The 72,089-nt window shown below is 39.4% G+C and overlaps 2 protein-coding genes, 2 long non-coding RNA genes and 1 pseudogene across 4 annotated transcripts in view; 3 read left to right on the top strand and 2 right to left on the bottom strand.

Moving 5' to 3' along the window:
* Nucleotides 1–39,400: 39,400 nt before the first annotated feature.
* On the top strand, nucleotides 39,401–47,762 carry LOC149393830 (S-protein homolog 29-like). Its single transcript, XM_089618176.1, has 2 exons — nucleotides 39,401–39,728; nucleotides 47,542–47,762. The coding sequence occupies exons 1-2, from the start codon at nucleotides 39,401–39,403 to the stop codon at nucleotides 47,760–47,762; spliced, it is 549 nt and encodes a 182-aa protein (XP_089474302.1).
* Nucleotides 47,763–52,636: 4,874 nt separating this feature from the next.
* On the bottom strand, nucleotides 52,637–54,238 carry LOC149393829 (uncharacterized). The gene is made up of 3 exons (XR_016299781.1): nucleotides 53,870–54,238; nucleotides 53,405–53,669; nucleotides 52,637–52,858 (listed from the first exon to the last, which is right to left on the bottom strand). It is a non-coding gene; the product is annotated as an uncharacterized LOC149393829 (long non-coding RNA).
* Nucleotides 54,239–57,034: 2,796 nt separating this feature from the next.
* Nucleotides 57,035–57,475, top strand: LOC149393828 (S-protein homolog 29-like). Its single transcript, XM_089618175.1, has one exon. It carries the CDS (start codon nucleotides 57,035–57,037, stop codon nucleotides 57,473–57,475), a length of 441 nt encoding a protein of 146 aa, XP_089474301.1.
* A 4,307-nt stretch (nucleotides 57,476–61,782) lies between these two features.
* LOC149393827 (TPR repeat-containing thioredoxin TTL4-like) lies at nucleotides 61,783–68,387 on the bottom strand (annotated as a pseudogene).
* Nucleotides 68,388–71,821: 3,434 nt separating this feature from the next.
* The window catches only part of LOC149393826 (uncharacterized), a 1,591-nt gene continuing 1,323 nt past the window's right edge, over nucleotides 71,822–72,089 (top strand). Inside the window, exon 1 of the long non-coding RNA XR_016299881.1 lies at nucleotides 71,822–72,089. This exon is cut by the window's right edge and continues 34 nt beyond it. This is a non-coding gene — a long non-coding RNA (uncharacterized LOC149393826).

The raw sequence follows: 72,089 nt of genomic DNA, 5'->3' as shown, positions 1-72,089 counted from the left end.
CAAAAAGAAGTGAACTTCAAAACTGATCCTCAGTATTTTTTTTTATCCATGCCGATCTTCATCAAAGATATGCATGATTCTTTCTCTTTGAAAACATGATTGTATTATTAAGCTTTAACATAAAATGACCTACTGTTACTCATAGAATTCGCCGAACTCAAACATGTAGTCGGCATTCCGAGAATAGAGATATCCAGCAATAGAGTTCGTGTCCAAAGGTCCGAGGACTCGCGAAGACTAAGGAACGAACGTTCGTATTAAAAAAGAATGGACCCTATTACTCAGAACTTCAAAGAGAGGAGAAGACAATATGACAAAGGAAGGCTAGTCGGACAATAAAACATGTGTAATATTTAATCAAAATGCTCACCTAAACGGTTAACACGGAGGAAAGCATACATAACCACCCACTCTTCACAAAAGAGAGGGAAGACCAAATAACCGCCAAGAAACGTGAGGCTGATCACCCCACGATTCCTAAACTCTCTCCCACGACACCCATTAACAACTGCAAAAGCCTCCAGACTTCTATAAATAGGGACTTCGACAAGACAAAATGAGACTTACGATTTCTGGAAAGAGGAAGAACTAGATTTAGCTTTAAGGTTTACTCATATTTATTTTGCTCTCTTGTAACAGATTCGTTTTTATTTAGAGAAAGTCTTGCCTAGGTCCGGAGACTATCCGAGGTTGTGTATTCGGAACTCATATTACTTCGTAAGATAGGTGTAACCAGTTTTTCAGGTTAATATTTTGGCGCTAGAAGGAGGGGGCTAAAGAATTATGGCCAGTTCACCCATTCCAGACCATAACACCGCATATTGCAATCTCGACACAGAGATTGAGCATCACAATAGCACTCTACCGCTCACTACGTAGGAACTGGCCGAGGTCCACCGACAGCCCAGTCTTGCTGAACAATTCAAGGAAATGCGCTAGCGTATCTGGGCACTGGAGACCAGCAATACAGAGCTACGCGAGAGGATCCTGGCGAAAAGGGTCACCATGAGGAGCGCAACGATGATCCTTGATGAAGTGCCCTTTCACCGATCCGGGAAAGAGCCCATGGAGCAGGAGCCGATGATTAAGAAATCCAGGAGACACGCCAAGGATCGCTATGAAAGGGAATGGAAAGATTCCGACTCGGATGGCTTTCAGACCAGCCAGGAAAAGATCCCTGACAGGTACCAACCTTCCCGAGAAAGAAGCCGTTCCAAAACCATGAAAGATCGTGGAGGGAGCTCGGGGACGAGCGACAGCGCGAGCACCAATGAGACCAATTTCAAAAGATTGGAGCGTCAAATTGAGGAGGTTGCTTTAGGCCGAAAAGAACCCGCCCTAAAGATTGGAGAAACTGTCTCCCCTTTCACCGCTTGAGTGTTAGCACACCCCTTGCCGGAACGCTTCAGAATGCCGACTATACTGATGTATGATGGTAAGACCGATCCCGGAGATCAACTTGATACCTTCTCATCATGGATGCATCTACAGGGAGTAGGCCCAGAAGTCATGTGCCGAGCATTCTCTATCACCTTAGCCGGATCGGCAAAAAGATGGTACAGAGAGCTCGAGCCAAATTCTGTGGGATCGTGGAAACAAATGTCCAGAAAGTTCATGGAGTAGTTTGTCGGTTTTAAGCTCAGGGAAGGTCCCAAAGGAGAGGCTGCTAGCCGTGAAGCAAATCCATGATGAACCACTTAAAGATTACATATATCGCTACTCGGAATAGGCACTACAAGTTGATGAGCTCAACGAAGATTTCAAACTCTTTGGGATCACATCGGGAATCCAATCAGAGTCAGAATTCTGGTGGTCACTTCAAAAAATAAGTCCCAAAGACTATAATGATTTTTTTAAAAAGGGCCCAGAAATACATAAATGTCGAGGAGGCCAAGCGGGCAGCACGAAAGGTTGAGACCCCAAGGCCTCGGTGCGAGCAGCATCGGGGGCGACGTACAGAGGATTCCCGCCCATCAAAGAAAAGCAGATCGGAAGCTGGCCCTAAAAAACCTTTTGCAAGTAAGTTTGATAAATATCACCCTCTTAATACTCCAATTGACGAAATATTTGCGCTTACTCGAGAAATAGAGGATTTTGGGAAACCTAGCCGGATCAAGAAGGACGTCTCGAAGAGAGATAAAACCAAGTACTGTGTGTTTCACAACGATGTGGGGCATCGGACGGACGACTACTTCAACCTGAAAGAAGCTATAGAAGCTTTAATCTGAAGAGGATCGTTAAAGAAATCTAGGTCGGATCAACTCGAAGATCAAGAAAAGAGTGGTCCATGGAGAAATCTCTCTAATAGTCGGAGGGCCCCATGTAGAAGGTAATACGCTAAATGCCCAGAAGAATTACGTCCGCGAAGCTCAGGTCGGCCGCCGATAAATCCTTTTCGCTGCAACTCAAAGGCCGAACAAGATCATCAAGTCGAGCGCGGAACCAATCACTTTCACTACCGAAGATGCTCAGAATGTGATGTACCTGCACAACGACCCACTGGTAATCTCGGCCCTCATAGGTAACCGACTTGTTCACAGGATCCTAGTCGACACAAGAAGTGCGGTAGACGTCCTTTATGAAGAGACCTTCATAAGGATGGTACTCAAGGAAGAGTAGCTAGCCCCTTCCCTGGAAAATCTATATGGATTTACCGGTGATTCTATCTGGCCCCGGGGTGTTATCTCAGTCCCAATAACCGTGGGAGAGATCCTGAGTTTAAAGACTACCAATCCCTTATGGGTAGTGGTCTCAAGCTCGTCCTCCTTTAACGCAATGATCGTAAGACCCACATTGGGTACTCGGAGCCATAGCATCCGTAGAATACCTGAATATGAAATTCCAGACCGACCAGGGAGTTGGTAAAGTCCACGGAACCCATGCGTTAGCGAGGAGTTGCTACGCGGAGTATCTGAAGAACAGTCAGAGCAAAGCTACACCAAAGGTGATCACAATCGTCTCTGATTTCGATCCACGTCTGCTGAGCCGAGACGTAATTAAACCTAGAGATGAGGTCGAAGAAATAGGCCATAATCCAAATCAGCCACTGAAGAAGCTCAAAATTGGGAAATATCTCGAGTCAGGTATGAAATCCCAACTCTCTAGTCTGTTGTCTAGAAAGTTGGATATCTTTGCATGGTCCCAAGTTGATATGATAGGGATAGATTCCGAGCTAGCATGTCATAGGCTGTATATAGACCCCAAAGAAAGACCAATTAGACAAAAAAAAAAGAAGGGCTCTAAATAACGAGAGATATGCTGGGAAGGGCCATATATCATCAAAAAAGATTGCGGATATGGGGCGTACAAGATCTAGAAGTTAGACGAGAAGATGGAAAAAAACCCATGGAATGCCGAGCATTTAAGAAAAATTTTATGTTTAGTTTTTATCTCAAAAAGCGGCTTGGTCGCCCTACTTGCGATTTAATATTCAAAAAACGGTGTGGCCGTAACATCTGTAAATTTCGAAAAACAGCATGGCCGCCTAGATTAATGAAAGCAGTCTATCAATCATATTAGTTCTTTTATTTTCGTTTTTTTAGAAATCCCAGTCTAATTTATTTCAAACAAGGCATCCAAAACTAGGTACGCAAACATATCCCTTTTTCAGTCTTTAATTTATAGTCGGCGCTTGGCCGATTACCAAAACTCGTAAAAAAATTCCCCAAAGACATAATAACAATTAAAAATTTGCAATATCCCGACAGAGCCACATGAAATATATTAGAAACCAGTCCGACCACGGACTATCAGTTCAAAAGCCATTCGGGCCGAAAAAAAAGAGAAAACAACATCCCCTGATCCATGGCTGCACCTCGAGCTCTGTACCCTCCGCCGCCTCCTCTGGAACGGTCTCGGACGACTCCATATCGGCATCAAAATCTGTGGTAGCCAGATTAGGATTCCGCTTCCGAAGGAGCTCTAGTCTGTAGCCCATCCCTGCCGAGTAGAGGTCATCCCTCATATCTTTGTACTCGCGGGAAGCCTTGTAAGCCTCCACGGCTTTGGCAGCCGCAACCTCTCTAACTTTATGGACCTCGGCCCGGACGCACTCCAGCTCAGAACTTCTGGACCGAAGCTCGACCTTAGCCTTTCTCGCCTCTGCCTTAGCCGCCTCTTTCTCTTTAAGGTGTTGTTCGTTGCGAGAGCAAAGGGATGCAAGCTCGGACCCGACCGTGCCAGCTAGCCAAACGTTATAGAACAAAAGCCTGCAACGAGAGAAAAGCGATTAGAAAAATACACAACTACTTAACACTACTACAAATAAGCCTTTCTGATGCGGAAGGGCATTAGGTGCCACTTGTCGCACCTAAAAGTCGCACCTAATTGGGCATCAGGTGCGACTTGTCGCACCCAAAGGGCTCCAAAATGAAAAAAAATTCGCTGATTTTAAGTGGTATTGGGTGCGACTAGTCGCACCCAATAGTTTTAAAAACTTTCAGGTGCGACTAGTCGCACCTGAAAGTCTAAAAAAAAATTCGGCGCTCAACTTCTCCCCCTCATTTTTTCCATTTTTCTGACGGGGAATTAATTTTTAGATTTTTTTTTACTTTCAGGTGCGACTAGTCGCACCGATTAACTTTTTTAGGTGCGACTAGTCGCACCTATTTGCGTATCAGGTGCGACAAGTCGCACCTGATTACTAGGGTTAGTTTATTAACTCAGCTTCGTCTTCTTCATCTTCTTCACAGCCTCTCCGACTCTCCCTCCCTCTGCGACTCTCCCTCCCTCTGCGACTCTCCCTCCCACTCTCCCTCTCTCTTCTCCGAGCCTTCTCCGACATCCAAGTCCGCGCGCCTTCTCCGACGTCCAAGTCCGCGCGCCCCTCTTCTCTAGACCGGTCTTCTCCTCCTCCGTCGGTCCTTTCCTCCGCAGCCGCTCCTCCGCGCCGGTCCTCTCCTCCGTGCCGGTCCTCTCCTCCGCCTTCGCTCCTCCGCGCCGGTCCGATCTCCTCCGCCTAAGGTATAATATTTTTTGTGTATATATATATATATTTATATTAATAATTAGTATTATATAAATATATATATGAAGAAATTTTTTTTTTAATGGTTTAGTATGTTTTAATTAGTAATTTAGTATGTTTTAATTAGCATATATAATTAGTGTTAGTAATTATTAATTAGTTTTAATTAGTAATTTAGTATGTTTAGTAGTTTAGTATTTACGTTTCAAATCAAATAAATTGTTAGTATGTTTAGTTTGATTTGGATTGTTAACATGTATTAATTAATGTAATTATAGTTGTTAATATATATAGTATTTATAATTAGTTTAGTAACATGTATTAATTAATGTAATTATAATTGTTAATATATATAGTGTTTATAATTAGTTTAGTAATATGCTTAGGTTAATGTTTAGTTAAAATTAATTGTAATTGTAAAAGTTTGGATTAAATATTATTTTGAAATTGAAATTGTAATGGAAATCAAATTGGTTAATAAGTTGTTAGTTTAGTTAACTAATTAATTTATAGTTTAATTGTTAACACTTTGTACTTAATAATGAAATTGGTTATGTAACTAATTTTAAATTTTAAATGTTAGTTTAATTAAGATTTTTTTTTTTTAAGAAATATTTTAATTAAGATTGAAATTGGTTAATTGTTCAAACTATTCGATTAGATTAGTTGTTTATGATATTGTAATTAATTAATTACTGAGTGATTGTTTTATAGATTTCATTGATAAAATGTTGTGACCGAGCCACGGAGGCTCGGTTTAGGACTTAGTTAATTAATATGATAGTTTCTGGATGGATTTTAAATGTTTTTAAAGTAATTTGCAGGTTTTGTGTTTAACAATATTATAGGGGAAACTCTGCCAAAATTTCGGTAGAGTTTTGAACCACTTAGAATCGAAATCCACTAGAAACAGTCCATTTTAAAAAACAATCCATTTTCCATGATTGTTTCGAGGATTTTGAGGCGCATCTTTCCCACAATTTCTACAATCCATTTGAAGAAAATAAGATACCTTTCACAGTCTCTCTCTCATTCCTTCTAAATTCGCTCTCGGTCCTTTAGTAAGATCGGACTTTCAATGCTAATTAATAATTCTCGTTGTCTTTCTCGTTCAGCGAAATCAATGTCTAATCCAAGTAGAGATTGGGTTACCGAGAATGAGAGGTTGAGCTTGCAGTATAAAACAGGGGTTAACGAGCTTATCTGCCTTGCAAGCAGACAACCGAACAAAAATGGCCAATAACGAGTTTATTCTATTGTTAATCTGTTATTTGAGTAAAGTTTCGAACAATAGTGAGCATTTGGAACTCATACGAAGGAATTCTCAAGTTGGCATTGAAGATGCTGAACTCGAAGAAACGCATAGAAAAGACTTAAAAGATTGGCTTGCTAAAAAGGTAAACCCTAAACCTTAAACCAAATAATTCAAAGAGTTAAAAGTGCTAAGAATTCCTTTGTTTTGAACCAGATTTATCACATAAAAGTTAATGGCTCTGACGTGTCTGAAGAGCTCTACACATTGTCTGTCGGTTCATTGGAAATCGCCCATCAATATCCGAGCTGTTTTGTTAACGGCGTGAAGTTCATCACTCGTTGTCGTGATAATCAACGAATAACTCAAAACAGTGGTGTATGTGTGCCCGTGGATGAGTACAATTTCTACGTACGAATAAAAAACGTCATCGTGCTTAACTACAGACATAACTGTCGTGTCGTACTATTCAAATGCATTTGGTATGGTGACAAGTACAATACAGGGCGAATAGTGCACGTTGATAAGATTACTAGAGCGACTAGTTCTTATACCACTAAAGAGTGGTTTACAGATGAGCCGTTCGTACTCGCGACTCAGGCGAAACAAGTCTTCTACATCCAAGATCTTGTTAAAGGTGGCGATTGGGAAATTTTTCAGGAATGCAATCATCGAGGGATTTGGGACATTCCTGAAGTTGACCCTGCCACCTCAGCCTTGGTCCCATTGACAATAGAATTGTCAAACATCGAAGGTCTGAATCATCGACACGAAACCGTTGAAATTGAGCTAGTCACTATCGTTGACGATGATGAAGAATTTGATGAGGATAATGAGGCACACATCATTTTTGAGGGAGAAGATGTTGATGTAGATATAGAAGATACTAACATTATAGGCAGTGATGATGATGAATGAGTAATATTTATCTAATATGTAACCACGGTTTTCCTCCGCCATATGTGAGGGCATTTTAATAAAAAAAAATCGTGGTGTCGTCCACGTTTCTTTGTTTTCTAATCTTGTTTTCTTCTTATAGGATGTCGACTAGAGCAGGTGGAGGCGAGGATCCACCACAGACGCCGGGATCCTCCGGATCAAAAAACACATGTGGACCAACGAAGGGTCTCGTGTCAGCGAGAGCAGGGGTAGGGACTCCTGGTGCGAATGTAGTTCGCTATGATCGGCGACACATGGTGTTCTACCAGGACATCAGGGAGCTAAATCCCATGATCGGAACCTTCTCGAACCGTCTTGGAAACTTGATCAAGGTGACGTTTCAAGCACACGCAAACGATTGGAATGAAGTCGAGCCTCAGCATGTGACGACCGTTAGGACCGCAATCCATAACGAGTATCGTTTTGTGTACGAGGATCCTGCAACTGGCGAGAGAGTGCTAGCTGATTGCATTCGCAACGAGATAGAGTCTACTATCATTCGTGAAATGAAGCGGTTGCGACGCAACCAAAAGTCAAAGTTATCACCTAGATTCTTCAACAAGTTTTGCGGGAAAATAGAGCTCGCCCGAGAAGAAACACCAAAGGGCTATACGCACGAGGCTTGGTTGAAGGCAATAGAGGTGTTCAACACACCGGCCCATAAGGTATGAGTTGAACATGATTTTTTTTTCACATCGAATCGAATTAAATGAATTTATGTCTCGCAGGCAAAGGCTGATCGCAACAGACAAAATGCGAAGAAGAAGCAGACAAAGGCCAGACAAGGGTTGATACCTTTTTTCGCTCATCGACAGAAGGGCGTAAGTTGCTTAATTTTTATTAGCATTAGACACATTAGTCTTATTTTGATGATTAAAACTTGCAGAGGAAGGAGAATGGGACATTGCCCTCCGCATTAGCGACGTGGGAGAAAAACCATCAAGATATTAACGGCAACTGGACAACGCCCTTCGCGAATCAACAATTTGTAAGTTACTTTATTTAATTACTTAATAATAATTATATAATAATTTTATTTGGTTTTTTTGTAAAGGCGCGAATCAACGCCCAAGTGGCAGATATTTTGCGACAAGCGGAGAAGCAAGGCGAAGAGGTGAGCCTCGAACGCGCAGAGGAGTATGCGATGCATGACGTTCTCGGGCCACGCCGTGATTGGGATGTCGGGATAGGATCCACGACCTCAGTTGGGGCTTTGAGTGTGGCTCGAGCTCAAGAGGGAAGCTCGTCTGGTTTGTCATCTCAGTCACGTGCCGATCTAGTACTGTATACCGAGTTCCAAGCTCAGCTGGCAGCACAACAAGCTCAAATGGCGGCACAACAAATCCAGATGGAAGAGATGCAGCGACAGCTGTTCTCATTTACACAGATGCATACTCAGGCTTCCCCCACAAGCCCACATCCTCAGCCTACGCCGACATCAGCGGCAATGGCTGATAATGTGACGCCAGGTTCTGCGGAGTTTCATCGAGATTGTCCTAGCGCTAACGGCAGTGGCCGAGGAGGAAGCAGCAGTGGCCGCGGGGGCAACTTATTTGGAAGAGGAAATTCCTCTATCGATAAGTTTTATAAGCAACAACGAAAATAGTTGGACTTGTATATTTTTATATTAGCGAACAAACTCGTATTAGTTGTTTGTATATTAAAAATATTTTAAGATGAAATATTAATTTCTAATTCTAATTATAATTCTATTTATTTGTAAATTTTTTTTTTCAAAATAAATGGCATCAGGTGCGACTAGTCGCACCAAATAGTTAAGGTGGGAAAGGTATTGGGTGCGACTAGCCGCACCCAATACTATGGTGGGAAGAGTATTGGGTGCGACTAGTCGCACCCAATAAGTTGGCGGGAAGAGCATTGGGTGCGACATGTCGCACCCAAAAGTCAAATTCCCGCCTTATTCTTAAGTTCCCACGTAAAATAGGTCCGACTTCAGGTGCGATAAGTCGCACCCAATAGTGTCGCACCTAATAGTATATACTATTGGGTGCGACATGTCGCACCCAATAGTATTAGCTGCGGACTATTAGGTGCGACTTAGTCACACCCGATAGTACTTTCGGGTGCGACTTTTTGGGCATCAGGTGCGACTATTGCCGCACCTGATGCCCATATTTGTAGTAGTGTAAACGAATAAATTCATTTACCTTGGCAGAGAGCTCAGCATAGAGGTTCATGGCCTCGTCAGTGGTTTTCTCGCGCTGAGATTCCACCTCCTCGGCATGGATTCGTTCATGTAGGAACGAGAAGGCCGGAGCAAGGTGTACTTGGGCGTCGGAAGGCTCCGACGCATCAGGTGAGAGGACCACCATTGGAGGCTCGGATGGCTTCGATGGGCTAGAAACGGGAGCTTTCGTCTTCTTCTCGGGAAGTTCCCTACCCTTGAAGGAAGAGTTTTTTTCTTTTCGGGTTCCTCGGAACCTCTTCAAGAGCAGCCCTCATTTCCATCTCTGAAAGAGACCGAGAAAACCTCACTAATAAGACACTGGTGATAAGAACGCGCAAAAATAAGGTTACTTATGTTGGTTCCAAACTAAAGGATCTTTGCCAAAGTTTCAAAGTATGCAAACAAAGAGATAAAAATAATTGGAGACAATATCTCTTAGATTGAGGAAGTGTGATGAGAAGTAGAATTTGTATTGATGGAGTTAAAATGAAATGCATACAACTATGGCTATTTATAGGAAATGAAATACTACATCAAAATCCTTGTTCATCAAGTATCCTTGATCATCAAGTTCACTTGCTCATCAAGTTTGCTTGCTCTCCAAGTTTGTAAAGACTTGCTCTCCAAGTTGAGCTTATTAATATCACATTCTCCCCCTTAAGCTTGACTTGGTTCGAGGTTCTTCACGCTGAGCAGCTCTCTCATCTCTGCGAATTTAACTCTCGCCAGAGCCTTGGTGAGTATGTCCGCACGTTGCTCTCTGGTGCTGACAAATTCCACGATGATTTCTCGCTTCTCCACACACTCGCAAATAAAGTGAAAGTGGGTGTCGATGTGCTTACTGCGTCCATGAAACACCGGTTTTTTCATCAGTGCGATTGCAGACTTGTTATCCACATAGAGAGTCACTAGTTTCTGCTCGGCTCCAGTCACTTCACTCAATAAACTTCTCAGCCACAACGCTTGACACGCTGCTGCGGTCGCTGCCATGAACTCAGCCTCACACGAAGATAGAGCCACAGTTCGTTGCTTCTGAGATTGCCAGGTGATCAAATTCCCGTTGAGATAGTATGCCATCCCTCCGGTACTTTTTATGCCATTGACATCACCAGCTAGATCACTGTCGGTAAAACCGACCAGTTCTTCAGCTTTACTTCCTCTTCCATATTGGATCCTGTAGCTCGTCGTTCCCTTCACGTAACGAAGGATGTGCTTCACTGCCTGCTGGTGTAGACTAGTAGGCTTCTCCATGTGACGACTCATCATGCCCACTGCATATGAGATGTCAGGTCGGGTGTGGGTTAGGTACCTGAGGCACCCGATGACACGCCTATACTCTGTGGGATCCACTGGCGTTCCTTTTTCATCCTTCCCGAGCTGCAACTTTGCTTCCATCGGGTACTTGCTCGGGTTGCAATCCGCCATCTCGAACTGCTTCAAGATCTTCTTCGCATAGGCCGTCTGTCTCAACGTGATGCATTCCTTCTTTTGATCGACTTCGATGCCGAGGTAGTATGAAAGTAGTCCGAGGTCGCTCATCTCGAACTCTTTCATCATTTGCTCCTTGAATCCGTTTATGCCTTCTGCACTGGATCCAGTCACGATCAGGTCGTCGACGTACACACCCACGATGAGGGCCTCCTCTCCGTTATTCCTCGTGTAGACTGCTTGCTCCTGAGAGCACTTCTTGAACCAAAGACTCTTCATACTCTTGTCAAGTCGAGTGTTCCATGCACGTGGTGCTTGTTTCAACCCATACAGGGATTTTGACAACTTGTACACCTTGTGCTCTGCAGTCTGATCTACAAAGCCTTCTGGCTGACCAACGTAGACTTCTTCTTCCAATTCACCATTTAGGAATGCCGATTTGACGTCCAGGTGATGGATTTTCCAGCCTCGATGAGCTGCGAGGGCTAGGATCAGCCTGATTGTGTCAAGTCTGGCTACTGGAGCAAAAACTTCCTCGAAGTCAACTCCCTTCTTCTGCACGTATCCTTTTGCGACCAATCTGGCTTTGTGCTTGAGGACCTTGCCTTCTGAATCCTTCTTGAGCTTGTAGACCCACTTCAGACCAATGGACTTGTGACCTTTTGGAAGGTCGACTAGGTCCCATGTCTGATTCTTCTCAATGGACTCTAGCTCTCTCTCCATTGCTTTCTGCCATTCCTTCTCAGTGGTTGCTTCGCGATAGCTAGCTGGTTCCTCTTCACTAAGCAACAAAAGCTCATCAGGGCTCAACTCAAGCTCTCTTGCTTCTGCATAGACATCGGATAGGGGACGGAACCCTCTTGGTCCGTCCTTGATTGACGAGTCTCTCGAGATGGTTCTTCCTGAGCTATAACTCTCTGGTATCGGGGTGCTCGTCCTTGATCCTGGGTTGGGCAAGCCTGGTGGTGAGCTGGTTCCAAGAGAACTAGTTTCCGTTGAGCTGGACATTGTTGGTCCTTGGCTGGGACTTTCCCCCTCTTCCTGCTCGACCGCTTCTGCCTCTTCGAGGATGAACTCCACTGAGTTTTGTTCGGGCTCTCCCTTCTCGTCACGCCAGTCCCATTTCTTCCCCTCTTCGAACATGGCGTCTCTACTCACATGCGATTTGCCGCGTTGGGGGTCGTAAAACCTGTTCGCCTTGCTCCCTTCTTCGGCGCCAAGCTACACCATCGGAATACTCCGATCATCGAGCTTCTTGAGGTGTGGTCCCACAGTCTTCACATGTGCGGTGCACCCAAAGACCTTCAAATGCTCCAGATGAGGTTTCTTCCCTTTCCATGCTTGGTAAGGGGTGCGCTCGCCTAGCGCCTTTGTCGGTAAGCGGTTGAGCAGATAGACCGCGTGTCTAACTGCTTCTCCCCAGAACCTTGCCGGGACGTCCATGCTTTTCAGCAAACTCCTTGTTGTGTCCATCACAATGCAGTTTCTTCTCTCTACCACACCGTTTGCTGAGGCGTGTACGGTGCAGTAAGGTGGCGTTCGACTCCCTCTTCATTATAGAATTCTCCGAACTGCTGGGACATAAACTCTCCACCTCGTTCGGTTCTCAAAGCCTTCAACTTGTGTCCAGACCGGTTCTCCACAAACCTCTTGAACTTCTTAAAAACTTCAAAGACTCCATTATTCTCCTTGAGCGTATATACCCACATCCAACGGCTGTAATCGTCAACAAGTAAGAGAAAGTACTTACTTCCGGCTAGGGTCGCCGGGGTAATTTGACCACACAAGTCCGCGTACACCAGTTAGAGGGGTTGCTCTGCTCGGAACTTGGCCTTGATCGGAAAAGGCACTCTTGCCTGCTTCGCAACCATGCAGCATTCACACAGCTGGTTGGGGTGTTCGATCTTCGGTACCCCAAAGGCCATCTCTTTTTCTCCCACCAGCTTGAGCACATAGAAGTTTACGTGCCCAAGTCGTGCGTGCCACAACCAAGCCGGGTCTGCTAGGGACGCCATTAAGCAGACAGGTTGGCCTGTCTCCAGGAGTATCTTGTACAACCTGTTTGGTGTTCTCTTCACCTTCATCAATAGGGCACCACTACTGTTCCACATCTTTAAGTACGAGCCGGCTAGCACCACTATGTTTCTGACCTCCGTCATCTGACAAAGGCTGATGATGTTACTCTTCAGCTTCGGGATGTAGTACACCTGGGTTAGTAGGCGTTGGTCCCCGTTTTTGCCCTGGAACAGGATGGATCCTCTGCCTCTGATTTCGACGATTGATTCATCGCCAAACTTCACGTTCCATGTGATCTTCTCATCGAGCTCTTCAAACTTAGCTAGGTCTCCCGTCATGTGGTTGCTCGCACCATTGTCTAAATACCAAACGTCGGTATAGACTTTCTCTTCTCCGTCTCTGAGGAGGTTCACAATAACCTTGTCCTCGACAAGCATCACCGTCTCGGTGGCCGTCTTCTCTGGGCTGGGCCTCTTCTCGGCCATCATCAGCTCAGGTTCCGGGCTCAACTCTGCATCGACTGGCTCCTCCAGGTCGGTCTTCACTCTGACCGGTTTTCGCCCGAGCTTGGCGTCTCACTCGCCTACGATGCTCATCTCCTGTTCGTCCATGCGCACTTCCAAGTTCACTATCTGCTCGGTGAACTTGAGTGCGGATTGCTCGTCTTCATGGAATCTCATCAGATTCGCTTCCTCGCCGCGGTTCCTGTTGCGGCACTCTGATGCGTAGTACCCGAGCTTATGACAATTATAGCACTTCACCGTGCTCTTGTCTCTTCGGGTCGTGGTGCCTTCTTGACGGGGTGCGCTGCTGCCGCGACCTCGCATGTCTCGACCTCGCCCTCGTCCTCGGCCTCTACCACGTGGTCGGCCATCTCCGCCGTACCCGCCATGCCTCGACGAGCTGGAAGAAGACTCGACTCCATGGTTCTTCTTCTGCTTGGCCATCCATTCTTCATGCGTGAGCAGGAGGTGCTTTTCCTCTTCCTTGTCGCCATAGCCCCGAAGCCTCTCCTCGTGGACTTTTAGACGACCGACAACCTCCTCGACTGACATAGTCTTGAGGTCACCGAACTGCTCGATTGACGTCACGATCTGCATGTACTCTTGAGGTGCCGCTCTCAGGAACTTCTTGACCACGCTGGTCTCGTCCACATGTTCACCTAGTGAGCGGATACCTGTTACAATGGATGTAAGCTTCATGGCAAACTCGTCCACAGATTCACCATCTCTCATACGGAGAACCTCGAACTCGCTCTTCAAGGTTTGAACCTTGGCTTCTTTGACGCGGTCTGCGCCCATGTGCATCGTCCGCAACGTCTCCCATGCCTTTTTTGCGGAATCCTTCTCGGCGATCATGAGAAGGACATCTTCCGGAACTCCCTGATAGATGGCGGCGAGAGCCATCCTATCCTTGCGTACTTCGACAACTCCATCTTCTAAGGCCTCACAAACGCCTTGCGCCTGCAGATTCACCCGCATCTTCAACGCCCACACTAAGTAGTTGCTCTTCGTGAGCATCGGATAGTTGAGCGTCACGTTTCCTTCCTTCCCGATCTTTGTCACCGTCGTGTCTCCTCCGGTGGATTTGCTAGGTGACTCCATGTACTTCGGCATAGGCTCTGATACCAAATGTTGGTTCCAAACTAAAGGATCTTTGCCAAAGTTTCAAAGTATGCAAACAAAGAGATAAAAATAATTGGACACAATATCTCTTAGATTGAGGAAGTGTGATGAGAAGTAGAATTTGTATTGATGGAGTTAAAATGAAATGCATACAACTATGGCTATTTATAGGAAATGAAATACTACATCAAAATCCTTGTTCATCAAGTATCCTTACTCATCAAGTTCACTTGCTCATCAAGTTTGCTTGCTCGCCAAGTTTGTAAAGACTTGCTCACCAAGTTGAGCTTATTAATCTCACAACTTACTCCGGTAAAGGCGGCCGTAAAACTTGTCCCGGAAATCGGGGTCAAGAATGGTAAACTGGGAGCGCTCTTGCTCGGATATGTCACAACTAGTAGAACGGTCGTCGAGCTCGTTCAGAACGTACACAGGTAGTTCACCTAAAACATAGCCAAAGATGAGTTAGTAGAGCCATAAAGGTACGTAGCAATAAACAAATGCTATCTAAACAAAACCGCACCGAGCTCAGAGAACTTGGTGGGGACGACCTTGTCCCCCAAAAACCAATCCCCCTCCACCTAGAAAAAGTAATCCTTCCAGTTCTTTTGGCTGGTCGGAAGGAAAGTAACTATTTTTTTGAAATTTTTCCGAGCACGAGCATAATAGAATCCATGCTGACCCGGGGAAGTCTTGAAACTGTAAAACTGAGTAAAATCCTCTAGGAGAGGAGTGCACTTATAATGTTTTGCCCAAAGGGCAATAAGGCCTACAAAGATCTTGTAGAAGGATGGCACGAGCTGGGTAGGAGCCAACCCTATCTCCGATAAGAGCTCCGCCACCATGTTGTTAACTGGCAGGCCACCGATCGCCCTCAGAATTGACGCATTAAACGCCACCTTTCCCAGAAGAGGGTTGCAGGCGCGCTCGTCATCCCGAGGAGCGGATAGCCTAATCCCCTCAGAGATCTTAAACTCTTCATAAAGGCCATTGATATATCTATCACTGACCCGAGAAGTCCTTTGTTCGGCAGAAAACTGCCCCTCTATTCGTTCACGGGCCTCGGACATCCCGTCTTCCTCCTCGTCCTCAGTGATCCGGACACTCAGACCTGGAGAGTCACTTTCCGGCAAAGGACTAGTACCTCTCGCCTCGAGCTCGGGGGAGCGTGCTCAATCAAGATCGGTCTCAAGTCTCCTGTCCCATTCACGAGACTCTGATACGGTCGTCTCCGAAGACATTTTTTCCCTGCAATCAAACTGGGAAGGATCAAAAATCTGATCTTTTAGCTCCCGACCCATAAACACAGGATGAAAGGGTGGACGGTGGAACACCTAGGAGAGCTATATAGCAAAAACCGGCCGTCCTAGCCGACTTCTGGAACGTGGTACCACTCACGATCTCGGAAAAAAGGGATGCTCGACCCAAAAGGAAGGATTACTTCCTTAGGATCGGGCTCGGTCCTTCTGACTATTCGGGAGTCGATCCTCAAATCAGTCGAAATGAACCTCCCATATCCTATAAATAATGGTGAACTAAACATCCTAAGGAAAAATAATTGCACAACTCGGAACTCTGAATATCCAAGAAATCCCAGCGCCCAATTTTTTGCAATTCTATAAAAAAAATTAACACCCATTGCAGGAAAAAAAATAAACCAGTAAGGAAAGACTTACCCAAAGATTTATAATGACAAAGGTGTCGGAAAACAGACGATTAAAACAGAAATCTTCGCCGAAAAAGTCACCGAAATATCTAAAAACGCGGAGCAAAAAAAGAGGAAGAAGAAAAATTCAAAATCAAAGATGAAAATGAACAGGACCGACAGATTCTCCCCCTTTTTATACACTACCATAAATTTGGCCTCTAACTACTGCCGAACGCTGTAGTCATTTTAAATCCACTACAGTTTACTGACTGTCATCTATTGCACTGGAGTCTTATCTCTTTGATTATGACTCCAGTGTTTGGCTGTAGTGTATCTGTTTTATAAGACTGTAGTTAAAATATATAACTACATTGTTTAGATGTAGTCTTACTAGTGGCATCTATAAATACTACATCGTTATGTTGTAGTTATATAGAACTCAATTACATAAGATAAAAAAAACTACAGTTTTAACAAGTAGTCTTAATTGAGTCAATTAGACAGACTACGGCGTTTTTGTGGCATCTATTGCACTGGAGTCTGATCTCTTTGCCTATGACTCCAGTGTTTTCTGTTGAAGACTACATTTTTATAATGTAGTTGTTCAAATTTTGAGTCAATAAACACTACAGCTTTAAAGAGTAGTTATAATTAATTGAGTTGGACAGACTACGGCGTTTTTGTGGCATCTATTGCACTGGAGTCTTATCTATTTGTCTATGACTTCAGTCTTTTTTGTTGAAGACTACATCTTTTAGGTGTAGTTGAAAAATTGAGGTGGTTCATGTTTTTATCTTAGACTACTGCGTATTGTTGTAGTCTAGGAAGATAGATATTTATATTTAGCTTTAAGACTGCATTTATAAATTGTAGTTTTCAGTTTACGCACTTAAGACTCTAGTTTACGTTTGTAGTCTCTTGTGTGATTTAGCTTAGACTACTTTCTTTTAATTGGAGTTGAACTTAACGTCATCATTTAACTACATTTGAATTCTGTAGTAAAATATCTGTGAATGCAATATTTTGTATAAAAATATATATTGAATTAAAATGGTTCAATCTTCTAATTTGTATAATTTGTACCTATATTTGTACCAAAACACAAACATGCATAAAAACAGATCCACATAAGTACCAGATTTACATCCAACCATATATCCTGAATAATCCTACAAGAGTACCAAATTCATACCAATCATACCAAGTACCAAATTCATCAACATATCCATACTAGTACAGGCATTGTAATGCTACAAAACCACAATACCTAAATCCAAAGACGTCCCTGCTTCATGCATACTAAGTGCCAAATATCACACAATTCTACAGCAAATCCATCCAAGTGATATCATGATTCTACATAAAATACAAAATAGTTTGATAGTGTCCAGAACACTACCTAATACAGAGTTTGAAGGAAGGCAGCCCATTCTAGGCGCATCACATCGAGCTAGTCTTGAGTATAGCTACGTTTTCCATCGAACTATATTAACGATGAAAAAAATGAAAATTACTTAACCACATCAAGTAAACAAACAAGCTTATAACTATATTAAGGCTGTATTTTTCCAGAAAAAAAAAAAAAAGATTAAGGCTAAGCAAATTACTTTAGCTTCAGTCGAGATTAGGTGATGGCCAATGATATCTTCCATGTACTTAATCACATAATATCCACACTCTGTTCCGCCCGGTTGTCGAGGACACTAGACAAACAGAAAAAAGTAAGTTAACAACCAATGATTGAGTCAGCTACAAAATTCAGATTCAATCCACACAGTAGCTCAACCCAATTTCAGATTCAATCCCAAGCACAAAATCAGACTAGCTACAAAATTTAAACATACCTTAACAACTTCCCATGTAGCTTGTTTCTTCATAGTTTTGTTGGCTTTCGAGTTGAATAATTTCATAGCACTACGTACAGAAATACACATGTCATGATATATATGTAATGTATAACTATGTAAGATCCATAAATATGAAGAAGTCGATCAATGTGTGAACTCACGTATTAATAACAGCTTTGATATCATTTCCAGGTTTACGAGCAAGAGAATCAAAGTAATAAACTCGGTCATTATGCGGGTCGAGTGCAAGCAACGTCCAATGATTTCTGAATCCACGTAAACAATGTATTAACCGTCTAAGCACCGTCCAACGAAAAATGAAATCATATAAATACTCAAAACATATAACAATATACTCATGTAAATATACTTACACGGGATTGAAAGGAGCTAAGAATAGTTTACCAACACCACAACCCTTCATTCTGTTGGCAATAAGGTCAGATTTTTGTCCACTGGTCCCCATATTCAAAGACACTGGATCTATGAACGCATACATAGATCCAATTTTCATCCTCATGATCTTCTGATACAAGTAGCTAATTCACATAAAGCAAAGATTCATTATGATGTGGCTAAAATATACATATATTTGAAATAGATCAATGAGTATTGAAAAGATTACCTCATGTACAAAACAATGCAGCTCGACGTGATCCACTCCATGCTACAAAATGCCACAATATCATCACGAAGAATATATAGAACTCGATCTTTGCCAAAAATATTCTCGTCCAAGGGAAAAGATATTGAGTTGTCATTCCCCATGACTTTAGCAACATTAGTCTTGAGATATTCTAGACTCCATATATGTTTGGTTTTTTTCCTGGGAGACCTACGAACGGGTGTTACCACTTGAAAAGAAACACGTATTGGATATTCTAGACTCCATAATTTTAAAAAAAAATGAGCAACACGTAAGAATTAGTTGAGTGATTACCTTGGATTTCTCAATTGTAACCATATTCTTAGGCCACGGAACTTGATTACCAACTACTTCTTTGACAGTCAATTCATGTTTACCCATTCGCATTGGAGATATAGCCTTCTCATCAACGCATATATCTACATGGACACGTACAACTTCATCCCCCAATTTGATTCCCCAAACTGTTCCTTTGGTCGCAGTTTCAGAACAAATTTTACCATAAGCAACAACATTAGAAATGCTGTCCACAGGTAGTTTACATGGTTGTTCCTTCAAAAAAACATAATTTAGTTTAGTAAATTTTAACAATTAACTAATTAAGAACCAAAACATGGGTCATTTTTAACTTTCCGTTGGCGAAATCTCTACACCCGATCAATTCGATATCATCGCATTCTTCCTGGTAGAGTTTTTGTTCGTCACTGCAATTTTCCTTGTCATCGGAGAAGTGTAGATTTGGTTTTTTGGCTGTGCAACTACCCTTATCTGATTGAAGAAGAGAGCTTTTGAAGTTGTTATCGCCAGCCTTTAACTTCATGTTTTCCTCTTGAAGTTCCTTGATTTGTAATAGTAAAATTCGCCTTTCATCGGCGTCTCGTTGATGTGCCTCTGTCAGTTTCTTTTGCTCCTCTAAGACGAGTTGCAGGACAGTGCTTGTTTTTGTCTGCCTTGGAGTGTTGAAGTACTTTGAAGGAGTAACGCCATGCCCAATACACCTTACTAAACCACCACGGTCTTTATTTCCCAACGCTAATGTGAGAGCATCTTCCTTCGGGTTTAAATAAATAGCCCCATCCGTAATCTTTTTGGTACAATCATCCTACAAGTATACAAACATATAGCTAAGTTAAGTTTGACTACCCAGATAGACAAAAAAAATAGTTCAATTATTTATTCTAACCAGATTGTCTATAAATGAGCTAATCTCTTCATCCTCTGCAGCACTGCCTTTTGCATAAGCGATCTTCCAAAGCTCACTTCGAGATGGTTTACCAGTGCCACCCCTTTCCTTAGACTATAATAGAGCAGGAAATGAAACAATCCACATACTAAAACAACTTCACAATATCAATATAAAAAACAGTCTGATGCACATATATCAACTTCAATACTCACCAAGTCAGCAGCTACGTTTGCGAATCCACGCCTAGAAAGGTGGTGCCGATACTTGATCTTCTTTGACTTGTTAGACTGTTCTGTACTCAAAGTTCTAAAGTCATCGGAGAGACGTTTCGCAACAAAAATCTTCCAAGATTTCTGCGTAATAAAAGGATACACCGGTGGCGGTTTTGCAAACATGCGTGGCTTGTCAACATAGTTGTTGATGTAATTGGTTGCCAGCCTGTACTTGAACTGTCTCCACTTTGTACACGCAGATGCTAATATAGCTTTCTTACCCTCGAAAGGCACGTCATACGATGTCTGCATAAAAAAAAGCACGGGTATTACATATGGAATACGACACCATAGTTTTTAAATGGAATCAGAACATGGCTTTACCTTGATTTGATCCCACACTTTCTCCTTGAGCTCAGTTGATACCGAACGCCAATTTTCGATCTCAATGGGTACAGTTGATCGCACAACAACACCTACATAGCTTTGCATTTCTGAGTTTGTGTCACCGATGCTTTGTCCAAGGTCATTGTAAGTTATTGGCTTCACCACACCATTTGCTCTAGCTATAACAACCTTGGTAAGAAGAGTAGGTCCCCTTGATGTCCTTTTTTTTGCTTTTGGTTCCACTGTTGTACAGTCATTTGGCACTGATGTTTGTTTTTCCTTTTCCTGAACTACAGGTCCAGATTTTTTCTTCTTTTTTGGTTGCAGTGCCACTGCTGTGTCGTCATTCTTTTCCTCCTCTAAACGTCTCAGTACCTCTGATTTGCCAGTGTTTTTTTCCTCAACTATACATGCCCTTCTTGTCCTTTTTTTTGCTGGAGATGTCTGTGATTTGTCTTCATCTTTTGCATCAACCACAGATACACTACACCTACACACAATAAGGTTATGAATCAGAATTATACACGTACAGACACAAACAATATACATCAGTATTAATTATGAAACAGTCCCACACACACACACACATAAACATGTTAATTAAGTTTTCTCACTTCTTCCTCGCACTAGTCATTATCGATCCAAGTACCCTCTTCATCTATTTGCAAACATGTTTCGTCATCTGTCGAATCTGAAGACTCTGCATCAGAGAATAGTTCGGTGGCAGGAGCTTCATAATCAACATCATCCTCTGGTATTGGACTAGCAAAGTCATTTTTCAAATTCGATACCACAATTGACCACGACGTATCCATTTTGTCTTCTACATAGAAAACTTGTTTGACTTGGTCTGCCAAAATGAATGGATCTGACTTGTGACCAGTCTTTGAAAGATCAACCACTGTGAATCCATCATCTACCTTAACACCCCTTGAACTGTCAACCCATTTACATTTGAAGACCACCACTTTGGATACGACATAGTCTAACTCCCATATTTGTTGAATAGTCCCAAAGAATGTCATGTCTGAAACACTTGGTTTCTTGTCCTTTGAGCTGCACACTTGCATTGTCTCAGCCATTACTGCGACTCCGCTATTTGGAACAGAACTTGTGTCATCACGGTCCTTTGTGAAAAAACGAAATCCGTTGATGATATATCCACTGTAGGAAAGAACGTGTGCTTTCGGTCCATGTGACATCCACCTTAATGTCTGTGATACCGAAACTCTAGACTCTTCCAAATCAAGAGCAACCTATAGAAATTTAAAAAAAAAAATAACACACTTATTGATTTTGTGTTACTAGTTCTTGTATAATGAACATATACTTTGTCACGGAGCCAATTGGTAAATGATCGATTGTGCTCATCTTGATTCCATTTCTGGTCCTTCACTTTACTTGGATTACATTCAAGCAAGTACTCCATATGCTTCCTAAGTAGCATATCAACAAGTCACCATTTGTCTTAAAACATATATCATATGAAGTAAAAAAAAATTATTTACTTATTTGATATACGGAATGATTTCAGTAGTGTTCTCCACCACAAAAAGATGTGCTTGCTCCAATTCTATCTGTTTAGCTGTATGCACTCTTCCAGAAGAGATTAGTTTGCCAACATCTACACCCGATTCATTTCTCGTGGACGGAAAACCAACAGATTCTACAGAAGTCAAGTACTCCGAGCAATATTCCATACCTTCTTCAACTATGTAACATTCTGCAATACAACCTTCTGGTCGGCTGCGATTGCGCATGTAACCTTTCATAACTTTCATGTTCCGTTCATGTGGATACATCCAAGTTAGACGAACCGGTCCACAAAATTGAACTTCTCGTACTAGATGTATCATTAGATAAACCGTTATGTCAAAAAAAGATGGTGGAAAATACTTTTCCAAGAGGCACATAGTTGTTGTAAATTCTTCTTGAAGGCTTGCCAGTTTGGAAGCATCGACAACTTTGCTGCATATCGCATTGAAGAAGCGAGAGACTCTTGTTATTGTGGTTCGGACCTTCTTATCCAGCAATCCTCGTAATGCGACTGGAAGAATCTGTTGCATAAGCGTATGATAATCGTGTGATTTCAATCCAAACAGTTTTAACTCCTCCATCGACACACAGTTTCTAAGGTTGGAACCGTAGCCATCGGGCACTTTGAGCGCTGACAACAGATTGCAGAACCTTTTCTTCTCTTCCTTCGTCAATGTGTAGGTTGATTGAGGCAAATATGTTTTCTTGTCACCAACCTTTGGATGAAGCTTGGTCCGGATGCCCATATCCTGAAGATCTAAGCGACTTTTAAGACCATCCTTTGACTTGTGCGAGACATCAAGCAATGTTCCTATAATACTTTCACACACATTCTTCTCGACATGCATTACGTCCAAAATATGACGCACAGGAATAAACTCCCAATATTCAAGATCAAAGAAGATAGACCTTTTTTTCCAAGGGAGTATCGGATCTGCCTTTTCTTCACCCTTCTTCTTCTTCGAACATTTCCCGTATACATATCCAATACGAGTCACCTTCTGTAAGACTTCTGTTCCGGACAAGCATGTAGGAGCATCACCGAGTTCTTGGGACCCATTAAATGCCTTTTTTGCTTTTCTGAAAGGATGATGCCGATTCAAAAACATGCGATGACCTAGGTATACGACCTTCCTGCTATGACGAAGATACAAGCCATGTGTGTCTTTACCACATACAGGACAACCATTGTAGCCTTTTACGACACAACCGCTCATATTTCCATACGCTGGCAAATCGTTTATTGTCCATAGCAGAATGGCTCTAAGAGTGAATGTCTCTTTAAAATGAGCATCAAAAACTTCGATACCTGTGCTCCATAACAGTTTCAGGTCGTTCACGAGGGGTTCCAAGTAGACGTCGATGTCATTTCCCGGTTGCTTGGGACCCGATATCAGTAACGTTAACATGATATACTTCCTCTTCATGCACAGCCACGAAGGAAGATTATATGTTATCAACGTAACAGGCCACGTACTATGCCGACTACTGAAAGAACGATACGGATTAATCCCATCAGCCGCTACAGCCAATCGAAGATTCCTTGATTCATCTGATAAAGCAGGCCACTTCTTATCTATCGATTTCCACGAAGCTGCATCGGCTGGATGTCTCAAATACCCGTCGACTTCTCTATCGTTGGCATGCCAAGTCAGATTCTTCGCTATTTCCGGTGTACCGTACATTCTTTTAAATCTGGGTATTGGGGGGAAATACCACAAGACTGTTGCTGGAACACCTATTGTAGGTTTCATGGACCCTTTTGGAATTTTCCACCGAGATGCATAACAAACAGGACAAACATCGAAATCAACCTTGTCCTTCCTATACAGAATACAGTCATTACGACAAGCATGGATTTTTTCATATTCCATACCTAAGGTACACAACGTCTTCTTGGCCTCGTAGATAGACTTTGGCAATTGACTTCCTTTCGGAAACATGTCACCCAACAGCATCAACAGCTCGTCAAAACTTGTATCGCTCCACCCGTGTTTGACTTTCAGATTGTACAATCTTACTAAAGCTGATAACTTAGTAAATTTCAGACAACCGTCGTAGAGTGGCCTTTTCGCATCTTCTACGTATTCAACAAACATGTCAAAATAGGTTTCCCGGCAAAATATAGTGGCCGAAATCAGCCGCGACAATAGCCACGACTAGTCGCGGCTGTTTTGTCGCGGCTAATTTTAGCCACGACAAGTCGTGGCTGTGTTGGAATTGATCTAGGGTTTAAGAAAAAGATTAAACGCTTCGGGAAGCGGCGGAATTTTAAAAAATTTCTTTTCAAGTAAAAACAGTTTTTACTAACCTAGACAAAGAGCAAGTACATGTAATTAAAACCTATTATGAGTATAGAAGTTTACTAACCTTTCTTGAAGCTTGAACTTTGTAGAAGCTTTTGGAAAGTTTGCAACGCTCGTCTCCTCGCAGCACGTCTCTCTTTCTTTCCTCGGCACCTCGAGCAACCACGATAGTTTCTATCACTAAATCACTCGAAGTAAAAGGAATCAGTGAGTGGACACTTTTAAACACTACGACCTAAGAACGAGTCTTGAAGTCGCAGAGCTAAACACTAGGTCAAATGAGGACCTAGGTGCCAAAACAATAAAACGAAATTGAAGAGAGAGAGAGAGAGAGAGAGAGGATCGGCCAAGTCTAGAGAGAGAAGCTCTCAATCTCTAAAACTTTGGGATGAATGAAACAATGAGAATGAGGCCTCTATTGATAGGGGAGGGATTACCTTCAAAAGGTAGTTTCCTTTTCTCTTTTCTCACCTATATGGACGTCCAACATGAGCCAATTAAGGCCTTGGATTTGTTTCCTCATTTAATTTGCTCTCTCTTGGCCGAAAATACACTTGCTTCTAGAAGCAAATTTGTTTCCTCTTTTTCTTTTGGCAAGTATCTTCATACATTAATGCACAAAATAATCTCTCTTTCATACCATGGTATGCACGAAATTTAGCCTCTCTTTTCATTGGGTTGGACGAAAATAAGGCTTCTAGAAGGACCTTCTAGATGTTTCTTCATTTGTTCATGACAACATAATAAAAGCCCACTAAGAATTTTCAAGTAAAATTCTATGAAATGAAATTAATCCTCAAGGCCCAATTACACTAATATGGCTGAGTAATATTTATTTCATTTGTCATCATATGACAATGTCAAAAAAATTTATTGACATTCTTTTCGTCCTATGTCCAAAAAGACAAAAATACCCTTTTGACAATTTTCGTAAAACTGTCTCGTTCTTGTTTTGACTTAGCTTTCAGTTTAACTATTCCTACTCGATGTGATTCGTGACAGTGACCTCATGGACCCAAATGAACAAAGCTTGAGCTAAACACTTGGACTCAAAAGTTCACAAACCTTTTCCAAGTTTAGCTTAATGCCAACTGACTCCACTAAAGAGTTGACACTGAAAATCTCTCGGTTCAAATGAATTTATTTTCTACTCAAGAATTCAACCTAATTATGATGAGCGGATCCACTGAATATTATCTATGTTTACCCTTCATGAATGTCATCAGCTAGTCGGGATTTACTAAATTACCATTTTACCCTTCTAGCTGTTATTTCCTCAACTCCTTTGTCGCTTGTGAATAAGTTAGAAACAATGTATTGACGAGGAGCTAACAAGTCACATTGTTTCATCCAAAAGAGTCAGGACTCAATTTGGACACTGGCCAGTTCATTTATTCACACTCCAAGGAACAAAGCATGAGGTGACATACATTGCATTTCAGCAATCTTGTACATGAATTCCATATCTATGAGAACTTCACAAAGTTACTCATGACAGACTCACAACTTAGTACTTCACCAATAGGCCTTGTTCGGAATCACATAGTGAGTCCGAACTTTGACTTTCTCAAATGAGAATACTAAGGTGTGAAATGGCATGTCTCATTTCAGGATTAAGGTAAGCATGATGCAATTCATACATAGTGACTTTGAGACATAAGAGGTTAAATGGTTTGTTCTTATATTGTCTCTAGAAGTGCACTGGTCAATTCAGTACCTTTGGAAGATACCTAGAAGAACTATAGAGTCCCCAACTCTCAATGCCTCATAACCAGACATCATAGATTCTTCTAACAATCATATTGAGGTCAATAGTCCTTTGACCCTAAGATTGCGAATATATCGTTTTAAGCAAACTACGAAGAGTTTGTTCATGCAAATCTACATTTGTCTCTTCGTAAGTTGTTAAGTTTGTTTATGGACTAAAAGACTAAGGTTTTATCATAAAGCTTCAAACAAAGAAAGAATGAACGTTTCAACTTTATTAATGAATAGATAGGCAATTACAAGCAAGAGTCTTCATGAGACTTTATTACATCAAATGTACAAAATAAAGACTACAACTCTTCTTGTGGGCACCATTGACAACAAACTCCCACTTGACTCAAAGAAGGTGTGTGTAGTCCTTCATGCCTAATCCCTCACGATGTTGGTCGAAGACCTTGTTCGCTAGGGCCTTGGTGAATGGATCTGCGAGGTTGTCCACCGTTGAGATCTTCTTCACTTCCACGTCTCCGCGCTGCACGATCTCTCGAATCAAATGGTATTTCCTCTCAATATGCTTAGAGCGCTTATGGCTTCTAGGTTCCTTTGAGTTAGCGACAGCCCCACTATTATCACAATAAAGGGTCATGGGCTCGTCGACGTTTGGAACAACTTCCAAATACTTAAGGAACTTTCTAAGCCATACAGCCTCTTTGGATGCTTCACAAGCAGCCACATATTCTACTTCCATTGTGGAGTCAGCAATGCAAGATTGCTTAATACTTCTCCACACAACAGCTCCACCATTAAGGATGAACACAGATCCCGAAGTGGATTTCCTGGAATCCTTATCCGCTTGAAAATCGGAGTCGGTATATCCCGTCATAGTCAGGTCAGTACCTGAGTATGTAAGCATCAAGTTCCTAGTTCTTCGAAGATACTTAAGAACATGCTTAACAGCAATCCAGTGCTCGAGTTCAGGGTAGGATTGGAAACGGCTAACTACGCCAACGGCGAAACATATATCAGGTCTAGTGCAAAGCATAGCATACATGAGGCTTCCTACGACAGAGGCGTAAGGAATCTTCCTCATGTCTTCAATCTCTTGTGCAGTCTTGGGAGACTGGTCCTTAGAGAGTGAAACTCCATGCCTAAAGGGTGTTTGGCCCCTCTTGCAGTCTTGCATCGAGAAGCGATCCATCACCTTATCAATATAAGATGCTTGAGAGAGCGACAGGGTCCGGTTTTTCCTATCTCGAAAGATTTGGATCCCCAGAATGTACGCGACTTCTCCTAGATCCTTCATATCGAATTGCTTTGCTAGCCAGACCTTAACCTCAGATAACTTACCCACGTCATTACCAATGAGTAGTATATCATCGACATATAGTACCAGAAACACAACTTTGCCTTCGTGTATTAACTTGTAAACACAAGGCTCATCTATTGACTGTTCAAAGCCGAAGCTCTTTACAGTTTCATCGAATCTAATATTCCATGACCTAGATGCTTGCTTTAGTCCATAAATGGATTTAAGCAACTCACAAACCTTGGTCTCTTGACCTTTATCCACGAAACCGTCTGGTTGAGCCATGTAAATGCGCTCGTCAAGATTGCCATTCAGAAAGGCTGTCTTGACATCCATTTGCCAGATCTCATAGTCGAGAGCTGCAGCTATGGATAGGAGTATGCGGATGGATTTAAGCATTGCGACTGGCGAGAAGGTTTCTTCATAGTCAATCCCTTCTTGTTAGGTATAACCCTTTGCCACAAGTCGTGCTTTGAACGTCTCGACGTTCCCATCAGGACCCCTTTTCTTCTTGTATATCCACTTACACCCTACGGGTTTAATCCCTTCAGGAAGGTCTACAAGTTTCCAGACTTTGTTGACATACATCGAGTGCATTTCAACTTTCATGGCGTCAAGCCAAAGGTTTGATTCAGAACAAGCCATCGCTTGGCTATAGGAAACAGGGTCATCCATGTCGGAGACGGCTACAAGAGAGTCTCCATAAGACATGTACCTGTCAGGCTGTTGAACAGCCCTCCCACTACATCGAAGTAATACTTGACGAGATTATGATGAGTTAGGTTGTGTTTCAGTTGGGGTAAGAACAGTTCTTACAGATGAGGTAGAAGCTTCCTCACCCAACTTTTCTTCAAGCACAATTTTGCTTCTAGGTTTCGCATCCTTCATGAAGTCCTCCTCAAGGAAACGAGCATTCGTGCTAACGAAAGTCTTATCGTCCTCGGGACTATAGAAAATGAAACCTTTGGTTTCCTTTGGATATCCCACAAACAGGCACAATTCTGACCTACTAGCCAACTTGCTAGTCTTTTGCCTTAGCACATGTGCAGGGCAACCCCAAATTCGGATGTGGCCCAAACTTACTTTACGGCCAGTCCATCTTTCATAAGGAGTACCAGGAACCGTTTTAGACGGAACTTGGTTCAGAATGTAAGCGGCTGTTTCGAGGGCATATCCCCAAAAGGAAAGCGGGAGTGATGAGTAACTCATCATCGATCTAACCATCTCCATAAGAGTTCGGTTTCTTCTCTCTGACACTCCGTTTTGTTGAGGTGTGCCAGGTGCGGTAAGCTGAGAAGCGATACCTTCTTCTTTAAGAAAGTCATCGAACTCTCCAGACATATACTCACCACCTCGATCGGATCGAAGGGTTTTGATCACTTTGCCAGTTTGCTTTTCCACTAAAGCCCTAAAGACCTTAAATACGTTAAAGGTCTCGGATTTGTGTTTGAGCAAATAGACAAACCCATATCTTGAGTAATCATCAGTGAAGGTAACGAAGTATTCGTATCCTCCACGTGCATGTTGGTTGAGCGGACCACATACATCAGAATGTATTAGTTCCAGCAACTCAGTGGCTCTTCGACCCTTATCGGAGAAAGGTCGCTTAGTCATTTTTCCTTCTATACAGGATTCACAAGTAGGTAGTGAACCTATTGCAGAGGCTTGTAGTGGACCATCCCTCACAAGTCTCTTAATCCTATCTAGACTGATATGACCAAGTCTTAAGTGCCAGAGGTATGTTGATTTTGTTAGATCGGAGGATTCGGAAAGTTTGATCCTCTTTGGCTCCCTAATTAGATCGTTATCTATTTCGGTGTCTAAAAGAGAAGGTTGAGTGGGATAGATGTAAAAAAGACCATTCTTCATACATGCATCAGTGACGAAAGAATTAGAAAAAGAAATACGAATTCCATTCTTTATAAACTTTAAATAATAATCTTGCTCGAAAAGTTGAGCAACAGATACTAGGTTTTTCCCAAAGGAATGAACATAATAAACATTATTCAAATTTAAAGTTCGATCTTCAAAAGATAGCGTCACGGATCCCACAGCCTTCGCAGACACCACGCTCTCATCACTCCACTTGAAGCAGAACTCGCCTTCCTCTAAGCTTTTGGTTTTCTTGAAACCATTCAAGGAACAACAAATATGGTTAGTAGCAGCGGAGTCAAGAATCCACGTTGATACATTATCAGCTACTAAGCATGCTTCGGTAACTAGTACAATACTATGTTCCTTTGCTTTGAGATTGGCAGGACATTTCCTTTTATCGGCCTTGTGAGGTCTCTTCTTAGTTCCAGAGGCGGAGGCTCTTTGCTCAGTAGCATGTGCCTCTCCTTGATTCCTCTTTCTCTTAGTGAAACCTACAGCAGTGTGAAGTTCCTCCATAAGCTTGGTAACAGTGTACTCTAGCTTGTTAATGGAGTAGTTCATCTTGAAGGTATCAAGAGATGCGGGGAGAGTTTCTAAGATCACATCTATGACATTCTTCCCATCAATCTCAGATCCTAGGATTTCCATCTTACTCAGATGACTAATGATCAATATCATAAAGTCTCCAACAGGAGTCCTAGCCTGCATATGACAGTTCATAAACTGTCGGACTGCTTGTAGCCTTGTTTGACGCCTTTGCCCTCCAAACATCTCAAGGAGATTGTAGAGCATGTCAGCGGCAGTCTCGATGTCACGATGTTGCTCTTTCAGCATATTGTTCATAGATGCCAAGATATAGCACCTCACAATCTCATCGGATCGAAGCCAGGCCGCTAAGGCGTCATTGTCCTCTTGAGTCGAATCATCATTCGTCAGAGGAGGACACGGGGTGGTGAGTACCCATTTGTGCTTGGTAACGGTAGGTATTATGTCGAGGTTACGTTTCGAATCTACGTAGTTTTCGTTTTCGAGTTTATTCGAGGAAAGAAAGATTGAGAGATGGTTGAGAGACATATTGCCTATGTAAGTTGAAACAAGTTTATGATTAGTCTTTGGTTTAGGATTTAAGTTTGTTTAAGACTTTATAAAATCCAAAGGTGTTATGAACGAAATGACACTTTACTCCTTCGAGGGAAGGCCGCAACGAGTCTCCTTTCATAAGTAAATGACTCATCATTAATGCATAGCCAAGATGTCAATACATCAATTTTGACTAGCCACCTTGTAAATTGGTTTGATCACTCACATCCTTTCGCAGGGCCTCGAGGGAGGATTACTAGGGATTGAGTCTAAGTGTGTAACCAACCACTTAGTCCAAAAGATTGACTTTGAAAAACAATCCGCCGAGGGGAGGCCTTGTCATCATCGTCTCACTCTCGGACGTAGCTCATTGAGCAATGATCAGAGCAAAGCGCCCTTGAGTACTCTCATTTAAGAGAGGGCCACGAGGGTGACTCTTAGTCCGGCGACACTTGCACTTTTCATTAGTGTTGGGGATCGTGGGTTACAAACAACAAGTATAACCCTCCCACTTAGTTTTTGGAGTTGGTTCATCGACTCTTATAAGTTCGGAAACAGATTTCCTAGTTAGAGAGCGACAGAGCGGACAACTAGAAGAGAATCCTAGATCGACATGTTCAGAGTAGTATTAGTGCATAAAGGCACAAGGTACATACTCGATCTTTTCCTATTTTCTATTTCGGGAAAGTGCGTGAGGGAAGTGTGAACTTCAACTCACTCGAACACTTGAAAGTTTGAGATTACACATCTTTTTATTTTTAGGCTTGTCTAGAAAGAGACCTCCCACTCAAATTTTCAAGAGCATATAGATTTTGAACATATGTGATATAGATATAGTTTTGAAAACATTTTAAAAACTTATTTGATTTGGATGACAAAATATTTTCAAGTTTGAAAGCGAAAACGGTTTTTCAAAATTCAAACTAGTTTTGTAAAAATTCAATTTCAATTAAACTTTCAAAAATCAAAATATTTTAATCTTACACATCATGTTTATAATCATATGAAAAACATTTTTGCTCAAGAAAATTTTCTCATTAGAGTTCTATAACTCATGGTAGTGGGGTTTGAAAATCCGGATTTCTAAAAAACTGGAGTTTCAGACAGCCGCGCACCTCGGAGTAAAATCACCATATCTGGCGGCTCCGATGTCCTTTTGAGCCGAAACCGGTGGCATTGGACAGAGGACAGACAGAGCTTTAATTTGATTTAAGAATCATTAAATTTAGATTTCTGAGCAGAGAGTTATGCCACTTTAAATGCGGGTTTACTCCAGCTCGAATAAAAAGAAATAATTAAAGCTTGGTCCTTTTTAGGTGCGAAAAAGAATTGAGTGTAACGGAACGTTTTATGAAGGTTGTTAAAGCTTTTATTTGTGTTTTATTAGCAAGGTAATAACAAGGCATAAAAGAAATAATAACAAGCATAAAACGATTCAAGTAAAAATAAGAAACTAGTAAGACAACAAAACTAGTCACAAAATTTTACTCGAAATTTCTCAAACCTTTAAAACACGTTTTTCAATATAAAAAAATAAAAACTTTTAGAACTGATTCTAATGTGTTTTAATATCATCCCAAACTCATAGAAAATCAACATGGTTTTTAATTTAAAGACAAGAGCAATAAATTAAAAAAAATCTAAGATTACAATTCTAACTTGTCACAAAATTAGTAAACTTTCGAAAATGATTTTCAAGCTCATAATTTTAAAAACATGTACATGCATCTCTTTCACCATAGCTCTGATACCATTTGTTGGAATTGATCTAGGGTTTAAGAAAAAGATTAAACGCTTCGGGAAGCGGCGGAATTTTAAAAAATTTATTTTCAAGTAAAAACAGTTTTTACTAACCTAGACAAAGAGCAAGTACATGTAATTAAAACCTATTATGAGTATAGAAGTTTACTAACCTTTCTTGAAGCTTGAACTTTGTAGAAGCTTTTGGAAAGTTTGCAACGCTCGTCTCCTCGCAGCACGTCTCTCTTTCTTTCCTCGGCACCTCGAGCAACCACGATAGTTTCTATCACTAAATCACTCGAAGTAAAAGGAATCAGTGAGTGGACACTTTTAAACACTACGACCTAAGAACGAGTCTTGAAGTCGCAGAGCTAAACACTAGGTCAAATGAGGACCTAGGTGCCAAAACAATAAAACGAAATTGAAGAGAGAGAGAGAGAGAGAGAGAGGATCGGCCAAGTCTAGAGAGAGAAGCTCTCAATCTCTAAAACTTTGGGATGAATGAAACAATGAGAATGAGGCCTCTATTTATAGGGGAGGGATTACCTTCAAAAGGTAGTTTCCTTTTCTCTTTTCTCACCTATATGGACGTCCAACATGAGCCAATTAAGGCCTTGGATTTGTTTCCTCATTTAATTTGCTCTCTCTTGGCCGAAAATACACTTGCTTCTAGAAGCAAATTTGTTTCCTCTTTTTCTTTTGGCAAGTATCTTCATACATTAATGCACAAAATAATCTCTCTTTCATACCATGGTATGCACGAAATTTAGCCTCTCTTTTCATTGGGTTGGACGAAAATAAGGCTTCTAGAAGGACCTTCTAGATGTTTCTTCATTTGTTCATGACAACATAATAAAAGCCCACTAAGAATTTTCAAGTAAAATTCTATGAAATGAAATTAATCCTCAAGGCCCAATTACACTAATATGGCTGAGTAATATTTATTTCATTTGTCATCATATGACAATGTCAAAAAAATTTATTGACATTCTTTTCGTCCTATGTCCAAAAAGACAAAAATACCCTTTTGACAATTTTCGTAAAACTGTCTCGTTCTTGTTTTGACTTAGCTTTCAGTTTAACTATTCCTACTCGATGTGATTCGTGACAGTGACCTCATGGACCCAAATGAACAAAGCTTGAGCTAAACACTTGGACTCAAAAGTTCACAAACATTTTCCAAGTTTAGCTTAATGCCAACTGACTCCACTAAAGAGTTGACACTGAAAATCTCTCGGTTCAAATGAATTTATTTTCTACTCAAGAATTCAACCTAATTATGATGAGCGGATCCACTGAATATTATCTATGTTTACCCTTCATGAATGTCATCAGCTAGTCGGGATTTACTAAATTACCATTTTACCCTTCTAGCTGTTATTTCCTCAACTCCTTTGTCGCTTGTGAATAAGTTAGAAACAATGTATTGACGAGGAGCTAACAAGTCACATTGTTTCATCCAAAAGAGTCAGGACTCAATTTGGACACTGGCCAGTTCATTTATTCACACTCCAAGGAACAAAGCATGAGGTGACATACATTGCATTTCAGCAATCTTGTACATGAATTCCATATCTATGAGAACTTCACAAAGTTACTCATGACAGACTCACAACTTAGTACTTCACCAATAGGCCTTGTTCGGAATAACATAGTGAGTCCGAACTTTGACTTTCTCAAATGAGAATACTAAGGTGTGAAATGGCATGTCTCATTTCAGGATTAAGGTAAGCATGATGCAATTCATACATAGTGACTTCGAGACATAAGAGGTTAAATGGTTTGTTCTTATATTGTCTCTAGAAGTGCACTGGTCAATTCAGTACCTTCGGAAGATACCTAGAAGAACTATAGAGTCCCCAACTCTCAATGCCTCATAACCAGACATCATAGATTCTTCTAACAATCATATTGAGGTCAATAGTCCTTTGACCCTAAGATTGCGAATATATCGTTTTAAGCAAACTACGAAGAGTTTGTTCATGCAAATCTACATTTGTCTCTTCGTAAGTTGTTAAGTTTGTTTATGGACTAAAAGACTAAGGTTTTATCATAAAGCTTCAAACAAAGAAAGAATGAACGTTTCAACTTTATTAATGAATAGATAGGCAATTACAAGCAAGAGTCTTCATGAGACTTTATTACATCAAATGTACAAAATAAAGACTACAACTCTTCTTGTGGGCACCATTGACAACAGGCTGTTGGTCAACAGCAACGGGGCAACAGCCACGACTTTTGTCGTGGCTGTTGTCGCGGCTGTAGCACCAACAGCCACGACTTTCATAGCAACAGCCACGACTTTTGTCGCGGCTGTTGCCAGTTTTTGTTGTAGTGAGATTATTAGCGGCCTTAAGCATTTCGACGGTATTAAAAGCATCATCGCAGTCACCAAAAGTATGTGCTTTTGGTTGGTGGATTAGCTTTTTGTCTGTACTACAGACCATGTTTTCACCATGCCATGTCCAAATAACGTATGTTTGGTCCATACCATTACAGAAAAGATGATCTCTGATGATTTCCAAAGAATGCGATCCCATATTTCCACACCTTTTACATGGACATCGTAAGGACTCCAAATTGGGTAAGTTAATTTTACAAAACTGTAAGAAAGATTCAACACCATCTTCAAATTCTTTTGAGCGTCTATCGGAATTTAACCATGACTTGTCAATTCTGTGAAAATGTGTTATTTAAATCAATTTATTAAATGACCTAATAGTCTAATATTTCTACAACCAGATCAACAAGAACTTACTTTGTACTTTGTAAATGTGTAAATGACATATGAAGCATAAAAGTACTTACTTTGTACTAGGATCACCAACGTGTGCTTCTCGGGAACTATCCCCACGACCAGAAGATCTCGAAGTCTTTTAACGGCTTCTAATATCCGTTTTGTTACTCCTGAGACCTTTGGATGAGCATGACCAACCTCTAAAACATAATAAACCAAACACACAGAGTTCAATTAGCAACCACAAGCACACACACAGAGTTCAATTAGCAATCACAAGCACACACATAGAGTTCAGTTTACTTACTCACGCGAACCATTGTTGACTGAGTTTAATCTCTGTACATAAGAAAACATACACAAAACTGAATAAACTAGATAATTTGCATTCTTAATCTACAAATAGGTAAGAACAGGCAATGAGACCCAAAATAACCCCAAATCGAGCAACAAAGCAATGAGACCTCAAATAAACCACAAATTTCTAAGACATTAACCCTAAATTTCTAAAATCCGTTACTAAATAACCCCAAATCGAGCAACAAAACTGATGAAGAACGGAAAAAAAGCTCATACCAATCGAAGACGACGACGTTAGGATTATGACTGGAAGACCTAGAACAAGGTTTTTAGGGTTGTGATGTGTCGCCGGCAAAGCTGCGACGGTGGTCAATGTTGGGTGGTGTCAGTGACGGTGGTCAACGAGAGTCAAGTTCTTGTTCGAATGTTTTTTTTTTTTGGAGCAATATTAGATATGGTATAATAAATGTTTCAGTTGTTTTAGTTCCTCGTGTTGTGTACAAGTATACTTAGTCATTTTTTCTTACTTTTCATATTCATATATGGGTGGGAAACAATTTTGTTAGTGGGAAATTTCCCTCCCGAACTCAAATAGTAAAATTTTGTTAATTTTTTATATTTTAAGTATTACAACTCCTTCTTTACCTTTGACTGTAGTGTAAATGTGCCAAAATTTTGTGGGAAATTTCCCTCCATCTAAAAATGGTGAAATTTTGATCATTTTTTATTTTTTGGGTATTACCACTACTTTTTTATATTAGCTGTAGAGAAAAATAGACCATTCTCTACAGCTTTATATTCGACTAGAGTCTAATATAAGCATAAAAAAAGGTGACCGTAGTCTGTATTCAAAGACTCCGTTAAAAGGCTAAACTGGAGTTAAAAAAAAACTGTAGTTGTATCCCATATTTCTGGTAGTGATACGTGTGTCCGATCGATCAAAAGAACGATCAGGATCAAGCATGTCAAGGAAGCCACACCGATCTAACGGTGGATTCGAACGGTCGCAACCCCTATGAGCGAAACGACTGCGTTTAGAAACAAAAACACATTTGACAAAGATAGGACGAACGCCTAGTCGGCATAAATCCGAACAAAAGAAAAGCTAGTAAAAGTGTAACTGTCTAATTAGAAAAAAAAATAGACTTATTCTAGTTCCTTACCATTTTTACTAAATACTAAAAAACTGGAAGGTTGCTGTTACTCATAGAATTCGCCGAACTCAAATATATAGTCGGCATTACGAGAATAGAGATATCCAGCAATAGAGTTCGTACCCAAAGGTCCGAGGACTCGCGAAGGTTAAGGAACGAACGTTCATATTAAAAAAGAACGGACCCTATTACTCAGAACTTCGAAGAGAAGAGAAGACAATAGGACAAAAGAAAGGCTAGTCGGACAATAAACACGTGTAATATTTAATCAAAATGCTCACCTAAACGGTTAACACCGAGGAAAGCATAAATAACCACCTACTCTTCACAAAAGAGAGGGAAGACCAAATAACCGCCAGGGAACGTTAGGCTGATCACCCCACGATTCCTAAACTCTCTCCCACGACACCCATTAACAACTGCAAAAGCCTCTAGACTTCTATAATTAAATAGGGAGTTCGACAAGACAAAAAGAGACTTACGATTTCTGGAAAGAGGAAGAACTAGATTTAGCTTTAACGTTTATCCTCATTTATTTTGCTATCTTGTAATATATTCGTCTTTATTTAGAGAAAGTTTTGCCTAGGTCCTGAGACTCTCCGAGGCTATGTTCTCGGAACTCAGATTACTTCGGAAGATAGGTGTAACCAGTTTTTCAGGTTAACAACTACACAAATTAATCATTAATTTAAAACAATACTCCACAGATATAAAATCCCAAATGACTACTCTTGTATATTTCCATCAACGTCAAACACACAATGGACACCTATAAATGCTCGCAAAAATCAAACACAAACTCAAACTAACAAACGAAAATGTAATACAAAACACGATCACCACTTTTTTCATTATTTCTCTACCATGACTCTCCGTATTTTATTCATTGCTGTCGTCTTATTTTACACTAGTACATTAAGCGAAGGAGTGGAGCATTCGAAAGATAGGGAATCGAGCTCACAAACGACCTTGACTCAGCCACGAAGCTACTAGTGCACTGCAATTTTTCTGCAACTTCCAGTAGAAACTGAACAGCCTCCTTCTCAACCATTGGTTAGACATCTACAAGAACTCCAACATTTACACAGTCTAGTGTACCGAGTGTTTTGGAACGTCACGAATACCGGCGTATGTCGCTCGTTCCATGGAAAATTCGTATGCTACCATTGGAATAAGCTAGAACTTGTCGTTTCAATTGTTTATGGACTAATTAAAAGTCCGTCTATCTGTCAGTTTTTTTTTTTTTTTCCTTTTTTTATGAAAGAAATGTGTAGTCCGGATCATTGCCTCAAATTTGATCTGTATCTTCCGAAAAAATTTAACAATATCATGAGTTTATGATGTGAATTCGTCGGAGAGATTCGTCGGAGTTCAATTTGAGCGGACCGTCTATCGGAAGGTTGTGATATAGACGAAGCTTTCGTGCTCGAAACCTTTGAATTAGGATGGATCGAATGATGCCACGATGGGTTGCGGAATTCCCGTCGATAAATCGGACGAACGCCACAAGAATTTTGAGCACAAATTCTTGATAAGTTCTAGACTAAGAGAATCCTCACTAAACACACAAACACACTTTTTTCATATATCTTCCAAGATGTCCATACTAGAGCTTACACACACATATATATAGTCTAGATAATAACCTCTAGACACAAACCTTACATATTCTAATTCAATGGTTATAAAACCAAATGAATGAAAAAAAAAAACATAACCACAAAAATAAATAACCATAACCTCTAAGAAAATAAAAACCACCAAGTAATGAAAATTAAAAGTTAGAGGTTACAAAACAAGTAAAAAAAAACATCCAAATTTGTTGATGAGTGCATTGGCCTTTCTTCACCTTGATGCTTGAGATGTCCTCATCAGTTTATCTAAAAATATAAAATAAAAACAATACATGGATCTTGAAGTCAAAAAGCTGGTTTTCAAGTTTCGTATGCTTCCTTACATCTTCTATGTTAAATATCAATAACGTGTGTCGAGGCCTGTAGTGGGTGTTGATGGATGATTTAAATTAAATCTTTTCCGGTGTTGAGAAGAGGGAGGGTTATTGGTTACTCGGTGTAGAGTAGTATTCTTCGGAATTTTATGCAAATCAAGATAGATTGATGAGGATGGAATAATGGAAGTTTACTTGGACCATGGAAACTCTAAAGAATATTTGTACTTGGCCCTTGATAGGGAATATAATAATTTGGCTTAGGTTGATTATAAGTTTTCAGGACCGCAGTGAAGGTGCTTTGGAGACTAGAATTGTTGATTCTCCAATCCCGCTCCGTTTAAGACTTTGAATTAAAATCTCATTCACAAAAAATGTTTATTTTTTTCTCGGTAACTTATTTTCTTTCGAAAAGTAGATTATAATAAGTTTCGATTTTTTTTTGCTAGGTGGATAGTATATTAGTACCGGAATCGACCGGAACAGAATTTTCCGTTCCAGTTCGCCAGAATTCCTATAGTATTCAAATAAAAAATTTCATGTCCGTTAATAATCAAGATTTCCGGTCGGTCAGAACAGAAATTTCATGTCAACCGAATGCCCACCTTTAGATCAGACGCACCAAATATTGTCCAATAGTCCAAAATATTTTTGTGAATGGTAACCCTTATGGTGGGGATCAATGAAAAATTGTATGAAATAATTTTAGTTATAATATGCTTTGGTTTGATCCATTGAGCCGAAGAAATATACATACTTTTCCGAAATACCTTCCCCAAGGGAACTAATTGCATGGGACTATATATGATCATACGTGGTCGGTGTTACTTGTAGCTGAGTTGAGCCATATATTCAATTGTTATCACGAAATTCATGTATAAATTTTGATCTAGTCTTGTTGAAAAGACAAATCTCATAGAACTCCTACTTGAGCCCATTTCAATCACGCGACTCGTGTATAAAATATGTTACAATGGCGCATAAAACGCCAAAAGAGAAAGTGTCCAAACCGTAGGAGAAATTATTACAATTTGTATGATCTGCATTGCATTAATCAAATTGATTTCATTTATTTAATTAATTGCCACGTTAAAATTGAATCAAATCATTGCCATTATATATAAGTAAATAATTATACGTGAAATAAAAACAGTTTAGCAAATATGACATACAAACATATATCCCGCAAATAAATAATAAAAAATGAAATTAATTCGCAAATCGTGTACATTAATTTCAATTCCAATCAAGCTTTTGACATTATAACAACAAATCTACCTTTATAAATACAGACGCATAAACACCGATGACAGTACACGAATAAAGTTTTACTTAGTCTTTTTTCCTGGCAAAAATAAATCCCAATTCACCATGAGACTCCGTTTTTTGTTGGTTGTTGTTGTTTTACTGTACGCAAATGGTTTAAGCGAAGGTGGAGTTTGGAATAAAAAAAGGATCGAACTCACAAACGATATTGACCCGCCCACCGTGCTCACAGTTCACTGCAAGTCCAAAGACGACGATCTCGGGCCTCAGATTCTCAAGAAGGGACAGTCTTTTACGTTCAAGTTCAGACCCAACTTTTTCCAAAGCACACTATTCTTCTGCAACTTCCAGTGGATGTCAAACGGCTTCGTTCAGAACAATTGGTACGACATCTACAAGATCGATGACTACTACACCGCAGAGTGTGATAACTGTTTTTGGAGGGTCATCGATAAAGGAGTGTGTCGATGGTTATATTGGACGAAGGAACTCAAATGCTTGCCTTGGAAGCTAAAATAAGTCGTCTGAATCGATTATAAGCTAATGTCTCTCTGTCCTTATTTTTATATGAAAGCATAAGGAATAAATGGTCTTTGAGGGAAGAAACATGTGTTTTCTAGCATTGCTCTTTCTTATATTTTCTTTTAAAATCAGAATTCGTTTTTCAATTTACTCGGGGTGGAAAAAATATAATTGACGTATGTGTAACTTTATCGTTTAACTTACTTTCTGGCATACTGATATTATAAATACCTATGCTCTATCAACACGATGACAAGCGAAACACTAAACTTGAATAGATACACTTCACCGTGGAAGTAACAATAAACACCATGACGCTGGGAAGTGACATATGCATGTTGTGCATAGGAGTACCGGGATTCTTGATGTTGCGATTGGCGTTACTTTGGACTGATCGGAGACTTTATTTCAGCATTTATTATCGTTATTTGCTCTCTTTATTTCCGTTATTCACTTCCCGCTTTCTCGTGATTTATTTCCATTTTTGGACTACCATCTTCCTCTCTATCCTTCATCAATTTCTTTTATGTATGGGATACAAGAGTTTTATTGTCCTGGAGCTTGCTTTGATTAATAGAAAAAATAAACATTATTCTTGCAAAACTTTGCGGTTTCATCTTTTCAGTAACTTCTCGCTATATTGGTATCAGAGCCAATCCGATCCCTTCTATGGCGCATAGATGCCGACGTGAAGGAATCCTATAGGCTGATTTGGATGACGTTAATCACCATGCGGATCTCGCGGTGTTCATCATGGTTGGACGCGCTCACCCAGGCGATGGAGACGCTTCTCCAACAACTCCCGGCAACCCCCGTCGCTCGTGATGGAGCCGAAAATGACGGCAACGATAACCCTTTTACGCCATTCGCTGACGCCAGAGCCGGCTCAAGAAATTTGGGGGCCTCGAGCGAGAGACGAAAAATGTGGCCTTTTTCAATTTAATTTAATTTAATTTATATCTTTTTTTAATTTTTAACCACTTTTTTTTTGTTATTTGGATATTATAAAATAAATATAATCAGGAATGTATAAATAGGACAATAAAATATAGCTTAAAATGTTGTAAAAAAAACGTTTGGTTCCTTAGTATTTTTTAACGTTAAAAAGCTATTATCAGCCTTAAAACCGTAACTGCAGCCCAATAGGCTGCTTATGTCACGACCCGCGAGCGACAGCTCGTCCACGAACCGCGAGCGACAGCACGTCCACGAACCGCGACTGATCAACTATAATATGTACATAGCTCATAATATAAACACATGAATTAAACATAATATCTCATAAGATTATATAATAAAATAGTTTGCGAAAATTCGGGGAAATTTCTCGCTTTATAACTTAGAGTCTTATAACGACTTCTACACAAATATGTTCCGGAACGTTTTCAATAGCCCATAGGTCAAGGCAACACGCGCTCGGTCTCGGTCTTCAATCTCATTTCCCGCTTACCAGCTTTTCCCTTATCTACATTACCAATGGTCATAAAACTATGAGTCGATTGACTCAGTAAGTGGGAGTCTGTCTGTACAGTAAAAACGATTAATGCCATGTGACGTGCAAACAAACACATAAGAATGCAGAATGAGCGCTAGATGCAACTAGATTCTAGGACTAGAGCATGACTGACGCATGACGTCACACTCTATCTACATACTTGCCACCCCGCAAGGTTATACACTCTTCACTGCTATAACCTCCGGTCCAACCAGAGACCAGATTCAGACTTCGAGCAGCAGTCATCAGCTGACCTAAGTTTTAACATGTGTCTGGGATCCACTAGTGGTACCATCTTCATCTGACATCGGCGCATGTGTGCTGCCTTGGCACGACAATGAGTTCACTCAAGGCGACTGCTCATTGCTGAATGGGTTCACTCTAGGCGACTGCCCATTATCATCTGGTTCGCTCGTAGCAACTGCCCGTTATCGTTGGGTTCGCTCGAGGCGACTGCCCTTTACCATCGGGTTTGTTCGAGGCGTCTTCCCGTATTATTGGGTTCTCCCCAGTTTTGAGTACTCAGCACCATACAGACCACTTTGGTCTGTCACAAACACAAGTCGTTGACTTGTGAGTACCACCGACAACCGTTCAATTAAGGTTCGGGTACTCTGCAGCACGCAGAGTACACTCCTATACTACTACAGGAGAGCATCTCGGGATAAACCCTGAAAGAATTACTGTTTCTCTTTCGTCCTCGTTACGTGCTCTAGAAAGAAGATTCGAGATGTGACTTCCATCCTTGGTTCGAATCCAAAAGTTTGACTTATGCTCTCCTGTCACCCTTGATCTAACCTATCCACTTTGGTTAGCAGAGGGATCTAATAAAACAAGATACATCGTGGTTGGTTCAAGTTAGCGTTTGAACCTCACGGGCAAAACCCGAACTAAATTTTTCAAGCAAGAATGGCCGAAACCTTAAATTTCAAGTTTATTCATTTTAGTGCTTTCACCTAATCTTGTTTACTAACAAATAAATGCACAAACAAACAGGGTTATTCCCTTGTTAAGTAGTTGACTAATGTCTCCTCACTTGTCCGGAATAGTTCGATAGGAAGCTCGACGATTCCGGAGATATCTTGCTTCTCGCGTTCTTCGAGACACTTAATACTTGTCGAAACGTCGAAAGAACTAGCATTCGAAGTTGAACATCCGTTAGTTATTGGATTTGAAATTACTTGAAGAAGATAGGGTTCGTTGTCGAGATTAAATTTGAGTCAGATCAGAATTCGAAAATTTAATTTATTATTCTCCAGTTTTTCGGAAGTTAAACTTATTTAAGATCCGCGTACTTTCGTATCGTAAATGATACGAAATAAAATTCAGTGATATATTTCTGGGTCTTAACAATTTAATCAATCCGAAATCAAAATAACCGAGAATTCCAAAACGAATAATTAAATTAAATTCTTAAACGTTATTAAATAAATAATCATATATTATTTATTTAAATAGATGAAATACATTTCATAAACCAAACTAAGAGTATTTAAACGCTATAAGCGATTAAACAAACTCACGAGTTAATCGAGCTTTGCTGCGATAACTCTTTTTCTTGAAATCTTCAAAACCCGGTTCTTCGCCTTCGACTCATCCAATTTCCACTTATCCGTCTAGATCTGTAATTCAATCGCGGAATCCGATAACAATTCAATATCCTTAATTCCAAACTCTTATCAATTCACTACTACTAAAATGGGATTCTACAACGCTTAAAAACAGTTGTAGAATGATTCTAAGTGTTGTAGGATTCAGCATTGTAGAAGCTTCTACAACGCTTAGATATCCGTTGTAGAAGCCAAGCTTCTACAACGCTTACGCATCCGTTGTAGAAGCTTCTATAACGATAGAGTTTCATTGTCCAATTTTCAAAAATTTCATAATTTCTCGCCGCGGTGATGTATATTTCTCGCCGCGGCGAGATATTCTACATCAGATAAGACATCCGTTATAGAACTATCTCGCTGCGGCGAAAAATATTCATCGTCGCGGCGAGAAATATCTGGGTTCTACCTCAATTCTCGTCGCGGCGATGTATATTTTGAGGTTGTTTTCTAGTTTTTTTTTTACCGTTAACGCTAGAACTAGTAGTAGCGGACGACATGAAATCTAAGAAACACAAGTTAAACTAAATATCAAATGCAAACTCAATGCCAACAAAATATCAAATAAATATGGTGTTTCAACCTAAATTATATCAATCCATACTCTCAATTCCAAACAAACACTTATTTTCAACCTAAATTATACATAATTCTCAACCAAAAAACTAACTCGGAGTGTAGATGAGGAGCATGGAGGCGTGGAAGAAAGAGAGAGTCGGAGTTGTCGCCGGAGATGCCTAGGCTTGGGTGAATTTGACGTGGTGGTGGAGTTTGTGGGTTTATGGTTGTGGATTTTATTGGTTTGAGGTTTGGGTTTTGTGGGTTTGTGGTTGTGGATTTTGTTGGTTTGAGGTTTGGGTTTTGTGGGTTTGTGGGGACGGAGAAGAATATGGTGAGGGTGGAGAGAGACTGAGGAAGGAGAAGAAGAGAGCGAGGGCGGAGAGAGAGAAGTGAGGGCGGATGAGAGAGAAAGAGAAGTGAAGACGGAGAGAGGGTGAGGACGGAGAAGAAGAGTGACGGTGGAGAGAGACAGACAGAGAGAGAGAGAGAGGGTGGAGAAGAAGAATGAAGAACAATGAAGAATGAAGAAGAAAAATTGACTAAGTCTGAAATTCGGGCGGGCTTTTGAAAAAATTTAAAATTTTAGATTTTAAAACGCTTCTACAACGCTTAGAGTAAGCGTTGTAGAACTCTCGCCACGGCGAAGACTATTTCTCACCGCGGCGAGACTACTGAAAAGTAAACCCAGAATTGTCTCGCCGCGGCGAGAGATATAGTCTTCGCCGCGGCATGAATATCTTCTCTAAAAAATGCTTTCTAGAACTCTTCTCGCCGCGGCGAGAATCCATCTTCGCCACGGCGAGGTTCATTAAATTTCATTAATCCTACAACGCTTAAATTATCCGTTGTAGAAAGTTCTCGCCGCGGCGAGGCTTCTACAACGGATAATCTAAGCGTTGTGGGAGATCTGAAATATGGTGAAATTTTACAACACTTATAGTAAGTGTTGTAGAAATACCAAGCTTCTACAACACTTATAGTAAGCGTTGTAGAAGCACCAAGCTTCTACAACGCTAAGCGTTGTACAAGCACCCAGTTTCTACAACACTTATTTTAAGTGTTGTAGAATCTCCAGTTTCTACAACACTTAGCCGTAAGCGTTGTAGAATATGAGTTGTAGAATCCAATATTTGTAATAGTGATTTCCAAAATCCAAATCCCGACCTTAACTCAAAACCCGAACCCGAACCAATTCAACCAAACGTAATATGAATCCACACTAACCATGATGTTCTAAGACAATATCAATTCACAAAAATATCAACCCGAGGCTCAGATTAAACATTACGAAGCATAATAGCCAAAACAACCTCTCGTCCAAACAAAACACTCGGCCAAAAACACACTGTGATCCAATTTCCAAAATTTCACGCGCATCACAGCCTCAACAATTCCAAATCAGAATCTAGAATTCCTCAAGACATGAAACACATCAAAACTAGGACTGTGACCCGTGACCGACGAACCGAGTAAACCGGCCCTCCAACCCACTCCGCTGATCCGACGAAGTCGACCCACAAATACCCGATCGATTTCGAGTTGCACCGAACCGAGCCGAAGGCCTTCGTCGGACGGATTCGGCTCTCGTCGCCAAAACCGCGGGTCACACCGACCCAACCCGAGGTAAGCCCTAATTCAGTACCTCTCTTCACTATATATTTGATCGACACCATATAAATTTTTTTGCCCTCCCTCTCGTCAGACCTAGATTTTTTTTCCCCAATATATTCACAGTCGCTACCTCTGTTGTTCCTACCAGGGGTATTGGTTTTTTGCATAAAGTTGTGGATCCTGAAAATAACACAATTTTTTGTGGTAAGGTTTTTATTTATTTATTATTATATAACTTTTCCTGTAGAACAGGGTTGAAACTAAGAGATGGCATAGAATCGGCCAACAAATTGAATCGTCTAGTAGCTTATCAAAGAACATAAGATTTGGCTCCAAAACTGGTGTAGAGAAAGAGATGTCGAAAATTCTTAGTCATGGACTTTTTTCTTTTCCTTCCTCTAATTGTTTGATGCTTGTCGTTCCACTGTAAAAAAAATGACATATTAAATAGTTATGGGTAATTAAGTTAAATGGCCTCCCAAAAATAAGCAATTTTTTTTTAGCCCACCTTTCGTTAATAAGCTGTAAATAGCCAGTGTCATTTATTAACAGTCAAATTTGGATGAAATTGCCCTTTATTATTCCCGCCCATTATTTTCAGCGTCGTAATTAAAATGGAAAGAAAAAATTCGACCATAACTACCTTGCATAAATCAAGGGAGCATTTAAAACTCCATAAATGCATTAACAAACGAATTTAAATATCACGCACCACAAATTTGGACGCTATTTACTGCTCTTCAGGAAAAAAAAAAAAAAAAAAAAAAGAGGATTTGGCCGCCATCAATGGCCGAGCCCGAGCACCCCCCACCTCTCTCTCATCGTCATCGTCTCCTTCATCTCCTTCTCCTATCTTCTTTTTCATTCCTTGCGCGCCATCAATGGCCGAGACCGAGCACCACCCGCGCGTGTTCCAGCCGAGAAAACGAGGACAGCCACGAGCCGCCATGGATGCCGGACCGAGAGGAGACACCGGGAAACGACGCAGAGAGCACCGGAGAGTTGATTTCACAGCCATAAATGGTTCTGGGCGTGCGTGCGTGTGAAATGGTTCTCCCCGCCTCCAACTCCGCGAGAGGCAGCACCTCTTTCAGGCCGATGCCACCACTAATAATCACGACCACCACTAATAATCACGACCACCACCACGTCACCACCGCCGTTAAAGCGTCACTTCGTCCTCCTCTCCGCGATCTGCGTCCAAGGTCCCGATCTGCGACACCGCGAAGAACAGTTTTTTTTTTTTTGTTCATAGAAAACATATTTACAGTATATTCGTGTAAATAAGAAGCATATTTACAGTATATTCATTGTAAATACAAAACATATTTACAGTATATTCATTGTAAATAAGAAGCATATTTACAGTATATTCATTGTAAATACAAAACATACTTTGGGACGGTTATGATTTCTGGGAATAATATTTCAAACGTTTGAATCCTGGAAAAATAAAAACTTGAAAAACTATTGGCGGCCAAATGTATTTGAATAAAGCGTTCAACAAATATCAACTATAATTATTTTCAATAAATAGAATTATTCTTAACAGATTTCCAGTAAATACTTTGTAACAAAATTAGAAACTAATAACCTAAAAATATGCGCTATAATAACTACCTGCACGAATTCAAAATTAAAATTTTGAATCAGAATTTTCAAAAATCTCGCAAAATATTGAATATTTTTAATTAAAACTTGCCGAAATTTTTTTCAAATTTCAAACAAAAAAACTGCCTAACAAAGAAGTTACTAAATCGGTCAAACAAGGGCAAATCAGTATAAAAATCCTTCATAAATGAGCTGCCACGTAAGCATCTAGGCTATTTACGGATTATTAACAAAACGTTGGCCAATTTTAAATTGCTACACATTTCGTGGCTTAAGCAGCCAATTTTTTGAATAGTTATTGCAGCATATCAGCATATAGATACTAGTTTCTAAGGTAAAATAGCATTAAATATATCTCTTCTTCCGTAGTAGTGAAATTTTATGTCTTATTTTTATGTTTTTCTCTTGGTAATATAAAGTACTTTCGTTTTTGTGAGATTTTTCTTTTGTATGATTGTATAGATAATGAAACAGAACTGCTTGGTTTCATTTTCAGATTGAAATGTGACATGTTCCTTTAGTTGATCTTTTCAAACCTTTTATTTTTCAAACACCAAAAGCAGGAGATGAGAAGGGAGTTACATATTGGCTAGCACAAAAACTCTGCTATTAGTTTGGAAGTTTGGAAGTTTGCATATCTCTCTCTCTCTCTCTAAGTAAAAAAAATTGACCTCTATGTGTTCGATGTATTGATCAGTATAAATCTTATGCATGTTTTGTTTCACAGCAGCTTATTTATCATTTTTGGCTATCATTTTTATTATTCAAGATAATGAAAAATACACATTCTTAGCTAATTCTTTGGTTTATGATTCAAAAGTCTCCTTTTATTTTTGCAGTAAGATTGGGAAGCTTACACAGTGATTCTATTTTATCCCAATCACCCTGCAGAACAGCTCACTCCGAAGAAGTTCTGAAACTTTACAGTGATTTGGAGGAGCTAGATAGCGATCACTCGTGTTACTATAAGGACGAAAGCAGTCTTGTGCTTCTACAGCAGGTTACTTTCTCTACTTACACCAAGAAAAATGATTGGACGAGCCATTTGGTTTATTCTTAGCCATCCACTACTTGCAATAGGAAAAAATTATTTGGCATTAAATGATGCTTCTCCTTGTACTGTGTTTTTTTTTACCCCCGACATGTTTCTGAATCCAGAATTTAAAATTGAAGTATATTCTGCCATTCATTACAGTATCTTTGGCAAAAATTTATTAGAGTGAACTTTTTAGTGTTGCTATCTTTTAAGCCCTGATCATGCTTAAATTATGAAAAATAGATGAGCACTTTGATGTTCCGCTCGTTATAATCTGTTTTAATATATGACATGCTATACCATTTAATAATATGATGTCGTTGCTCGGTATAAACAATCTTTGATTAATAAGAGAGTAATGAACACAGCTTGATATTTTATTTTTCTAATAAATCAATTACTAATTGTAAACATATATTACTAGGGTTGTGACCCGAAATCGATGAACCGAGTAATCATTGTTTTTTGTTATTTTTAATTTCTTAATATAGACCTTTGACTACAATGGATACTTTTTTGGAGCCAATTCCAATAAGCTATCACGAGGAAGATGATGAAACTACAAACAACACTCAAAGTAGTCAAAAAACTTTGGGGAAGAGAAAGCCTAAAAGAAGATCTGGGGTATGGAACCATTTTGTCAAAACTCCAAATGGTTTGAGGGCTATTTGTAATAATTGTCTAGAAGACTTTGCATGTCATGGAAAGAAGCATGGTACGAGCACTTTGAATTCTCATATGGGAAGGTGCAAAAAATTCTCGGGAAGGCAAGAGAAAGATGATCCAAAGCAAACAGTTTGGTACACAAAAACGAGAGTGGTGACATGGTTAGTAATTTGACGATCGCTAACTTCACTAAGGAAAAAGGTAGGAGGGCTTGCGTTGAGTACATAGTTGGTGCCGAGTTACCTTTCAAGCACATTGAGAATTGTTTTTTCAAACAATTTTGCTCCACAATTCAGCCTAGACTTGCTCTTGTTTCTCGAGTTACAGTGGCAAGAGATGTGTACCAAACATATTTGGAAGAAAAAAAAATATGAAGACCAATCCGATGTACAGGCTTACTAATAATGGTCGAATTTTTTTTCTTTTTTTTTGCAGGTGGGTTTCTCGCGTACGGGACAGGGAAGAAGAAGAAAGAAAGAAGGGAAGAAGAAGAAAGAAAAGAAAGAGAGAGAGAAGGATGAGGTGGCCGAAAACAAGAGGAGGAGAGGAAAGAAAACGCCATGTGGAAGCCCTTCCTCTTGCCACTCAAGGGACAAGTGGCCCACCCCGTGATGGACACGTCATTCTCTCATCAACCCCTGTGTAAGTTTTTCTTTCAATCACATCCTTCAATTTGTTGCACATTAGTCCTTTTAAAATAAAATTCGCAATCTTGTACTTAATTAATTAAAAATAATCTTGAAAAATAACCGAGAATATTCTCATTAATTCTCGTCACTTTGAATATATATAAGGGATTTCGGAATTTATTTTTACTCTCGAGATTTTTTTAAATCCCCGAGTATGTACCGAATAATTTTATTCGGAAAATAATATCGAGTTTACTCGAATATCCTAATTCCGAAATTTCGTCGACCTTAAAATATTATTATTATTATTATTATTATTATTATTATTATTATTATTATTATTATTTTCAAGATATTTAAAATTTAAGGACGTCTCACATGCAATAAAAATTTGAAATAAAACTCGTCTATCTTATTCAAATTCACAAGGCGAGCGTTACAAAAGTTTATACATTATAGCTTAGTTGCTGACTTTTTGACTTTTTGTGGCTGATGGAAATTTTGGGCCATTTCCAATTAATGGGCTTTATCTTATTGTTGTAGATGAGATCAGCTGCCTTATATCCATAGTTGGACTTAAATTTTTTATTTTTTATTTATATAAACTAAAACAAAATTTAAAAATGGGCCTCCCTTGGGAGAGGGCCTTGGGTAGTTGCCCCATTCGTCCCTCCCCCTTGGGCTGGGCCTGGCTAACCCTCAGCGCCCGTCGACGCCGCACGCGGATGGCCTCATGAACGACACACGATGGGAGTTGGCGTTCCGTATGGAAATTACCGAGTTTCACGACAATGTGAATGCGGAGGAATTTTTAGATTGGATCGTGGCGGAGGAAGAAGTGCTCGACATCACGGAGGTTCCCGCCAATCGACGTGTGCCCCTCGTCCCCACCCGGTTCTGTGGCCGATCCGCCGCATGGTGGAAACAGACAAAGACCCGACGTGCTGGGATGGAGAAAGCAAAAAATAAATCGTGGGATAAATTGAAGAAGCATATGAAGATGTGTTCATCCCATATAATTACGCCCGTACCATTTACCAAAGTTTGCAAAATCTTGAGCAAGTTACAAAATCCGTGACCGATTATTCCACCGAATTCTTCATGCTTCTTGCTTGGAATGACATCGCAGAGACCGAAGAACAAACGGTTTTCCGCTAAATCGGGGGATTGCGTGATGCAATCCAGGACATTTTGAATATGTTTGGCCCACTCACGGTCACCAAAGCCAATCAACGGGCCCTCGTCATTGAGCGTCAATAGTCGAGGCACAATTATAGCCCCGCTCACCGTGGCCCCGCCACCGCACCTTCGGCTCCACACGCAAATCCAGCTATGCATCCCACCTTACTCGGTGATCCAGCGACAGCCCCTCCTAATGTCGGGGGTAGAATTCATTGTTTCCGTTATGGTGAACTGAGCAATCATCGTAACGTTTGTCCGAAGAGAACCCGACCCGAGCTATTTGCCGACAACGCCCGAAAATTATTTGGCGACCCAATTTATGCTGACGATGTCAAGCCCGATGACGACGTCTAAGAAGTTGCGGGCGATGTGGGTCATGCTCTCGTGGTACGGCGGAGTTTTCTCTCTCCTCCGGGCCGCGACGATGGTTGGCTCCAGAATAATATTTTCCAATATTTGTGCACCATCGGCGACAAGGTGTGTCAGTTCATCATCGATTGCGGAAGTTGTGAAAATGGTGGCCAAAGAAGTCGTAACCGAATTGGGCTTCGCTCCAGAGAAGCAGCTGAAGCCGTATAAGCTAGCTTGGCTCCAAACCGGCACTGACGTCACCATGTCAAAAAATGGGTTTCGGTGCGTTTCTCCATTGAAACTACATATAAAGACACTATTATGTCTGATATTGGCTCATAAGATGTTTGTCACTAGTTGCTTGGTAGGTCATGGCGTGATGCACGACGGACTCGCTAGCACCTATAGCTTTCTCTTTGATGGGAAGAAAATCGTGCTATTGCCGTCCAACCGCGCGATAGCCCCAAGTCGCCGACCCAATGCCACATTCCTTTCTCGGGCCAATTTTGAGGAAGAAATGACGGAGACATGAGTCGTTTTCCCCGGTCCCGGATGTGGCCCGACCACTCCTCGAGGAATTTTATGACGTTTTCCCGTCCGAGCCTCCACTAGTACAAAATAGACCTTTGGGTGCGACTTTTTTCGCACCCAAAAGTCAATTTTCGCACCCAAAGATATCTTTAGGTGCGACTTTGGGTGCGACATTTCCGCACCCGAAAGTTCGCACCTAAAAGTCTTGGGTGCGAAAAGTCGCACCCAAAAGTCTTGACTTTCGGGTGCGACATTTCGGTGCGACTTTCCGCACCTAAAGTCGCACCTAAAATGTCACCAAAATCCGTGGAAAAGGCGGGTAAAAGAGCATTGGGTGCGACAAAGTCGCACCCGATAGTCAAAAGTCGCACCCGATAGTCAGTTTTGGGGAAAAAAAATAGTGCTTTAGACGTCGCTCTATTATAAAGTGACTTTAAATCTTTGAAAAATGTAATTGTTAACTGTGATTTAGTTGTCATCTGATTTGAAAGTGACTTTGATTCTTAATTTATTTATAAAATAAAATGCAATTAAATGACATTACTTGATTTAATTTAATGAAACCTGTTATAAGAAATTAAGCAATTAAAAATAAAAGGCTGAATGAAACTTGTTATATTGAATTGCTTGATTGAAAAATAAAAATTATATCTAAATGGTCCATAATACACATAATACACAGAATGAAAAATAAAAATTACAATACATATTGGCTTTCCAATATGTATTGGCTTTGTCCGAAAGCATGAAAATTACAATACACAGAATGAAAAATAAAAATTACTGATCTCCGAAAGCATGCCTTCCAATACATATTGGCTTTGTCCAACCTGGAAAGGAAAATTACAATTATATAAAGTTAGTCCTTGCTCTATGATATGACAGAGAGATTATACGACTCAAAAGCAAAAGGAAAAATTTAATACCGGAAACAAGACGGGGAATGTTTTTGCAGATAATTGGTTCCCGGAAAACGGTTCCTGTTGTACACAAAATATATGTCTTATAGCCATCAGTTTCCGTATGAAAAAAAAAATATGACGTTAGAGGAAATCCATCACCGTTTAGGATGTTTCGTATTGTCCCATTTGGGCTCCTCCACATCTGTTTCAACTTAAACTCCTTCATGCGGTCTTCATCTATAGAGAAAACATCATCATCAAATATTGTAAAAATTTCAGAAGAGCAAGCTAAAAAAACTCCTTGAGTGCATAATTTTCGGTTACCTGGGGTTATAGTTGCACACTTTATTGCAACGTTGTACCTACATAGATCGGGAAAAAAAGATAGCATTATATTAGGCAAAATCGCATAAATAGGCCTAGAGCATCGAAGATGCCTAACGAATTCAGTACACAAGAAAAGCAACAAGCTTAAACATGTGAAGATATCGAGTTTATGATCTATATAGCCTAAAAACATTGAGTTTACTATCTGTACGTCATTAAGATAAGGAACGGAAGAAGGTATCAGGTCGTACTTAAGAGTAGCTTCGGCACTTTCAATTGTAACTTTGTCATCAGTGGCGTCACGGTTTGGGAGACTGAGGTCAAAGTACTTTATATCCAACTCCACAAATGTGTGTGTGTGTGTGTGTGTATATATATATATATATATATATATATATACACATATAGTCGCGGAACATGCAAATATAAACGATAGAGACTGTAAAGAACTCGTTGATACTTGGAGATTTCACCATGGTAAAGAATACCTTTTCTTTTATCGATTGCCAAAATACTCTTGTCATTTCATCACCTTTGATATAAAAGTAAAACACATGTTAAGACGGAATCTAGTATTGCAAGTGAAAGATAAAAGCTTATATATGTATACATAATCTTCCAAGGTTTAAAGTTGACAATCAGAATTAATTTTCTTATGGGCAGATGACATGAAGGATTTAATTACATACTTTGGTGAAATTACATACAATCAGAATACATAATCTAGAAGCATACTTTGACTAGCTCAATTCTTTTAGTCTAATTATTTTATGGATCTAACTAGAGTGATTTGTCATGAAGTTGAACTTGTTGAGTTCTTATATATATCAGAACTTGTTGAGTGGATTGACGTATCATTATTTTAACACCCTAAGATCAGAAACATGGCCACACATAAAAAAAATTAAAAAAAATAAAATAAAAAATTGGGTTTTGCAATTCAGTCTTGCATTTTCCAGTGAGAACGTGTGAATTATATGGCATCCCTACTAAGAAAGCTTGAAACTTTGACAGAGTAAGAATCTGAAACAACGATTTGAGCTCGAAGAAAGCGAGAAAATAAAAAAGGGGTTTGTACCATCCATTTCGACAGTTGGATTGTCAACTCTAATCCTCTGAAATGCTTCCATTTGTGTCTCTTGCTCCGACCTAATTACTACCACACAGATAGAACCGATGATATTCAAAAAGCTCTCAGGTTCCCTTTCCTTTCCTCTTTCACCTTCTTCTTCTTCTGTAGTTATCAGTTATCACGCAAAAAAGGTCCCTATTCGTTCGTTACTTTTACCTTATTATGTTTATTGCCAAAAACATAATAAGTCTCCAAAACTCAGAGCAGCAACCTGAAAAATCAGAACAGCCAAAAATGAAAACTGGAAAACCTCAGACAACAACCGCGTCGCTGCGACCACGCAACTCGAAAACTCTCAATGAACATCACAACCAAGCCAAAACCTCAGATTTCACTCCGAAATCAAAACCCCCAAATCAAACTCCCAACCCTAACTTTCGAAATTCTTGGCTGAGAATGAAATCTCCTTACCTTGCTCGCGAAATCAACTCCCGGACGTTACTTCTCTCGCTCTCCGGCGTCTCCTCGTGGGCGGCGCGCTCAGCAGCTCGCGGCGGCGCTCGCTTCTTCTCAGCCCACGCGCGCGTCCAGTGGCCCGGTCTCGGTAGCTGTCGGCCTCGCTCTTCCTCCGCGGGCTCACTCCCTCGCTCTCTTCCTCTCTCTCGGTCTCTCGGTCTCCATCGGCCGATACTCTTCTCTCGGCTCTCTCTCTCTCTCTCTCATTCTCTCGGTCTCTCTCTTTCCCTTTCTCTCTTCTTTTCTTTTCTTCTTTCTTTTTTCCTTTCCCGATTCTTTGGTGAAAACAAATAAGAGGGAATCCCTAAAAAAAACAAACAAATAAGAGGGAACAAAATCCCGCTAAATTTTTAGACCAAATGTTTTGGACTTTTGGGTGCGACTTTGTCGCACCCAAAGGTATGTTTTGTGACTTTTGGGTGCGACTTTGTCGCACCTAAAGGTATGATAAACTTTTGGGTGCGACTTTTCGCACCCAAATTTAAAAAAATCAGCGAAATTTTTTGTGCGACTTTAGTGACATTTTGGTGCGAAAAGTCGCACCCGAAAGTAATTTTGGTGCGACTTTTAGGTGCGAAAAGTCGCACCCAAAAGTCATCCGCACCGAAAAACTGTATTTGTTGTAGTGCTCCGGCCACACCCCGCTGCTCTGAAACATCAAATACCATATTGATCTCATACTCGACATTGTTTTGTTGAACCGAACCCACTACCAGATGAGCCCGGCCTAGCATGAAGAGCTTCGGAAGTTGAAGACTCCTCCATAAAGATCACATCCGCGAGAGCCTAAGTCCGTGTGCGGTTCCCGCGCTCCTCACGCCAAAAAAGACTGCACATGGCGCATATGTGTGCATAGCCGTACCAATATTAAGATCACGGTTCGTTACTACTAGCTCGACGATCTCTTTGACCAATTGAGTAGTGCTCGAATTTTTAGTAAGTTGGATTTGAAGAGCGGGTACCACCATATTCGCATCCGACCCGGCAATAAAACCCGTGAAGGCCTCTACGAGTCGCTCGTCATGCCATTTGGGCCCTCTAATGCGCCGAGTACCTTAAAGCGAGTCATGAACCAAGCACTCATAATTCGTTGCTGTTTATTTCGATGATGTTTTGAATTATATTGCTAATCCTGCAACACCTCCGTGAGGTTCTCACCGTTTTTTTGCAGCCATGATGTTTACTCCGCTGCCACGATGTTTGTTTTTCTCAGCGACCGTGTAGAATTTCTCTGTTATTTTGTTTAAGCCGAGGGATGGAGCATGGCCGAATCGAAAGCCCACGATGTGGTGTCTTGGATGACCCCGCATACGGTCAATGAGGTTCAGAATTTTCACGGTCTCGCCTCGTTCTATCGCCTCTTTATTCCGCACTTTAGTTTGATCATGGTGCCGATTATCAAGAGCATAAAATTGGGGCGTATCAATTGGTCTTCACAAGCCGTGGATTCTTTTGAAATGATCAAGACCAAGCTCTCGGATTTCGCCCAACCATTTTTGCTACATAGCGACGTGTCAAAAGTCGGCATTGGCACCGTCCTTAGTCAAGGGAAGTGTAATATACAAACTTTTGTAACGCTCGACTTGTGAATTTGAATAAATAAATAAAGTCGACAAAAATGATTGTGGAAGTGAAAAAAAAAAATTTAGTGATTGAGAATCACGAGAATAATATTAAGGAATTTCTCGAATGAACGAGAAAACTATCGAGAATGGAAAATTAAGGATATTAACGTCTTCAATGTCAAAAGGGCTAGGCCGTCCTGGCCCGACACTTTCTTTCAAGTTAGAGAGACGTCTGGGTCTAGGTCCGACCCACCCTTTTATTGAAAGGTCGAGCCGAGCTGGGCCGTACCTAATTATGGCTTATAGGATTTAGGCAGATGAATCCATGCCAAACTTTCGACCCTCGGGGTTGAGGGTCGGGTCTCAGTCCAGGCTTGAAAATTGCCAAACATAGGCCTCAAAAAAGTTCAAACTAGAATTCTTACAAATATAATAAATAAATATTTTTAATTAAAAAAATACACTTTTAATAAAAATAACAAACATTTCGTAAAAAAAATAATAAAAAAAATTCATTAACAATAAAAATTAAAATTATGAGTCAAACGTTGTAGATGAATTTTTGTGACATCGCCATCGTTGTATAAATAAACTTATCGTATCCATAATAGCATTTTTTTTAACGGAATCCATACTAGCATCTTATGCGAGAAAAATATCAAATTAAAGAAAATTCGCATGACACTTTCAATTCTTTTATTATTATTATTATTATTATTATTATTATTATTATTATTATTATTATTATTATTATTATTATTATTACCATCGTTAAGGTTTTGTACTCTTATTTTTGGGTTTCTAATATTTCTATCTCAAATTTATAGTCCAATATTTGAACTATTAACGTTTTATTATTATTTTGTCAGTATTGCAAATTATCTATATATTACACGTAGTATTTCAAATAATCAATGCCTCGAAAACTTTGACAAAAATAAAAATTGTATCCCTACCTTATTTATCCATAAAAAAATTTACACTGTCTACAAAATCTACATTCAGTATGAACATGATAAGCGTGGTAGCTAGCTTGGTCTAGCGGTAATCTCACACTCACATCGACGGAGAGGTCATGGGTTCAAGCCCCCATGGGATGCAGAAATGCATGCCCCTTTATGATTTATTCTAATAAAATATGTAATCTTGGCCAATAGTGTCACCTACTATGTAATCTTGGCCGATAGTGCCACCTGCGCTTTGCACTGCTAATATATCATGTAATCCTGACCGATAGTGCCCCAACTCAAAAAAAAAAAAAAAAAAAAAAAAAAAAGTATGAACATGATAAGCATTAAGCAAACAGATTTCGTTTTCTATAATGAACTATTCTGATAAACTAAAATAAATCACAACCATCATAAAAATAGAAACATTTCTTCCGCAAATAAATAATCCAATTAGTTTAAAATCGTGTACATTAATCTATAAAACCATTTCCAATTATAACCACCCATCGACGGATATAAATATAAACAAACATAAACACCAATTACGATACCCAAAAATATCTTGTCAGTCAAAATACCCAGTTCCCTCCTACCAAAACATAACCATGTCTAATCTCCGTTTTCTATTAGCTGTTCTTGTCTTATTGTACGCAAGTAGGTTAAGCGAAGCAGGACTATGGGACCACAAGACTATCCGAATCACAAATGCCATATATCCACCAACCCAGCTCGGACTGCATTGCAAGTCGAAAGACGATGACCTCGGGTCTCAGGCTCTCCAAAACGGCCAGTCGTTTTCATGGAGATTCAGACCCAACTTCTTCGAAACCACAGAATTCTTCTGCAGATTCGAGTGGATTTTAAACGGCGTCGTTCAAAGCCGCTGGTTGACCATCTACAATAACGACAACAACGAGACGACGCTGTGTAATCAGTGTCTTTGGATGGCCAACGACGCTGGCGTGTGTCGCAAGGCATCGTGGACCAAAGCTGACGTTTGTGTTCCATGGAACCCGAGCAAGTCGTCTAAATCGTTAAAACACTAAGTAGAGTCTGTCTTTACTCCATTAATTATTTGTTAATTAATTATTTTTAATAATAAGAGGTTGATTTATTGAAGAAACATGTTTTTTACTATTACTTAATGGCTTACGCAATTTATAGAGACTAATAAATCTGCATACTGATTCAAACATGTCTGTTCAAATAATTTATGTCCGCCGGTAAAGTGACATTAATCATCCTTAACACTGAATTTGAATATTTCTGTGTTAACAAATTTAATTCGTGTAAAAATCCAATGCTTGAAAATCTGATCAAATACGTCCCATACCCAAAATTACACTATGTCTCTGTCAATTCTAAATTTTTTAAAGATTTTTACCTCTAATAGTGTGTGGAACATAACAGTCATGATATTGAAACGAGATTATTTCATAGACAATAATAGATAATATATATATATATATATATATATATATATATATATATATATATATAAGAAAAAACATAAATATACGTTGATCTGTGATGAAAGCAGCGGAGGAAGCGGTTGATCATCATAATTGAGATTGTTTTTACCCAACCCCGTCTCCGACACACACATCACTCGTATCTAGTAGCCCAATTTGTCATTTAATTGAGATTCTTTTTATGTGTGATAGAAATAAAACTGTTGTAAATATATTTATTTAGTAAATTATATTAACTAATCAAAAAGTAAACTCAATTTTTTATTTTAGTTGTGTATAGAAAATTAATTATGGTTTGAAACACTTGTTTAGTAACAAAATGCGCAGTTTTTAGCACTTTGTTTGTTTCGTAACAATGTTAAGTTGATTGTTACATATTGTTGAGTTGATTGTTCGATTGATCGCATTGTTTTGACCCAGCCACGAATGCTCAGTTTTTCTGGTTGATATATTAAGATTATTTGTGTTAAAATAAAAATGAATCTTTGGGATTTCAGTGAGTCCATAATAGGGGGAAACACTCAACCTAAATTTGGCCAAAATAATATCTTAGATTAATTATAAGTTGCGGACACTATATAATTATCTTTGAATGTTTATTTAGCGAAATGTCAAATTCAAATCATAATTAGAATTCTAAGAATAATCGTGTGAGTTTAGATTTTCATAATGGATTACCAGAAATAATTTCGTGGAACAATGAGCTTCTTGAGGCTATTTTTTAAGAGCGTGTGTTGTGTATTTTCCTTAATGCACTCAAGATATATTTCACGATCAATAATCTTAAAGTCTGACAAGATTTCATTCTTAATTTGTTGCCCTTACTTATATTTTTTTGGATATTTGCCCCAAACGTTTATGCCACAATATTAAGCAGATGATTAATAAATCATATTTACTATCAATTATAATGCAATGTTAATAACTTCCTAATGAAAATGTTGTAAATCTTTAGCTTTTACAAACCATCGCAAAGAATAACGTAAACAGGCACATTTTTTTTTTTTTTTTTTAAATGAAACATTCAGAACCAAATTGAAAGAATACATTGCTGCATTTCAGTTTAAACAATGTAATACAATTATGAGAAATAGATGACATAAAAGTTTTGAATAAAGTCCAAATAATGAATAGATGTCTAAAATCTTAATGGTAAGTTAAATCGCCTTCAACAATATTTTGGGGAATTGACGCTAATAATACCATCTCAATGTAACTTATCAAATTTAGCCCAAAACTAAAAAATTGGCAAAAGTAGTACTTGTGATAGGTGAGAGAAATTAATTTTTCCCCAACTACCCTCAACCCTACCATCTCCTCATTTACGTTTTTTTTCTTCTGAAAACCAAGTTTGGCCGATTTTTTTTTCTCTTCTTCTCCCTCATTTGGGCTGGAGAACTTGACGAAGCTTCCATGAGTTCTTCATCACTTGGGTCGCCGGAATCTTGCTCGTCGACAGTAAGTTTCCTAGACCCATTTTAAACTCATTTTACAATAATGCTAAACCCATCTTAAACCCATTTTGCAATAATGTTTGAAGAAGTTTCCTGCAAATCCAAGGTTGTTCATCAAAACTTCAAGATCCAAGGTTCTTCTTCCTGCAAATCCAAGATTCAAAACTTCTTCAAACATATTTTGGTAAGTTCGTCCTATTTTTAACATATAAGAACATGTTTAATTGTTTTGTTTCATTTTGAAATAGGTTTCACTGCTTTGTGTGTGATTATTCTGTCAAAAATGGCGTTTTTTTGTTGATGTCCCGACTTTTCCAAAGTGTCGCAGAGTGGATCCACTTCGTGACACAAGTGTCACGAACTGGATTCACTCCATGAAACATGTGTCACGAACTGGATTCACTCCGTGACACCCTGGAAAAGTCGGGACATTAACAAAAAAACGCCATTTTTGACAAACTAATCACACACAAACGCAATGGTGTCTCAGCAAATATGCAGGTATATTTAATTAATTTTGGTTATTATGTTATGTTTATTATGTGTTTTTAATTTGGCAAATTTGGCACGAAATGATTTGAGTCCATGACACATGTATCACGGACTGAATTCACTTTGTGACACATGTGACACAGACTCAGGTCATTTCTGACACATGTGTCACGGACTCGGGTCATTTCGTGACAAATCTGTCACGGACTGAGGTGATTACGTGACACATCTGTCACGGAGTGACATAAACTAACGACACAACTTATGTTTAAATATGTTTATATGCTAAGCATAGCGGGAAGTTGGTACAACCGGGCGTATAACAAAAGGGTGGTACGTTTACGCTTTTACTGTCTACCAACTTGAATTACCCAAGCTTGATGCAAACATTGTACGCTCAGTTGAACGTGACCCCTGCAACGCATTCAATCATCGTCAAACATGAAGCTGACGGGCTCATACAAACATTTTTTTAAAGTTTTCTTGTTTATCCTTTAATGTTTAGAACTTTCTTTGTGTTTTGATATGTATTCCATTTTCAATGTTTTGAACTTCATTGGTGTTGGATTTATTGATAAGAATGGTTTATAAAGCGACAAATCTGTCACCTCATTTCGTAACAAATGTGTCACGAAATCACATCATTTTGTGATAGATGTGTCACGGACTCAAATCATTTCGTGACACATCTGTCACGGACTCAGTTCATTTCGTGACAGATGTGTCACGAAATCACCTCATTTCGTGACACATCTGTCACGAAATGAGGTGATTTCGTGACAAATCATTTGACTTCGAGACAAATGTGTTGACAATCATATACACACGTACAACACATGAGGAATGAAATCAAGTACTTTAAGTAGTACGAATGTTAACAATCATACACACACATACATACAGTTATAAACACATACGTATAATCATACACACATATATATATAGTTATAAACACATACGTACAGTCGTACAAACATAATTTTAAGTAGCATCCAGATTGGCATTGCCACGTGTGTGTAGTTTAAGCGTCCGTGTCGGTATAGTTCGGTGGTCATCTTCTGCCTGTATATGCACATGTCCTCTTGATAAAAAAAAAACATGCCACAATCATTTCTGAAGGAAAAAAAACATGTGTAAATTAAAATGTGTCATTAAGAATGTGAATTTAAGAAATAAAAATTTGGTCGAGTAAGAGAGTGAGGAAATTGTCTAATCCCCCGTGAAAGGTGAACCCGAAACCTTCTATGTTGGCTTCGGGTACACACCTTTTAGACTTCTACACATATAAGTCAATGACATAATAAGTGAAACAATTACATAAAATAAATTACATCAAGTATGTGGCACGAACTGATTGATTTCATGACCGATGTATCACGAACTCGCCCACTTCGTGACCGATGTGTCACGAACTCATTCACTCTGTGACCGATGTGTCACGAAGTGGGTGAGTCTGTGACACTTTAGTCACGAAGTGGGCGAGTTCGTGACACATCGGTCACGAAATCAATCATTTGTTACCGATATGTCACGAAATCAAACACTTCGTATCCAAATGGGTTTGTCACACTTACCTTTCGGGAAATCGGAGTTGACGGATTCTCCAAGGCCGCCACAACGCCTGAAATCTCGACTGTGTTTTTACTCTGTATTAACCACAAAACAACCCAATCATCATAAATAAGCCACATAGGTCACAAAAAAACGTAAAAAAGCACCTAATATCCAAAGGGGTATCTTAGTTTATATTCCATACCTTTTTAATCTTAGGTGCGACAATGAACGCGTTATCGTCGGAATTATTTGCCGGCTCATCAATCTTCCTTTTTCTATTTTTTTTCTCTAATTGGAGTTTCCTTTCCCTTAAAATAAATAGAGACAGAAAGAAAAATAAAATCAATGAAACAATTTTTGTACCTGATTATGTCACAGGTAAATAATAATAATAATTTTAAAAAAAAAATAAGACCAGTAAAATTCTAGTATGAAATGATGAATCGAAGAAATTTGAATAGAAAGAGCAGAAAATGAAAAGAGAAAGAATTGTGATTCTTTTAGAGAACACAGTTTCTCACAGACTCCTCAAGAAAGTGATGATTTGGGCGTACCATCTCCTTCGTCTTTTCTCCGTTCTTGTACACCTTGATCGTCGGAACCGCTCTTATGCTCTCGGCTTTCGCCACAGACAAGCTCTCTTCTACGTCGACCTAAAAACCGGAAAAAATAAAATAAAATAATAACACATACTTTTACTTGAAATCCTCAAACATATGCTATTTCGCAAACGTCTGTATGAAATGTTTCGAAAAATATAATGCAGCAAAAGAAATGACATAGTTTTTTGTGACAAGAACGGTCCTTCTATTATACCTTGAAGAATTTAATAGACGGATATCTAACGCACAACATGTTCATGAATTGAGATATTTACTCGCACTGTTCGTTCGATGCAACTTTGAAATGAACGACCGACACATCTGAAACTCCGCACTCGTTTTTTCGTTAGACGAGGATCGTGTCAAAAAGCATAATAGGCATTAAAAGGTAAAAGAGCAAAAAAGAAAAGCATAAATTAGATTGAAACTCACAAGGCATGGATATTACAGCTTTGAACTTTTTATTATTATTAACGGTGTCGTCGTGATACTTCTTCAACGCGACTTGAGCACGATGTAAGGACTCGGCAACCTCGGCGTCCCCGGGAAGTTCTCTTCTCAATACCTCGTAGTCTCTCACAGCCTCGGCCCATTTTTCAAGCTAAACCCATCAAGTAATACATTAAGCATATTCATTTGAGTCATTTTACTAGAGCACAAACTATATATTTTTGTAAACATTTCGTTCATTTAAAACACTGCAAAATCAATCATTCGATTAATACTATTTCTGCTCTAATAACAAACTAGTAGACCTAAATGTCGAATCTACACCCACAGTCTAACAACTCATTCTTACTCGCTCCAAAACAAAATCTCCAAGGATTGCTCTCTCTTGACGAGCTTTTTTTTTCACCTTCCAAACCAAGCTAAAAAAACCAGCCCAAACCTAGCTCAAAAGACCAACACCGATTTTCTCAGAACTTCTCACACAATCCTTCCACTCCCACACCACAGTCACGCAACAAGAAACACTCACCAGAAATAGAGAGAAGCGAGCCTCTGGTGAGCCCGGCCGTAGCTCGGATCGATCCTGACGGCCTCCTCGCACTCCCTGGCGGCCTTGCCGAGCCTCCCAGCGCGGTCAGCGCCGCCGCGCGGTTTCCTCTGTACGCAAGGTTCTCCGGCGAAGCCTGTATGGCTCGATCGTACATCGCCATAGTCTTCACGATCTTCCCTGTCGGACATATGTTCCCGCTCGGGAAAAATCCGCTTCCGTTTCCGCTTCCGATTCCGCCGAAGCTCGATGACGGCGATGAGGTGATGGCGGCGGGGAAATTGGCGTTGGTGGAGCCAAAGCTTCCACCGGCGTAGATCAGTGGAGGTTCGACAGAGATGGATCTTCGGTGCCGGGGCGGGGGGCGTTTTTTGAGCGAGAAAGAAAGAGAAAGAGAAAGAGATGGAAAGAGAGAGTGGGGGGGGGGGGGGGGGGGGGGGGGGGGGGGGGAAGAAATCACTGGCTTTCTTCACGTGGGTTGAGTTCGCGTGGAGGTTGAGTTCGCTTGGGTTGAGCAACAAAGAAGATGAAGAGGTGTACGAGTGAAGTTTTTAGAAAACAGAGGGAATTGGTTTGGTTTTTCATTTAAATGAATTTTGAGGGTATAATAGTTTTACCCATCGGATTAGGTGTTTGGGTAAGTGACATTCATTTAGTATTATTAGTGTCAATATCCCCGATATTTTTTACTTGGTTTTCCATATAAATGAATTTCTCTTTTTTTTTTTTTTGAGGGATGAATTTCTCATTTTGTCTTAATTTTTGGGTTACAAAGAATCTATACATCATATGTGAAAAGTGATTAGTACAGTCCTTCAAGTATTATAAATAACATCAGCTAAATTTTATCAAAATACACTAAAGCATTGAGCTTACCCTTTCTTTGTAACCACGTTTTACGTTTAAGGAAATAATCATGATTATCTTCATTTTTTTTTCTACATAAATAAGATTTATTAATTATTGCTAATTTCCTTCTTACATATTTGAGGAGATTACTTATTAAGTTTTGATAGTTTTTGCTTGTCTGTTCCTTTAATTCTTCCATGGTTTCTTTCTAAGTTTTTCTTATTAATTGAATGATTTTTAAGTTTCTTAGGCCTATATTTCTCTTGAATGAGAATTCATTTTAGTTCATGTAAATTCCATTTATAACACACATAATGGTATAAACGAGAATATGTATATGATATAAGGCACATATTCAAATCCTCAATAGTTGTTAGCATTTTATGTAGGTACTTCATACAGCGCACATTATATGGTCCCCATACACTATAATAAATAATGCTTTTGGATATGATTTTTGTCGCATCCAAAACCCAAAAAGTCACATCTAGTTTGTCTTTGGATGTGACAAAAGTCGCATCCAATTCCCCGTTAACGTTATTAGGTGAAACTAGTCGCATATAAAAGTGCGTGATTTTGGATTTGACAATTTGGATTTGACTAGTCGCATCCAAAAATTTTCCCGTAAAAACATGTGAACTCTTTGGATGCGATTAACCGCATCAAAAAGCCTTTTCCGCGCTTTGGCGGGTTGTTTTAGGATACGACTTCGTTGCATATATTTTATTTATTTATTTTATTTTTATATAAATATATAAAATAAAATGAAATCAATTCAAAACTATTATAAAAAATATTGCAATAATTTTATAGAAGTGAGAATCCAGGCCATATTCATCAAAAGTGGCCTGGATTCAAAGACTATATTTGTCCTAGTGATAGATAATATACGTGAGAATGTTGTCTAGTATCCCTACTGTGTTGTAGACAGGGGAGGACTCATGTTTAGTCTGGCGTGGCCCGGGTGGCCCCTAACTTTTGTGAAACTTTTATAAATATCTCTTTTTAATATGGATATTTTAAAACATATATACAAAATTATAAAAATTTCATTATTATTTCATTTGTTTTATAAAATTTCATAACTATCTTATTATTATTTTATAAGCTTTAAAGGGTTTAACTTCTTCTTGCCTATCGGCCTAACGATATAAATCACTTAAAAAACAAAACACACAACCTCTTGTAGTGTATGTGAATAATAATAATAATATAATAACTATTGAATAATGAAATTATAAAAATATGTAATAGTATAAATTTAAGTGTAGGTGGTCTTAGCCGTATTAATTAAATAGTATTTCGGTGGTGATAATTTTAATTTAATATATAACAATAAAAATTAAGAGCGTTTAAATCATCTAAAAAATCAAATCTTCCGGTGAAAAGTTACATTAATTATTTTGCTTGAACATTCGAGTGTTGATTTTACAGGTTCACTTACAATTTATATGTGATTATTACTATTGATGTCGAAATCTCAACAATCACAAATATTATTTAAGATATATTTATTTGATTTATTTAATGGGTCTCAAAAAGACTTCGTATAAGAAACAAATGATATTTAATTAAAAGGAATATTAATACGAAACAATAAAAGAATAATCTTTATTGATATATGCTGCTTACAAGGAGACGAAGTGTCGAACTCAAGTAAGCGAGCTCAACAGATTTAAAGATTTTGAATAAGTACGTAATATAGAGTGAAAGCTTGTGTGTGCGAAAATGAATAAAACAATTATTATTTATACGCGAAGAAATGACTGTCTGTTGGATACGTGTTTATCAGCTAATCCTCGCCACGTCGTGGACTGCTCAAGTCTTAGATCCGATCTTCTCGGCAAGATTGCGGGTTGACCAGGACGTCGTTACTTGGCTAGGTCAGCATGAGCGAACTGGATCACTTTTCTGTAAACTGGGATTGGGCTTCTCCTCCTCGAGCCGAACTGTATCAATTATTGGGCATTTGGAAGAACCGAAGCCCAATAAATAAATAAATTTATTTTGTATACCCCCACAATTACCTAGGGCCAACTTTTAATTTTTTCACGTCTTAAATTAAATCGTTCAATTCAAATTATCACGCAACGAAACAAACTTGCAGTTCCAAATCAGTGTCTAAAAACTTATGATTGCGACGAACAATTCTTAGAACCGGTGATAACTTGGATTAGTTATTTTGTTTGAACATTCGAGTGTAGATTTTATCAGATCTCTTACAATTTATATGTGATGATTACTTAAGACCAATTTTTTTTTATCACATATGTAATTAAATCGTTCAATTCAAGTTATCACCCAACGAGACAAAGTTGCAGTCCCAAACCGGTGTCTAAAAATCTAGACCATTCAAAACTATTTGGAAAATAGAGTTTAAACCGTACAAAATAAGAAAATAAATTAAAGAAGACTATATCATACTCTTAGATTTGTCCGGTTCGATTTAGTTGGAATGGATACTGTTTTGACTATATATTTTTTACTTTACAAATTTAAATAAATATATATTTAAAAAAAAAAACCATTTTACACACTCACTAAGAAATTCACTATTTTAATTTAATGATTTTTATTAGACATTTTGAATATTATTTTTATACGATGTTTATATATATATATTTTTTTTAATTATTTTTCACCATTTCAACTTGAATTTTCGGGTCCACCCCTGGTTTAGATACATTTGGTGAATTAAACTCTTTATTATTCGTCGGCGAATATTTCTAATTCTCTATCCATCAAGAAGTCCTTGTTTTTATAACATTGGAAAAGTAAAAACTATTTTTTCATGATGTCTCTTGCGGTGTTCTAACAAGTTATGAAACAATTTATCAATTTAGTAGATTAGGTAAACTAAAATAAAATATAAGTAAAGAGATGATGAGTTGGTAACCCATTTCGGTCAATCGTGCCTACTTCTGGAAGGATGACACTCCCAGTGAAAACAGAATTTCAGTAGACGGTGGAAAAAGTATAACAATGGAAACCCATGCTTTCTAACCAATGCTCCCCCTATGTTTGAGCTCATCTCACTTTACATTCAATACACTCCCCAAGTATTTAGACGAATGCTTATAACAATGCGTGTTTTACAATACTCGAAAATACTCAAAACCAACTATGTAAACAAGCTCCAACAAAATCTCTTAAGAACAACAGAGTAAAATGCACATAAAAAAAAGTTTTTGGTGATGACAAATCTCACAAAACCTCACTGTGTAACCCTACCAAAGAGGGTAAACATTGTTTATATATGACACATTCTCAGCTGTGTGTCCTTGGCTAGCGTTTCCCAATCCACTTGGTAAAACCTCATTGGTTGATCATAAAAAGCACGGAAGCATAATAGACAAAAAGATAGACTGTAGAAATTCCATGTGACACAACCTGACGTTGAAAGTAAACTTAATGTCACAGCCCAAATGTTTCCAACATCTCTTATAACAACAAGTTTTTCCAATAACAAAAACAGCCAATACCAAGTAACAACAAATTTCCATTTGGCTTTTTGTAGGCAAAACACACAGTGACCAATGACTAGAGAAACTCACTCAAAAAAGAGCCTGGAGACAAGAGCACACGATCAAACAAAGTCGGCACAGATTTTCATGTCCTAGTGACTTACAGAGATTTAAACATAGAAGTCTTCATAATCATAAAGAGAGAGAGTTTTAGATATCCAAATATCATACACAGCACACAAAAACTAATCACCCTTGTTTGTCTAAAGAAAGTCAAAGAGAGGTCATGGAGAAGAATAAAACAACCAAGGTACCAGAATAAAATCAAGTCTCAGAACCATGGCGTGAAGATAGAGGGATAATAACCATACAGACTAGAACAAAAAAAAGGTTCATGTGGTACCAATATGAAATATAGACTAATCAAACAATGGTGGAAGGGTTCTGATGCGCATCTCCAGTAGTAGCAGAAGCAGCAGGTCGAAGCAGAGTTGGAAGGATTCATCATCTTCATGACATTGTCTATCTCTCGTTTTCTGTCAGAAGCCTTCTTGATCACATCCTCAAGATGCTTGAGCTCACATATAAGCGTCCATGCAGTAAGATACCTTAGCTAGGAGGACATCGAAGACACAACGGGAGCTTTGGTAGACATGGAGCAAGACTGAGGTACACGAACTGAGGTGGACATGCTGATATGTTTGTAGCAGGGTAAGACTGAAAGACCTTGTAGTTGAACGAAATCATTCCGAGAGCAACAAGAAAAGACTTCACCTTTTCTTCTTTCACTATGTCGGTATGCTACTTGAGAATCAGACCACATAGCAAGGACGGGTATACAATGGGGAGCTTGATAGCTTCTGACCCTGCATCCCTAATCAATTGTTCACACACAAATTTTCCATAGTCTAGTGTAGCACATGTTCCCACTTGGTGAGTGAACTGCGTCAGGTTGAGGGAGATGCCGATGAAGTGAGCAGACGGGGCCCAATTCTTGACTCCAATCATATGAAGAATGGAGTACTTGGTATGCTTAGTTTCGAGGAAGGGTAGAGACCCTTCTCTGGCCACCATCTCTTGTCTTTCCCACTTGTGATGTACTTAACCTGATCTACCTTTGAAGGAAGAGGATCCAGTGAAGAGGGAGGGATCCTTTCTAGATAGTCCTTAACGGCGCGAGGAGAGAAATTAATGTACTTCCCATAAACATATGCCTTCAAATAGTAGGAAATACAATATCTTTGATCTTCTAAGGGATATTGAGAAAAACTCTCTGACTAAGTAACCATGGTAGGCACCAATGTTCGTAATAGTCATCATCAAATCAGCATCTTTGATGAGTTGAACGATCTCTGAGCATTTTCATGGCTTCTTCTAGAGAACAAATTCAAGAAAAATGCTCCTCTTGACCACTAACTTCAAACGGCTAGCATCTTGAAAATAGTGGAAAAGAAATGTCATCCAAAGGAACATCTTCTTTCAGAATTCCACTATGCCTCTTCTTCTTCTTCCAAGATGCTGGTGACGTAGTCAGACACATCTCCAGGAACATAGTGTTCATCAACAACTTTCTTTCCTTAATTTCTTCTTCTTCTTCTCAGCCTTCTTCTTCTTCTTCAAAGTAGGATCATCAACTTCAACACTCTTACTTTTCTTCTATTGATCAGGCTTCTTCTTCTTAACATCCTTCTTCTTCGTTTGTCCCTTTGGAAGCAACCGGCGGGCTCTTCACAGAGGTGGGAGTATCGCCGCTCATGGCCCTGACCATGTCTTCTTCTAAAATGGTGTTCACCATTTTGTAATGAGAGTCGGTCTTATGAGTCCCCTTAGCAATGTCCTCAGAATTATACCCTGATCCCCTAATATAAGCAACCATCTGGGCCAGAATTCGATTGTCATCAGTGTTTTTTTTTGTTCAGCATGCAGATTAGTACCCTAACTATCCTATATGGACTTTGGAGATGTCAATTCTTCTGAAGCAGACACATCAAGAGATGGTTTCTCAAATATTTTCTCAATTTCAGCTTCACTAGCACCAGAAGAACTGATGTTCTTGGACTTGTCAGTCCCAACATCTAAGCTCAATATGGCCGACACAACTATCCCGTAATCACCACCCAATCACATTGTTCTTAGGACCCTCAAGGTCAACTAGTTTCTCAGTATCTCTAGTGTTAGGAACAAGAGGGGGATTACAGTGTTCCACATTTCTAGTGATTTCAGGTTCGACGGTGAGCGGAGGTGTTGCATGTAAGTCAAACTTCGAGTAGACTGTGGTGGAAGTAACTCTTATGACATAAACAATTCCCAGGGGTCTATTGGGAATAGGAGGAGGAATTTCATATTTCACAATCACTCCTCGAAAATCCGGATGAAGAGGAAGATCGGCCCTCAAATCAATGGGTAAACTCTTGGAAGAAGAATCTCTAACCTAACCATCGACACTCTTAAGGGTTTTCCAACAAATGTCTTCACTCCATGTTCGTTAAGCATGATATTTTCATAAATAGCTTTCTTTGACATCTTTCTTCTTGGGACTCACGTTCTGGGCACTAGTGGTAGAAGATACTTGGCGAGTTGAAACCATTTTTGCAAAAGTGAAATTTTTTGTGAAAAATTAGAGGAATGCCGAAGATCACACTGAGATAGAGAGAGAGAGATGAAGTTTATTGATAGACAAGATAATGATGAAATGATTCTGAAATGTAGTGACGGTTGGGACAAAATGGTTTTCTCTTGAAAAATAAACTGTCTCACTTGAGGGATTTTCAGAATACGTGGATGAGACAGTTTGAAATAGCAGTTTGATAAAAAAAAATGAGCACTATGGGCCAAAAGAGATCAAATAAATGACCCACTCAATTTTTTACACAACAATTAATTGCTGTAAGTCTGGAGGACAAACACCCAAGGTTGCTCTCAATTTTTCGAACTGAGCAGTGTCAAAGGCCTTAGGGAAAATGTCCGCCAACTAAAATTTTATGTGATGACATGTTCAAGAGAAATGATTTTGTAATGAACAAGATCTCTGATAAAATGATCGCAAATATCAATGTGCTTTATCTTGTTGTATTGAACATGATTCTTAATTTGCAATGCTGATAGCGCTCCTGTTGTCACAGTAGAGTGTCATGACATCTTGTGGAACATCATATTCCTTCAACATGTGCTTCATCCAGACAAGTTGGGTGTAACTACTCTCAGCTGCAATGTACTCAGCTTCCATAGTAGAAAGAGAGATACAATTTTGTTTCTTGCTGAACCAGGAGATCAGATTGTTCCTAAGAAAGAAACATCCACCAGATGTGCTTTTCCGATCATCAATATTTCTTGGCTAATCAGCATCACAATACCTAACCAGAGACGAGTTGGTGTCATGAGAGTACAAGATTCCATATTTTGAAGTCCCATGAACATATTTGATAATCCTCTTGAAAACACTCAAATGGTTGTCTTTTGGGTTAGCTTGGTACCTGGAACACACACCTACAGAAAAGGCAATATCTGGTCTACTAGAAGTAAGATAGAAGAGACTACCTATCATGCTTCTGTAGAGGCTTGGATTAGTTTCTCCATCTTCATAATTTGAGATTGTAGAATGAGTTGCAGTAGGGGTCCTCTTGGGTTTGCCATTTCCGGACCAAATTTATTCATAATGTTCTTTTCATACTTGCTCGATAAAAGAAATATGTTTTCTTCCATCTACTTGATTTGAAATCCCAAGAAGTAAGTGAACTCTCCCACCATGCTCATCCAAAACTCTGATTGCATTTGTTGCGCAAAATGTTTTACTGTGACTTCCCACAAAACACTATGTCATCCACATTAGTCTGGGCAATCATCATCTCAGAGTTTGACTTTTCAATGAATAAGGTATTGTCAATGACTCCTCTTGAGTAACCATTTCTAGTGAGATACTTAGCAAGACATTCATTGTAATATACAAACTTTTGCAATGCTCGATTTGTGAATTTGAATAAAATAAACGAGTTTTATTTTGCATCAAATTCTTGTTGTACATGAGACGTCCTTAAATTTTAAATATCTTGAAAAAAAATAATAATAAATATATTTAAGGTTGATGAAATTTCGGAATGAGGATATTCGAGTAAAGTCGATATTATTTTCCGAATAAAATTATTCGGAACATACTCGGAGACTTAATATCTCAAGAGTGAAAATAAATTCCGAAATCCCTTAAATATATTTAAGATAACGGGAATTAATAAAAATTTCTCGGTTATTTTTCAAGATTATTTTTTTTACTAATTAAGGACAAGTTTTAGAGGATTTATTTTGGAAGAACTTATGTGCAACAAATGAAGGATGAGATTGAAAGAGAAAAATAAAAAGGGGTCGTTTGTGAGAGAAATGTAAAAATTGTGGTGGCCACAGTGCATAGGTGGCTCAATGAGAGGTGGCCACGTGTAAGTCTTATCCATTCTCTTTTCCCCCCCTTTTTTTTTTTTTTTTTTTTTTTTTTCTCTCTTTCGGCCATCTCTCTCTCTCTCCCTCTTCTCTTTTCTTTTTTTTCTTCTCTCTTTCTTCTCCCTGTCGCGCGCTGAGCACATCTGCAAAGAAAAAAAAAATTTCGGCCATCTTCTTCAAGCTTCACCATCACCGCCATCTTCTATCTCTCTTCTTCCTTTCTTCTTCGTCGAGCGCTATCTTCTCCAGCCGAGCTCTCTCCACCGCGCGCGCCACCTGAGGAGAAGAGCGAGGTCGCCGAGAGCCACGGTGACGCCGGAGCAAGAGAATACGCCGGGGAAGGCGTGG

Source organism: Urtica dioica, chromosome 6, assembly GCF_054948205.1.
Source record: "Urtica dioica subsp. dioica isolate 48M chromosome 6, U.dioica_male_clone48M_v1_H2, whole genome shotgun sequence".
Taxonomy (NCBI): Eukaryota; Viridiplantae; Streptophyta; class Magnoliopsida; order Rosales; family Urticaceae; genus Urtica; species Urtica dioica.
This window is presented reverse-complemented; position numbering and strand designations above follow the sequence as displayed.

What these genes read in the sequence shown, in the direction of transcription:
- LOC149393830 (XM_089618176.1), top strand. Translation starts at nt 39,401, where the DNA reads ATGAGACTCCGTTTTTTGTTGGTTGTTGTTGTTTTACTGTACGCAAAT. An exon ending in CACCGCAGAGTGTGATAACT is followed by an intron (nt 39,729 to 47,541) that starts GTTTTTGGAGGG and finishes TTATTTTTGCAG; the next exon opens with TAAGATTGGGAAGCTTACAC.
- LOC149393828 (XM_089618175.1), top strand. Translation starts at nt 57,035, where the DNA reads ATGTCTAATCTCCGTTTTCTATTAGCTGTTCTTGTCTTATTGTACGCA.